At 46.8% G+C, this 71,177-nt stretch overlaps 1 protein-coding gene across 10 annotated transcripts; it reads left to right on the top strand.

Annotated features, from left to right (window-relative positions):
- The first annotated feature begins 11,208 nt into the window (after positions 1 to 11,208).
- On the top strand, positions 11,209 to 69,460 carry Gpr55 (G protein-coupled receptor 55). 10 transcript variants are annotated; one of them, XM_085697332.2, is made up of 4 exons: positions 11,225 to 11,360; positions 38,177 to 38,271; positions 38,389 to 38,480; positions 65,860 to 69,460. In XM_085697332.2, the coding sequence occupies exon 4, from the start codon at positions 65,868 to 65,870 to the stop codon at positions 66,825 to 66,827; it is 960 nt and encodes a 319-aa protein (XP_085553458.1). In that variant the 5' UTR covers positions 11,225 to 11,360; positions 38,177 to 38,271; positions 38,389 to 38,480; positions 65,860 to 65,867; the 3' UTR covers positions 66,828 to 69,460. The 10 variants fall into 10 exon arrangements, with proteins under 10 accessions (XP_048284864.1, XP_085553458.1, XP_087761172.1 ...); XM_087905046.1 differs by having other exon boundaries at positions 38,158 to 38,271; XM_085697336.2 differs by lacking the exon at positions 38,389 to 38,480.
- The last annotated feature ends 1,717 nt before the right edge of the window (positions 69,461 to 71,177 follow it).

The raw sequence follows: 71,177 nt of genomic DNA, 5'->3' as shown, positions 1-71,177 counted from the left end.
CAAACACTCAAACGTCACTCAAACGTCAGTTCAAACGGCTCCTCCCCTCACCGACTCTGATAGGCCCTCCGTTGCCCGCCCTGTTGCGTCACAGTTCTGTGAGGGCAGAGACCATGGTCACTTGTTCACTACCTCCCCAGTGTTTCAAACTGCCTGGGCATTGTTGGTGCTGCTGGGAGAAGACTGGTCAGATAATTGAATAAACAGGCAAATGAATGCTATCTTAAGTTTTAAAGTATAGTGTCGGTGTGTGTGCAGGTGCACCATTGTGTACACGTGGAGGCCAGAGGATAGTTTTGTGGAGTCTGGGCCTCTCCTTCTACCTTCATGAGAGTTGCAGTAGTGAACTCAGGCCCACAGAGCATATGCTTTTCCCCCCATAGCATCTCCCCGCCCTGGGTGCCATTTGGAGCCACAGCGGTGGTATCAAGTGGAGGCTTCCTTTGCAGAGAGTCCAGGGGCCACATAGAAACACCCCAGGCTTCAGAGACCCTGAACCAGGTCATGGTGCAGAGATCCCCACCAGGTGTCCTCTAGGCGTAGGAATCTCGCCTCCCCTCTGCGCTGTCTGCCAGGGGGTGTTTTCCGTTTTCCATTTCCCTAAACAAGCACAGGGCTGCTGGGCTGTGGTGGTGCGGGGAAGAGGCAGGGGAATCTCTGTGAGTTCGTGGCCAGTCTGGTCTGCAAAGTGAGTCTCAGGACAGCCAGGGTAGTTAAACAGAGAAACTCAGTCTCGGAAAAAACAAAACCAAAACAGAACAAACAAAAAAAACGCACACAGGGCACACGGGGTGGGGGTCAGTGTCCACATGTGTTAGGGATTTTGCAAGGTGCTGAATTAAAGGTAGGGGTGGGAAGAGGATCAAGGAATCCGAATGGAAGACTTTCACCCTTTCAGGACAACTTCAAAAGGAGGATCAAGCTGCTATCATTCAGAGAGCCAGTCTAACTTCTGTGGCGGCAGGAGCCTTGGGTCTGGCTGCTTGCTCGATGACAGCGTTCTCTGAATGCTTTGCCATCTTTCTTTCCCCAGCACTTCCAGTTCTGAAAATCCGAGCCTATAGATTTGAAGCGAGTACAAGGACTTACTAATCCTGCAACTGTTAACATATTGCCCGCCCCTCCTCCCTCCCTCTCTCCAAATACTTTTATTTTGCTGAACAATTTGCAAGCAAACTGCTGACATCTTGATACCTCCCGTCCAAATATATCAACATCTCCTAATAAGGTCATCCTGCCACGAAACCACAACGCTGTGATGGAAGTCGTAGCAGTACACGATCTGCATTTGGGGCCTTGAAGAATTCCCCCGATGCCTTTTTACAGCTGGATCATTTTTTTTTTTAAACTGTGCCCAGGATCCAATCAAGATTCACGCGTGATGTTTAGTCATTATGTCTTTAATCTAGATCCTTCCTTGCTTTTTTTTAAATCATGACTGCTGCTTGTTTGTTTTTGTGACATTTCCTTTTGGGAAGAGTCTGTGTTAGGTGTAGACATATCTTTAGTAACATGGTTATTAGTGCAGAATTTGGGCTTTGCGTTTGGAACATCCGTCTGTGGTAGTCACTCACCGCCTCAGACTGAGATTGAATAATATCAGGTCTGCTGCTGATATGAACTTGATCACCACGCCTCACTCCATTCTTATGTGGAATCAATAATTGGTGGGTTCTTCACATGGTGAGAGGGTCAGTGGGGTGCCAGGTTCACCCTGTAACTGATGATGCTTGCCGGGAGAAAATACCGGGGCTACAGAATATTTTAAAGATTTCATTCCTCTTACATCTAGTTGGTTATTTTGTTTCTGCAAGAATTCAAATTTAAAATGATAATCCGGGAGCTGGGGAGATGGCTTGGTGGCTAAGAGCACCTGCTGCTCTTACAGAAGGCCTGGGGTTAGTTCCCAGAACCTGTGTGGTAGTTCAGAACCATCTGTAATGTCAGCGCCTGGGGATTTGATCTCATCTTGCCTCTGAGAGTATCAGGCATGTGTGTTGTGCCTGGCTATCCTTGTTCATTTTGATGTTCAGATTGCCCCACTTTTGAGTATCCTGAGGTCAGCTCCTGAATCTGTTTGGCAAGATCACATTTACATTTGAGCCCTGCTTTGCTTTCTGACCAGACATGGCATTCCAGAATTGTCACATGCATTTTAGCCCCAAACCTAGACTCAATCACTGTTTCAAGGAGCCCTGGTTTCTGTAGTGGTAAGGTGCATAGGACTTAGTGGTACCTATGCCATGGTTACTGGCCTCAAAGTCAGTGCTCTTCAGTGGACAGAACTCAGTAATAATTCTGTTGCTGATCATGAGTTCAAACTGGTTTCTCCATCTCACATTTAACGTTACAGGGTTTTTCTTTGTTTACCTATGACTAGTGTGCTTTACTCTTTTCCAGTAAAGAACGTGTGTGTATGTGTGTGTGTGTCTGTCTTATACAATATCGTGCAGAAAAGAGTTTCAGAATGATAAGACCACTATCAGTAAATCTACTAGATACCAGATATTCTCAGAACAAACCCATTGTGTGCAATCAGAGTACTTCAATTGATTCCTGGTTTTGTGTGGTTTTCACTTCAATGTAATATCAGATTGGTTTGTGTCTGTTTGCCTTACTCCATCCTTTTGAAGTTCAGTTTTAGCTTTTGAACATGCTAAACATATATATGGCTCTGAAATAAAATAGAGACAGAGTCTACCAGACTCATCGCCCCGCCTGTCCCTCCCACTGTCACAGCTTTTTCTTTTTTTGTATCTGTGTACATCTTTTCACACAACTGGCACACCTACACACTCTGATTGTTCTCTTTTCAGTATCAATTTCAGTATTTTCTCCTTTGCTGCTTACTGTGAGCTTTACACTCCACTGAGAGCCCCCACTACTCACTCTTTGCTTCTTGTGCTAGAGCATGTATCATTCGTGTGGAACCCTTCTGTGATTGGTTCCTGTGGAATCTCGACGCTGGGTAGACGTGCCTTGTTGCCGGGCTATGGGGACTACGGCGCTCCTTCTGGATCCTGCATGTCCTCCTGCCCCTGAAGGTTATGAGAAAGTACAAGGACGGGGGTCCAGAGTGGGAGCAACGTTATCCTGTAGCCGGCCCCTCCTCCCTGTCTGTTAGGGCAACCACAGCTTTGGAGGTCCCTTTCCGGGGAGGAATTTTGGCATCGGTAGATTATGAAATGCCGCAAGCAGAGAGCGATTGACTTCCGCTTATTACTGTACATGCTTTTAGTCTGCCGGTGGCGACTCACGCCTGTCATCCCAGCACTTGGAAGGCCGAGGCAGGAGGATCAGAAGCTCAAAGCCAGTTCTAGCTATATGGTAAGACCATATCTCAAAGAAAACAAAGGGGTGCATGGGACTGGAGACTGGGGTTCTGGCTCAGCAGTTAAGGGCACTTATCACTCTTGCAGTGAGTTCTGTTCCCAGAACCTTTTTGCTGGCTCACAACCCTCTGGAACTCTAGTTCCAGAGGATCTGACACCTTCTGATACAGACAGACATGTGGTGCACAAACATACATGCAGGCAAAATATCCATACACATAAAATAATACATATATATTTTAAATATATACATTACATATATAGCTTAAATATATATATATTAAAAAGAAAAAGTACATGCTCTTTAAAAATTGAGGTAAAATTTATGTAACACAAAATGTATCATTTTGACCACTTTAAAGTATACATTCAGTAACTTTCAGGACACTCACTAGATTGTGTATGTATTATTCCCAGAGAAACCTCATTCCTGATAATTGATCTCTTCTCAGTTCCCCTTCCTCAGCCCCAGCAGCCATGGAACTGCTTCCTGTTTGTGTATTTGCCCGTTCTGGATGCTTCTTAAACATAGGTTGTACAATACAGATCCTTTTGTGGCTGGCTTCTCTTCAAGATTTAGCCCTTACTTACTGTGCAGTATTGGTTTCCTTTTTAGGATTAAATATCGGTCATACGGATGTTGGATGTTCTGTAGCGTGTTTGTCCATCTGCCAACTGTCGGACATCTGGGCAACTTCCGCAGTTTAGTCTGGTCCCGTGAACAGTGCTGCTCAGGGGTTCAGGTGCAAATCTCTGTTTGAATGCCCACACCCCTCTGTCTGAAATGTTCCTAGGAATGTGTGACTAGATTTTATGGTAACTGTTTACGTATCTTCTTGTGGAGAACGCTGGAGAGCAAAGCTGGAACCTTGCATGTGGTGAGCATGTGTTCTAGCACGCTTTCCTAGCAGAGTCGTTCCCTCATCAGCGCCGTCGGTTTACACCAGCAGTAGCCAGTGTATGAGGACTGCAGTTTCTCTGCCTGCTCACTAACGTTTTCTATTTATGACACGGTCTCTCAACAGAGACAGGGTTTTCCTGGAACACTGAATCCTCCTGATCCTGCCTCCCTGGTGCTGGCTTGCCTCCCTCCCTCCCTTCCTTCCTTCTTTTCTCCCTCTTTTTTCCCCTTCCTCCCTCCTTCCCTCTTGATCTTAGCCATCCTAGTGGGTATAAAGTAACCAAAACTTATTTCAGCACAGGCTAGAGATGTTCCCCCACCTTTTGGCTTCCAGTCTCCAGAAAAGGAGATTGGTCTCTGTTATCGTTCTACTCCCTTGGTGGCTAGAGGGGCTCGGGGTTGCAGGCTGGAATCCTGTTATGTGCTCGGTGTGGTTTCGGCTGATTGCAGAGCCCCAGCGTTTCACAGCATGGCCCCACTCATCGACTCTGGCGCCCAGAGACCCAGAGGTGAGGGATCCTGTTGATTGAAGAGAGGAGTGTGAAGTAGTCATGGAGATTGGTGACCTTTAGGGCTCTTTCGAAAACACTTAACATGGCCTAAGCCTGCATCTCCAGACATCCTGACCCAAGCCACATAAATAGGGAGTGCAACCTTCTGACCACAAGACCCTCAGGGGACTTTTTCAGTAAACCATACTATAGCACTATTCAGGCTTCCAGGGCTGGTGAGCTCAGGTCTTGAGGTCCCCCAAGGTAAGAATTACCACTTCCTGTAAAAAGTCACATGCGTCTTGGTTCCCACTCTGGCCAAAAATCAAACCAGACTCTCCATGTCTCACCCTCAAGTCCTCCACAGACAGACCCTCAAAATCCAAGGTTCTTCCCAAGCATTTACCTGGCTTGGAGGTGGAGGATGAGTAGGGAATGGGGATAGGGTGGAGGAGTAAAGGAGGCAGTGGGGGGGGATGGGGTGTGGTGGGGGACCGGAGATGGAGGGTGGAGTGGGGGATGAGATGGTAGGTAAGGGTGGGGGAAGGGATGAGGGGATGGGGTGGAGGGATGGGAATGGGGTGGGATTGGGGGAGTGGGTGGGAGTGAGAGATGGGGAAGGGGTGAGGATAGGGGTGGGGTAGAGGGATGGAGATGGGAGTAGGGGATGGGGTTGGTGACGTGTGCAGGGTGATTTCCTGCATGGCTGTGTGATTTTAACCGTGGAATTTTTCAGGGTTAACATATTTGTTACCCCGCTTTTCTTTGCTGTGACGAAATGTCTTACTTACAGGAGGAAACACTTATTTTGGCTCACTTTTTGAGGCTTCGGTTCACGGTCGGCCAAGCCACTCCTGTGCCTGTGATGGGTACATGTAGCAGAGGAAGTTGTTCACCCCAAGGTGATGGAAAGAAAAAAAAAGAGGCAAGGAAAATGGGAAGGGGGGAAGAAGACAGAATTCCAAACTTTAAAACAAACACAACAAAGTGTTTTATCTCTTTATTTTGCATGCACAATGGAAGGTGGGGTGGCATGGGTTCCATGGCTCATGGGTGGAAGTCAGAGGAGAGGTGGCCCAAGTTGGTTCTTTGCTTCCATCATGTGAACCTCAGGGATGGAACTCAGGACCTCAGTCTTAGCAGTAAGTGCCTTTACCTAATGAACCATCTTGCTTAGCCCTAGTAGCCCTGTCAAGGGTGCACCTCAGTGGTATAACGTTTTCTGGCTTCACCTCCTAATGTTTCTACCACCTCCCAATAGTCACACAAGTAGTCAAGGAGACTTCTGTACACGAGGCTTTGGGGAAACTTTGTTAACAAAGTCATCAAGGGAAGACACCTTCCCTTGGCAACTGTTACAAACCAGGCTTTGACACTGGTCCTCAGTAAGCCAATTGAAGAAGTGAAGTAAAAATGGAGCTGGAGAGATGGCTCAGCAGTTAAAGAACACTGGCTGTTCTTCGAGAGGCCCTGAGTTCAATTCCCAGCAACCACAAGTGGCTTACAACCATCTACAATGAAGTCTGATACCAACTTCTGGTCTGCAGGCCTACATGAAAGCAGAACATTGTATATATAATAAACAAATAAATCTTTAAAAAATGAAAAGTAGAGAAAGATTTATTTAATGTGGCTACATTAGGATAGAGAAACAAAGGGATCTAGTGGACCCACTGGTCCAGAGTTGAGGTCCTAGTACAAGGTTTAGGTTTAAATATTATCTTAGTGTTCTATTACTTGAAGAGACACCATGGTCATGGCAACTCTTATAAAGGAAAACATTTAATTAGGGATAGCTTACAATTTTAGAGGTCTAGTTTATCATCGTCATGGTGGGGAGCATGGTGGCATACAGGCAGACATGATACTGGGAAAGGAAGTGAAGGTCCTATATTTTGTTCCACAGGAAGCAGAAAGAAAGAGACACAGAGACTGGCATGGGCTTTTGAAACCTCAAAGCCCACCCCTCAACAACAAGGGGAACAACCCTTCTTCCAACAAGGCCATACCTCTCAATCCCTCCCAAATAGTGTCACTCCCTGATGACTAAGCATTCAAACTTATGAGCCTATGGAAGCTTATTCTTAATTCAAACCACCACAAACAGAAAACAAGAGTCATGCAATGAAAGAAGATATGCCGTGAAAGGTAAGCCAGCATGGAGATCAGCTGCGTGGTAGATAGGCAGCTATGTGGTAGAGAGGGAAGCATTAGCAAAAGAGTGAAGAAAAAAAAAACACCAAAAACCCCAGAGTGCCAGAGAAAAACATACTGAGGCTCTGTCTAGCATCTGAAAGAAAGAAGAGAAGAAAAAGGTAGTTCTGTCTTTCTGGGTCAGGATCCAGAAAGATGGACAGACTCAAAAGTATCTCATGGCAACTCTAGTGATTATGCTAGGGCGTGGGAATTCTGGGAAGGGAAAATCCATGACCTCATTGTTTGGTTGGAACTCCTGCTCAGCCCTGCACAAGCTAGGAAACCCCATCTGGCCTACTTCCCCCAACTCCACCCACACTGAGAAAACTCTGAACAAAGGAATGACACCAAATGCCTAGGTCCACATTTCTGACCTGACCATCCCACCCAAGTGCCTGCCCAGGGGCACAGCTTTTGATAGTACTTGGACACAGTTCCAGCTCTTGGTTGACACATCAGTACCCCTTGCCTAAGATCTGTAAAATCTCCCTGTATTAGCCTGGGCGCTTGACTTCTCCGGCCCCATTCTTTGGGACCGGTGAGTCTACCCAGGAGCAACACTCAATGAACCTATATTTATCTGTTTTTCATCTGGTTTGATCTGCCCTTTTGCATTGGTGGAAACCTGTCAATCACTCATCAGAGGGCTAATTATTCCTCTTACCTCTTTGGCACAGCTTAAGGTGAACCCACCTTCCTGAAGAGTGGACCCTTAACCAAGCGACTGGCACAACTGAATGACCTCTTAAGGGAGGAGGAGGCAACAACTTCCTGTGTCTAGGATGAGTTAAGAGGAGAATACCGCAGCAGCATGCAGGGCCCATTCAGGGAAAACTGCATCCTTCTGGTCAAAAGAATGGGATCTCTGACCTGGGTGGAGACCCAACACTCCAGTTAGGCAGGTCAATACCTGGCTAAAGACCACTTTTATGGCATGCTCACCTTAGCTATGCTAAAGAAGTATGAGGAATGATTAACCTTCTAACGAGGTAATATATGTTTCTTTCCCAGAATTCCTACTTCCCAGCTCAGTCTCTATGAGCTGCCATGAAATTTGGCTAAAGTATGTCTGAGTTCTGACTCAGAAAAGTGAAACTTTTCTTTCTTTCTTTCTTCCTTCCTTTCTCTCTCTCTTTCTTCCTTTCTTTCTTTCTCTCTTTCTTTCTTTCTTTCTTTCTTCCTTCCTTCTTCTTTCTTTCTTCTTTCTTTCTTTCTTTCTTTCTTTCTTTCTTTCTTTCTTTCTTTCTTTTCTTTTTTCTTTTCTTCTCTTTCTATTGTAAATGTCAGCCAGAGCCTAAATTATTTATTTCTTTAGGGGAAAGAGGCATGCTTTGGGCTTCCTTGCTCTTTCTCTTTCCTCTGCCATGTGGTTGACCTCCACGCCAGCTTAAACAGCATGACTTTCCCACTTCGTCTTTCTTCTCTACCAAGTAACTGCCATGAGTTTCAATTTGCCTGCCTAGGGATTCTTGCTAGTCTTCTGCTGCCTCTTTAAGAAGTAACCACGCCCACTCAGCCACTTCTGACCTCCCCCTTCGCCATCTTTCTCTCTCTCTTGTGTGGTTGTCTCCTGTCGTGTGCACACGTTTTTCTCTGTCTCTGTGTCTTTATGTCTTTGTATTTGTCTATCTCTGTCTCTCTGTTTTTTATTTCTTTTTAAGTAATAAATATTTACCCTTATGTTTATTTACTATGTCTTGTGAGCCTTTTATCCGCCATAACTGCCCGCCTGACTCCCCCCCCCCCATCCCCCGGCCGCATGGCGCTGCAGGGACTCACGGCCATCCTTGTCGGACTCCGCGAGCCGCCCGGGACATCCCATCATCATATTATTTTTAAAAGAACAAAAATTCTTCTTTTAAACTCCAATGAAATAGTATAAGCTTCTGTTTGAGTCTATCCTTGAATACTTTATAAGACTAAGATTTGACCTCAGTTTCTTTTGTTTTATGTGGTGATTCTGGTGAAACTCCCCAAAATCTCTGGTAAGAAGATCATTTAGGGAGGACCCTAAATCCAAACACACACACACACACACACACACACACTGAGACAGGACCTCATATAGCTCAAGAGGGTCTTAAACTCACTAGATACCTTAGGATGACCCTGAATTTCTGAACTTTCTGCTTCCATCTCTTGACCATTAGGATCACAGTCATGACTAGTCCTGGGTTCAACTGGACCACTCTGTGTGTAGTAGGAAGTATTCTGTCGGAGGAGCCACGTCTCTACTCCCAGGGGCACATCTTTAAAAGAAAATACACAGGGACAAAGATACAGAGCTGAAGGAGCTTAGGACGTGATACCCCAATACATGCTACTATCTCGACATAAGGATTCTATTTAGTAAAAGGCCCTTGGAAGGAATGGCAGGTGTACGAAAGATGATTCAGACTTCCCATTCTTTCTTCTGAAAACAAGAAAGAAAAGCTGCCTGCCTTGCATGGACAATGCCCTCCCCATATCAGGAGGAAAGTGACATTCTTCCATCAAGGATAAAAAGCCAAAGCGGAGAAGATTCTGTACAAACAAGCCTTGTTCAGCTAACCTTATCTGCTTCCTCACTTTTCCATCCACTTAACTCTTAGCTCAAGCCTCTTGGACACTGTTAGGTCTCAAAGAAACCTGGGACAAATGGCTGAGGTGCCTGTTAGCATATCAAAACAGATGCAGGCCAACTTCCCAGCACTTCTCACCCTTCCCCCTACCTAAACCTCTCCTGCCCAGGGGCTGAGTTTTGCTCCTCCCCCACGCCACCCCCCCCCCCCAGCTTCTCCTATAGAACCCAGCCATTTGGGCCACACGATCTCTTGGTCTTTTAGTTCTCTTAACCTCTTTGTCCAGGGCTCCTCTCTTGGCCAGTTTGCCCTCTCTTCTCTCTCTCTTCCTCTCTTCCTCTCCCCACCCCTCTTTCCTCTTAAGGCCCTAGATTTATGTGTTGGGCTCTGATGGTCTAGTCAGCATCAGTGTTATGAGTGGGGCCTCATGGGTCATGCTGGGGTCCTAAGGGCTGCATCCTCGCATGCTGTTTAATGCAAATGTGGGAGAGACTTGGGGAGGGGCTTCTTTTGCTGCTCCTCTTCTGTAAGGGGACCATCTTGGATGTAGAATGGACTCTCAGAAGACTACAATTGAATCAAATCTTGGATTTCCCAGCCTCCAGCACCATAAAAAATAAAATTCGGCTCTCCAACAACTACCCAGTCTGTGGTATTTGTTATCAACACAAAATGGACCCAGACAATATCCTTCTAAGGGCTCCTGTGTCACGCAATACTGTTAAAACATCCACATGTCATTTCCCTGTCAATCTACCTATGTTGGTTTAAATCTTGGGCTCAGCTAAAAACCCTGATGTGTGACTGTCACTTTTCTGTTGGCTGGTGATAAATTATCCTGACTAAAGCAGCTAGAGGACGGAGGAGCTGGTTTCGGCTCACCGTTTGGCAGGAAAGAGAAGGCAGCAGAGAACAGAAACACCGGGTTAGACTGGGTCTCCAGTCAGGAAGAGTGAATACTGGTGCTCAGTCCCCTTTCTCTTTCCCTCCCTCTCCCTCTCTCTCTCTCTCTCTCTGCACAGTCTCCGACACAAACCAAGGAAAGGTGCCACACACTTTCAGGTTGACTATCCCCACCTCAACTAACCCAGTCAAGGAGTTTCCTCACAGGCGGGCCCAGAGGCTAACCTCATACCTCACAGGTCTACCTGGAGGCTTGTCTCCTAGGTGACTCCAGATTCTGTCAGGTTGACAATTAACATTAACTACCACAAGGGTAGAGGTAAAATTGTGTTCCTTCTGTGGCAAAAGCCAAGGCATGCTGTAGATGGTCAGGACAGCGCAGAACCCAGGAAAAGGCAAGGCCTTCCTGCTGAGCATCTTCAGCAGAGAGTATGGCCTTTCCAGTCTCTCGGTTTTGAACCCTCAGCCTCCAGTGCTATGAGAGTAAATCTCCATCGTTGACCCTACCAGCTTTCCATCAATATTGCAACAGTGGCCCAAAGGAAGCCAACACCACAAGGCAGTGTTCTGGACTCTTCTGACGATTCTCAGGGGCTCGGACTCTCAGGGTGTGAACTTCAGAAGCAGTTCTTGACCTTTCTTTTTCTGCTGTGTGAGACCAGGAGGCCTAAGAGGTTGGGGCTGTGGTTTTACCCTGACCCCCTTAGGAAGATAAAGCCCTAGTCAAGTAGCATCCCTTCATGGCTGGCCTTGGTTAGGAGTACAGAATGTTCTGGACTTTGAAAATTGTTACTTTTCCTGGGGCCTATTGTGAAAGGGTGACTTTCCCCTCCCATTGCCTGAAGCTGGTGAATTTTCTCTCGTCTTCAGAGCCAGTCTGATCTGGTTTCTGGAGAACCCTAGGCTTGGACCCCTGCAGGTCTTAGCTCTCAAACTAGCCCACACTCTTGTCTTCAGTGACACCCCCACTTTCCAGGTGAGAGTTCTGACCAGTTCTTTCTGGCTTAGGGTGGCTTTGTCTTCCTGGTAAGTTGTAAGCATCGGTATTCGTGTCTCCCATGGGCAGATCTTCTCAGTGCCTTCTGTTCTCTGAGGGAATCTGGGGGAAATGTTTGGGCTTTCAGTTTGTTTCATTTCTTTCCTTTCTTCTGAAGATGGAAGCAGCCAATGGCTTCCTGATAGTTCACTGTTTTCTTGGTGGCTTTTTGTCAGTCAGAATTCTACATGGGTTCGTAATAAGACTGTCTCCCTGCTATGTCATTCGGCTTTTGAAAGACGTTTTTGCTTTTGTCTGACACAAGTTATACAGACCCAGACATGGAGTAGGAAAAATAAGAGATAGTGGAAATTTTCAAAGGGTCAGAATTTTATACAGTCTCTAGAGTGCTGATAGTTTGGTTTGTGACTTTGACGTTCCTCTTAGAGTTTTTTGTTTGTTTGCTACTTTTTCTTTTTCTTCGTTATTGCCATTATTTTGTGATACATGTCTGAATATGTAACCAAGGATAGCCTCAAATTCATGACCCTTTTGCCTCAATCTTCCACAGAAATTTCTGGAATCTGTATCAACCTTTCTTGCAGCTAATCTTCCTGTCTGGGGGCTACCCCTGTTTATATTCCACTGAGCATATTTTTATGTAATCCTCATCAGTTGCTTCCTGTGTGCTTCCCTGTCTTGTTTTGACTTTGTAAACAATCTGATGCTCAGGGATCAGCTGTGACTTTGAAGGTTTTCTAGACCCAGTGCAAATCTGTGAACTGGATTCTTTCCTTTGTGGTTTGCTATCCCAGGGTTGTATATATAACAACTTGAGCTTACTTGCACATGAGCTCGGTTACCCTGTGATCTTGGCTCTCACCGCCACAGGTAACTCCCAGGAAGAGACTCCTGAAGCTGACATCTAGGAATTTCCCCAACCCCACTTTGCTCTTTGAGAAAACAACCTGTAGATGCTCACTGTGGGCTGTGGAGGGAAGCATGAGGAGGCAAAACTGATCCCCGGCCTCAAATCACTGCTTCATTGCACTCTTCTGATCTTTTAATTGTGTGCTGCTAAAACTCAGGGAGAAAGGATGAAGAGTTTGGTAGTTATTGATTAGGATTGCTGTGGTCACCATCTGTGTCTATGAAAATGATAATTCGGTGGTTTAGGAGTTTGGCTGACCAGGATCGTGACCTAACCTGAGTCCATCTTGTAGTCTGTCATTCATTGGGTGACCTTGGGCAAACTACCTTTCTGTGTTTGTTTCTTTACCCTTAAATTGACATTGATAGCATCTACCTCAGGATGGTTGAGAGTACCTGAAAGAACTGATGTTCCTGAAGTTCTTTAACCCAGTGCTAAGAACAGTGTATTCAGTAGACAGGGCATCTGGGGAGAGACAGAAGTGGGTGGAAGAGAAGGAGAGAGCACACATGTACCAACTTCTGCTTCGGGAGTGGAACGATCCTCCCCTCTGCACTATGTGCAAGGCTGTATTTCCAGAAGAGTCTTTGGGGCTTCAAATGTAACGGTTTCTAAGAGTTGAAAGCAAAGACTTCGGCTCATACATGAGGAAGGAGTAATGTATTGTGTTATCACAGGCTGGGCGTGACAGCATGTATCTATAACCCTAACTCTGGGGTGACAGAGCCTGGAAGAGTTGGAGCCAGTTTGACTATATAATGAGTTCAAGGCCAGCTTAAGCTACTCAGTCATACCCCATCTGAAGAAGAAAAATCATCAATGCTATGTCCATGATAAATTCCTGGGCCATGCTGAGTAATAATGCCATGGTTATAATATATGTAATTATTGTTATGCTATATTATATACATGTACACACACATATATGTATATATATGTAATTGGTAAAAAATATAAATGAATGTTTGTTTGTAGGCTAAGACTGCTCCTTTCCAGACTGCTCAGACCCGAATAATCACACAGAAATATTCTTAAAATATTTTAAATGTCATATTCTGTAAGTCTTTGAAGTGTTGAAGATTATTTATCTAACTGAAATATATCTCTTTATATCTAAGAAACCTAATAAACATAACTACAGTTTGATTATTATAGATGACTATCTATTAATCTGCATTTCTTAACTATACGTTACATTTTTAAATGAGCTGCACAGTCACAATACCTGAAACAAGAGTAGAAATACAGATATACAGAGTAACAAAATCAACTTTAAATTTGTATCAATAGACCAAGATCCATATCAATGCTAAGTATTCATCTCTATATTATATCCCCCTTTAATTGAAAGCAAATATTTATAGATAAACATTTTGGAAATTTGGGCATAGTTTTCTCCAAGCTTTTTCCTGCTGTTTGTTGGGCAAAGTGTTTTTAGGGTTAGGGTTCATGGAGACTTAAGATTAAGTGGGACTTGTTACATCAAACCATATCAGCCAGGAAGAAATCCACAGGTTCCCATCCTCTGTGAAAACAAAAGCAGAACCTTTTTTCCAAAGCAACATATCCTTAGACACAAATTTTGAAGTCAAGATACCTTTATGTTGGTTTAGCTTAGCAGTTCCCAGAATCAAATGTCTCTCTGCAGTCAAAATATTCAAAGAAAATACAATAATATACATAATCCAGACTCTTTGTGTATGTTTCATCTTTTTGTGGCTTCTTTTTCTTTACTTCTTTAATCTTTGTCTGTACTCCTTTATATTACTTTTACTGTCTCTTTAAAGACCTTATTTTTTAAACCTATTTCTTTTTATAACTGTCTATACTTTTTTACTCTCTCTCTCAAGCCTACATACATTTTTTAAACACACTGTGATCCATTCAGAGGTTTATTTTTGTATGAATCTCTCTTTAATGTGTATCTGTAATCATTTTCTGACAAGAAACACTTTTAAAATGGTAAGTGGCTTGGTCACAGCAGCCCTAGATGTTGGCTCCACCTCTCTTGGTCTTTCAATATGGTGGAGGTATGTTTGCCACCAGCTCTGGGACTACTGGGTGGGAGCCGTGCTCACATCTCAACTCTGGGAAGCACCATGCAGCACATAAACCCTTTTTGTCTGAGTAAAAGCTAAATCTGGAAATGCCTCTGTGTATGATGATGGGAATCCACCATGCTTTCCTGTCTGTGCATGCCTAGCAGGCCTAATCCAACTGCTTGCCCAAGCAGGGTTGCTGAGTAGCAGGCTTGTTCTCAGGTACTTTCCTCCTCATCCTGAGTAGGCATCCAAGCACTTGGACCTGAGTATATGGCTGGACATGTGGGTTAGCCCCAAACATATCGACACCATTCTGTAGGCTGGCAACAAGGATGGGATTAATTGGTAGTCATCTACAATAGTTAAACTGTAGTCATGTTAGTTAGGTTTCCTAGATATACAGAGATATATCTCAGATGGATAATCTTCGGCACTTCAAAGACTTGCAGAATATGACATTTAAAATGTTTTAAGAACTTAGATTTTTCTTGATAGTGAGACATGTCTGTTTCTGACAACACCAATTACTTCAGAGAGGTTGATGGGCATTGAAGAAACATGTTATGAATTTGCCTTCAATGTGGCAAGACTAGCCATTTGGGCAAGAAACTGCTCTTGCCTGGACTGCCTTATGGTATGCTATATAAATTAGACATGCAGGACCCACAGAAAACTGACTGCTCAACTTTCCAAAAGACAGAACAGTACTTCAGGGTTCCTGATTCACAGAAACTGCCAGATATTCTACAAGACACAGCAGAAAGCCATTGATGAACTTTGCCATCACAGGGCAGAACAGATCTTCCAATTTCCTGCTTCACGAAAAAGTCTGCTGGATATTATGGGCCTGTAAGCTGAAGATGGATGCCCCAACATTACAGAAGAACTTTGGGTGACTGTCCAGGCAGCAGGATGTCTCTGTCAATTCTAGAACTTTGGAAGTTGCTTACAATGCACTTCCTGTTTACTTAGATAATAACATATCCTTTTAGAGTCTTTGAAGAGTTGAAGACAGAGAGCTATAGCTATAGTTTTCCTTAGTTGTGATAAATTAGATATGAAACTTTCCAAATACAAATAGACTAAATATTGTAACTATAATTCTTGCTTGATAACTGTTTTTATATGTATTTTTACTATATTAAAGTTAAAACCTTCCTTTTTATTTAGACAGAAAAGGGGAGATGATGTTGGATATCCTTCTGTTTTTGTGTTACTTTTATTGGTTGATGCATGAAGTTGTTTTAGTCAATGACTTAGCAGAGCAAAACCAGGCAGAAAGTCTGAACAGGATATATATATATATATATATATATATATATATATATATATATATAGAGAGAGAGAGAGAGAGAGAGAGAGAGAGAGAGAGAGAAAGAGAGAATAAGCAGAGTCAGAGAGACACCATGCAGCTGCAAAAGGAGAAAGATATCAGCCACTTTTTTTTACCATGAGGTAAGCCACAGCCTCATGGCAATAGACACATTAATTGAAATGGGTTAATTCAAGGTGTAAGAGCTAGCTAGAAATATGCAAGAGTCATTGACCAAACAGTGTTGTAATTACATAGTTTCAGTGTGATTATTCAGGTCTGAGCCTTTGGGGAAGCGAAAGAGCAGCCTCAGCAAACATTTGTTTTTATCTTTTCTGCAAGTTTAATATCTAATGAAAAAAAAAGAGAGAGCTTGATGCATGCCTTAATCCCAGAGGCAACCTGATTGATCTCTGTGAGTTTGAGGACAGACTGGTTTACATAGCAATTTCCAAGACAGTCAGAGCTGCATAACAGAGAGATCCTGACTCAAAAAACAAGACAAAACAAGACAAAATAGAAAACTCTAAAAACAAACAAAAAAAGAATACAAAAAAGTTTGAGGAGATGGCTCAGAAGCCGGATGTACTTTCTCCTGAGGCTGACGACCTGAGGGTGATCCCCAGAGTCCCCATTGTGACAGGAGAGAACTTTACTCCTCCTCAGGTTGTTCTCTGACTTCCACACCCAGTCCATGGCATACCACCCCCGCATGGCACACACTGCTTTAGTTAGGGTTATTGCTGTAAAGAGACACCATAACCACGGCAACTCTTATAAGGAAAACATTTAATTGGGGTTGACTTACAGTTTCAGAGGTTCAGTCCATTAACATCATGGCAGGGACTAGAGTCGCATGCAGGCAGCTGGGGTGCTGGAGCTGAGAGTCCTACATCTTGCAGGCAACAGGAAGTTTACTGACACACTGGGTGGCATCCTGAGTATAGGAAACCTTGAAACCCTCCCCCGTAGTGACACTCTTCCTCCAATTAGGTCATACCCACTCCAACAAAGCCACATCTCCTAATAGGACCACTTCCTATGAGATTATGGGGGCCAGTTACATTTAAACTACCACACACACATGCCAAATGAAAAATAAATTTAAAAGAATAAAAACTTGGGAATGAAGCCTTACTTTCAGTTGAATGCTAGCAAAATAGTTGTTACTGGCCTTCCCCTGGGGCTTTCTCCCTGCCTTTTAGAGAATTGGCAAGCCTCTAGTTTAAAGATGCCACTATAATCTTTCTTGCCATACTTTCTGTAGGATTCTACATTATGGATATCTGGTCTACCATGGGGATGGGTAATGTTCTCTATACTTGAATTGTACTTGATTTTACTTTGTAGTTGGAAGAACATCCCACTGAGTCAGCATTTCATAGATTCTGACACTGCCAACATGCCACAATCTCACACCTGAAAATTCTCAGGTGTAGAACAGACTGAAAAGAATGTGGATCAAGAAAGAGCCTGTGTTTAGGTTGTTGGAATTTCACATATGTGCTGAACACGGAATTTGTGTGAAAGTCTCTTTTTCTCTTTTCTAAGAACATCTGATTAACTGTCGCACCTACTCATAATGAGGCTATAAAGTGGTTGTCACATCAAGGAACCACAGAAAGCAGGAAGTCGAGACCTATCTACTGAGGCGTGTCTGAGGAAATAACCCCAAATCACTAAGAGGACAGAGTGTTTGTGTTACCTCCCATGATCCCAAGGGTGTGTTGGGAAGAATCCCTTGCCACTCAAAGTACACAGAGATGACCATTTTCTGGAAGGTGAAGTGAGGCAGGTTATCTGCTCTTGATGACGGGAGAAACGACTGTAACATAATAAAGGGATACCGATATTAGGAGAAATTTATAGATGAATCTGTCTCTAATGGCAGCTGCAACAAGAGGCATTTGACCAGGCCTAGTGGGTGGCACATGGCACCTAGTGGGTTGAAGCAGGAGAGATCACAAGTTAAAGGCTAAACTGGCTGTACCTGTTTACCCTGGAGTGAGCTCCAGGGTAGCGTGGGATGTATAGCAAGACGCATCTAAGAAAAACAAACAAGCAAAACAAGACAGCAAATTTTTAGAAGTGGCCGTGCTTCTTCTCACCTGCTGATTCAAATTGTTTGGCGGGGATTGCTTAAAAGATGGTGTGAGAAGGCTCTTCTGGCCATTTCACAGTCATGGCAAAAGTATGCAGGAATTGAAATTTTTTTTTTGAAAGAGTGGTGTGCTATGCATGCAATATTTTCCAAGTCTGAAGTTTCAAAACAAAGTATTTTTGGGAACTTGAAAAGCACTAAGACCTTTTGAAAAACATCTGTCAAGGTAGGTCTGTGAGGGTTCCCTAGAGGAACAGAACTGATAGAACACATAGAGTTTGTTAAGTCAGCTTATATTGAAATAGTAACAAGAACTGCCCTACACCCAAGAGGCTGACAACCTTGTGATTGCTGGGTTGTTGAGGCTGGGCATTTTAGCAATTGCAATCTGGCATTGAAAACCTGGAGGGTTTCTGGAGAATTCTTAGTCCATGACAGAGGTTTAGAAACGCTGGTTCTGATTTCAGAGAAGTTATGTTGGCAAGAAGGAAGGCCAAGGGAACAAAGGCATTTATAATCTGCCCTCTGTCTTGCCCTTTTGAAATCTGAGCTGCTATCAGAAGGTGCTCCCCCACTTTCCCCCACATCTGGGGTGGGTCTTTGAACATCAGTGGAAGTGATCAGGACTGTTCTTGGGGTAATTCGAACCTGCGGCACGCTGACATCGGAACCAGTCAGTGAATATTTACTAAGTGCTTCTGAATTGTAGACAGTGTTCTGTGTGCATTTTATATATTGATTCATTGAATCCTCCCAGCAGTCCCATGTTGCAAAGGTTGTTACTGTTATCTCCACGTTCTAAAAAAGGAAGGGGGGTCACTTCCTGCAGGTGTATGCTCACTTTCAGCATTTGGTTGGTTCTGGCTATTTTACTTCGGATCTCACCCTGTTGCTCTCAGGCCTCTTTTCTTGGTTTATTATTTTTATTTTGTCCTGGGCACCTGTCACCAGCTGCCCTTCTATGACAGAAGTGGTTCCCCCAGCCCCCACCACAGTGGGTATTTGCAACCATCTGAAAATTTCTGCTTCTCAGAAAGGAACCTAGAGCCAGCAGGAACCAGGGCTGGCCTCAGCTAAAACTCTGGGGTTCGAGAATTTTTGACCTAGGAGCTAATACTATGGGGGATGTTGTCAGGACACAGGAACTCCTGTGAGGCTTCTGCCAGTGACTTGGAGAGGAGGGAACTAGGGCTAAGCAGAGCACCAAGAGGGAATGGATCCTGAGAGTGTTCACTGAACACTCGCAGACCATATTATTTCAGACAATAAAGTGGCTCCACAGTTGGAACAAAGGCTTGGATCCATTGTTGTAGTTAGAGTACTGTTAATTAGTCAGTAACCCATTAGTTAGTATTACTATTGCTGTGATAACACACCATGACCAAAAGTACACCCTGGTAGGGTAAGGCTAGCGGACCTGTTCCAAAGATGCTTGCAGGTTGCCAGAAGCAGGGACATTTTTGACTGCCTAAAGCACTGTTCAGGAGGGTTTCTGAGGCACGTCAGGCTTGGGCTGTATAACGGAGTCTGAAACACTTGAGTCATGGAACTTGCTCCACAGCCTTCTGGTTATGATTTGGCCTCCTGGGCAGCTTGGCTTGTGTTGAGACTTCTGTCTTGGCTTCTGCTGATCAGAAGCCAGTGGTTGGCAGCTTTGGAAGCTGAGGTTCTCATAATGAGCTCAGCTAACATGACTTGCTCCCCCAGGCCTGTGTATCATGCCCGTGAGCCTCCAGGGCTGATGACTCTCCTTGGGATTCCCCTGGGGGAGGAAGTTTCTGACGCCCCTGGGAGACAAGCAATCTCTCTTCCTGGTCTTGTGCAGACTCAAGCTCAAGGTCTTTAACCAAGCTCCTGCTGGGGGTTGCTTACAGCCACCCTGTCTCTTAATGCCTTACCATCTGCTGCAGCCCTGGGTTCTCTTCTGATGGTCAATCGGAAGCTGTCTGAATTTCCTGCCATCTATAACAGATCTCTGTCCTCTTGTTGCTGTTGGTTTTCGAGACAGGATTTCTCTGGCTGTCCTGGAACTTGCTTTGAGGACCCGGCTGGCCTTGAATTCACAGACATCCTACTACTGCTTTTGCCTCCCGAGTGCTGGGGTTAAGGTGTATGCCCCCACTGCCTGTCTGATCACTGCATTTTTTAAACTAAAAGTTGTACGAACTGGGGCCTGGGCCACAACTCAGAGCCTTCCACTGCTCTGAAGGAGGTAAATGGGCGGAGAGCGTGGGCTGAGAAGGTGGTGAGTCAGAGGAACTAGCCGTGTCAGAGGCTGGGGACAGGTCTGAGGATGCTCCCATGGAAGAGGCCAGGGGCCATTTGGGCAGTGGGGATGCCTGACTGATAACCCACAGCACATACTTCTGCAGTGTGCACTCTCTGTCTCTCTCCAGCCCCCAGACTTCAGAAATGCCTATGATGTTTGTGACTGCCAGTGGACTGTAGACTTGGTGGGACTCTAAGAAGGGACAGAAGGATGGCAGGGGCATGGGGAAAGCAGAGGGCTGAACTCAAAGAAGGCTGTGGAGGGGTCAGTAGCCCAACTCTGGAGACTTTCAGAACCTTCCCCAGGTCATGGGACAGTTCTCTATAGACCATTAAATGCTTAGTGTGTCAGAACCCCAGCTGGCTTCACATGTCTAGACCACTTTGCACCTGTGTGTGTTTGAGAGTATACACACACACATGCTCATGTATGTTGTATGTGGAAGCCAGAAATGGTTGGTTATCTTCCTCAATTGCTCAACACTGTTTTTTGAGACTAAACTCTCACTAAACTGAGAGCTGTGCTGGCCGGCAAACTCTAGGAATCCTCCTGTCTCTGTCTCCCTAGGACTGGGAATACAGATCCTGCTGTGCCATACTCATTTGGGGATCTGAACTCAGGTCCTTGTATTTGTACACGAACTTTAAAGACTGAGCCGTCTAGGCAGTCTCTAGGCTGCACCTTTAAGGATCTGTATATTATTACTGAAGGCTTGGAGAAGGCCTTTTCCATGTGATGATCACCAAGTGTGCAGCTCTGGGCACCATAGCTGGTCTCACCACAGGCCTTTCATTCCCGATGGGCCATGGCCTGCTGTCTGCATCCACAAGCCTCAATGAGAGTTCCCCTCCTTGAGGTCCAGGGACCGAGTTTGTCCTCCAATACAATCTTCTCTGGGCCCGATGAAAGGGAGGGGAGTTACCTTATTTTCACGTTTAAGTTCTGACTGGTACTGAGCAAGCATGCTCCTCTGTACCAAGGCCTAGGCTGTTTTGAAGGCTCTCGGTACAGGTTGTCAGATCGCCTTCTGGAAGCCACCCACAGCTGAAAGCTGGCAGGCACCCACTTGATAAATCTCTGCCAACTTGTTATGAAAAAGAAGTTTCGTTTCGTTTTTACTTCTTTGATTACGTGTGAGGTGTGTTTAAAAAAATATCCGTGCTACTTATTTTTGAATGGAGTTAGTAATCATGAAAATGATTTCAAATGTCATCCAATTTCTGTTTAGCTGTAAGAAAACAAATCGGTTCAGAGAAAGAAGGGAATGTCTTGTTATCTGTGTGGCTTTTGTTATGAGAGTAGGAAGACCAAAAGGGGAACGAAAAGGAAAACAAGCAAATAGCTGGCAAGTGGGGAGCGAGATGGGAGAGAAACCCCAGCAAGGATGAAAGAGCACAGTGTGGAGCTGTTGTGCACCATCTCTGGGACCCCAGCAAGCATCCAGCATTTGAGAAGCGGTGATGGAGAAAGAGAGACCAGGCGGACATTCTTCTCCATCTTCCAGAAAAGAAACCCTTGTGGTACGTAAGGTGTCAGGTGTCATTGACACAGTGATTCCCCTTAAGGAATTAAAAACTTCAAGGTTTAAAAACAATAATCCCAGAGGGAAGTAAAATGATTTATAACTGGGTAATAATGGTTACTAATTACCTGGATACCTGGTGGAAGGATATATAAATATATAAATATATATATATATATATATTCTTAAGTGAAAATCGCCAGTTATAAGGTTGGATCCTTACGTACCTGCCAACTTCTCTTTGCATTCTTAAAGACTAAATCCAAAGGCAGAGAGGGAAAGTGGACTCTATTTGATATGTGGAGTCAGAAATTATCGGAGATTGTTTTCTCGTCTTTGGGGCTTATGTCGGTGCTTTTTTTCCCTTCCTCCTCCTCGTTGGTGTTTTGAAACAGTCTTACGTAGCCCCAGGCTGGCCTTAACACTACTGATCCTCCTGCCTCTACTTTCCAAGTGCTTGGATTACAGACATGTCTGTTGTATCTAGATAATTTTTTAAAAATGATTTTGCAATAATTAAAAGCATTATGAAAGGTGGTCTAGTCTGTCTTGTTTCTCTTGGGCAGTGTGGTTAGAGAGCAGGGGAAAGTTACCTAGAGGCCTGGAGTAGGAGTCAGGGATGGGCAGGTTGATGTCCAGATCTCTGTGCGGTTCCCTGTATTCCCTGGTGATAGGGCCAACATCTGATGAACCACAGATACAAAGGCCAGCAGGCAGATGACGGAAGACCCTGGTGGGGAAGAGAAGCTAGTGAGGGCGCTGATGGGTGTTGGCACAGAGGGAGGCTGGGTTGTAGATGCCATGCCTCCTGTGCCTATTGGGTGGAATGCAGAGAATTCTTGCCTAGGCCAGCTAAGGGCTGCAAACTTTGCATGTAGCTTTTCCACACTTCTTTAGAAAAGACTTGGGGATGAGAAGTTAAATCTGAAGACAGCAGCACTTGGAGCATGAGACTCAGCTTTACTGGGCAAGGCGCAGGGTGTATGAAATGGGTTTTATTCCCCGTCCAGCTAAAAACACAACCAAATCCCTTATTACACTTGCAACTTGGATACAGTCTTCTCGATTGCCAGTGTGTGCTGCTCTTTAGTTACATTCTTGTCCTTGGCATGGGAGCACCCGGTTGGCTGGCTTCCGTTCCAGAGTAGCTGAAGAGCTCCGAGGTTTGCTGCCTCAGCGCATCTTATGGCGTCCTGCTTTTGTCTCGCCTCTGCCAAGGTCATCTGCTGTCACTGATATCGGTAATGACACCGCCATTTCCTACACATTCCTAGAACAACAGGAACCCACCTCAATAAAATAGGCCCACACCACAAAATAACCATGGTTCAGGCCAAGAGGAAGTGGCCAGAAAATTGAAGGCTTGGCCAGGTATGTGTTCTGCTTGGCAGCAGGTGAAGAGGTGGCAGCGCCAGCTAAGGGTCCCTGGGATTGGATGTGGAAAGATGGCGAGTGAACTTTGAGCCGCACTCAGTTCAAGTGGGAAAATCTGGGGCAGGGTTGGCGGGGAGGGGGACCCAGGTTCAGCACAAACATGTGAATATTCCCATCTACTTTGGGGTTTGCCAACAGGATACTATCAAGATTTTTCTCTCGCTTTGGAGGAGTGTCCCAAAGAGTCCTAGGAGGGTCCCAAGGAATCACAATGTGTGTCTCTGCTGGCTCTGTCCCACAGCCTCCCAAGTCCCAAGGATTTGGTAGACCAGTCTTTCTTGCTGCCATTTTAATCCCAACTTGGCTTGGTCTAGGTGGAAGCTGCCATGGGAACTTGCCTGCCCTGTTGCAGAACCCCCTTCTTCCGTACACTTGGCTCAGCCTCCACAACCATCAGCTTTTGGCAGCCTTATTTCATTAGTCTCCACCGCACACCCACTCATTCATCCCTGCAGCATCTCAGCCTAGCAAGCAGGCCTACTGTCGTCTCCACCCTGAGCCAGACGTGCTGTGTTTTTATAGTGCATGACAGTGTTTTGATACACGGATACATCGTGAAATGATCAAATCCAGCTAACATTTCCATCAACTCATAGGCTTATTGTTTTTCCTTTTGAAAACATTTGCTATCCTCTCTTAGCAGTGGTCAGATCCATAAGTTTATTGGTAACAACTCTCACCATGCAGTTGAATAGATCTCTAGAACTTTCTATTCTTATATGAAGCTTTTTACATTTTGAACAACATGGTCCATTTCTCTCTCCCCCCCTCCTCCCCCATTTCTTTTCTTTTCACTGCATTGGTTTTTCTAAGAAATGAAGTCATTCATCTCTGGGTCTCTACTTGATTTTTGAGGTTTTTTGTTGTTGTTTGTTTGTTTGTTTTCATTCAAGACAAGGGCTTGCTTTGGAGCCCAGGCTGACCCAAAAATCTTTATCCCTTCCTGTCTCAGCCTACTATGTCCTAAGGTTTTAGGCATGTGCCACCTGTCTGTATGGAGAGTCCATACATTTGACAGGGGGTTTCAAGATAGGATTTCTCGGTGTAACAGCTCTCGCTGTCCTGGAACTCATTTTGTAGACCAGGCTGGCCTTGAACTCAGAGGTCTGCCTACCTCTGCCTCCTGAACACTTGGGACTAAAGGTGCATGGTTTAAGGCAGGGTGGAAAAGTCTATTGCTTTATTTTTTTCAATTTGAAGATTTTTTTATTCTTTGCAAAGTTAAATTTATTTATTCCAATTATTTTCTATTGTTTTTCTTGAGCTATATATTTTTCTCCACTCCCCTCCCTTTCTCCCCTCTCTCCATCTACCCTCTCCCATGATCCCCATGCTCTAAGTCTGCTCAGGAGATCTTGTTTTTTTTTACTTTCTATGTACATTAGATCTATGTATGTCTTTCTTAGGATCCTCGTTGTTGTCTAGTTTCTCTGGGGTTGTAGGCTGGTTTTTCTTTGCTTTATGACTAAAAACCACTTAAAAGTGGGTATATCTTATATCTGTATTTCTGGGTCTGGGTTACCTCACTCAATATATTGTTTTCTAGATCCATCCATTTGCCAGCAAATTTCAAGATGTCATTATTTTTTTCCACTCTGTAGTACTCCATTGTGTAAATGTACCACACCTTCTTTATCTATTCTTCTGTCGAGGAACATTTAGGTTGTTTCCAGATTCTAGCTATGACAAATAATGCTGCTATGAACATAGTTGAGCACATGTCCTTGTGGTATGACTGAGTATCCTTTGGGTATATACCTAAAAGTGGTATTGTTGGGTCTTGAGGTAGGTTGTTTCCAGATTTTCTGAGAAATCACCATACTGATTTCCAAAGTGAATGTACCAGTCTGCACTCCCACCAGCAATGCAGAAGTGTTCCCTTTACCCCACATCCTATCCAGCATAAGCTATCATCAATATTTTTGATCTTTGCCATTCTTACAGGTACAAGATGGAATCTCAGAGTTGTTTTGATTTGCATTTCTCTGATGGCTAAGGATGTTGAGCACTTCCTTAAGAACATTACAACTATTTTAAATTCCTTTGTTAAGAGTGTTAAAAGTTCATTGCTTAGGTCTGTACTCCATTTTTTAAAATTGGATTATTTGTTCTTTTGATGACCAATTTCTTGAGTTCTTTGTATATTTTGGAGATCAGTCCTCTGTCCAATATGGGGTTGGTAGAGATCTTTTCCCATTCTGTAGGCCGCCGTTTTGTCTTGTTGACCATGTTCTTTGCTTTACAGAAGTTTCTCAGTTTCAGGAGATTCCATTTATTAATTGCTTCTCTCAGTGTCTGTGCTACTGTGGTCTCCTGTACCAATGCATTCAAGTGTACTTCCTATTTTCTCTTCTTTGAGGTTCAGTGTGGTTGGCTTTATGTTGAGGTCTTTGATTCATTTGAACTTGAGTTTTGTGTATGGCAATAGATAGGGATCTATTTTCATTCTTCTACGTGTTAATACACAGTATGCCAGCACCTTTTGTTAAATATGTTTTTTTTTCATTTTACATTTTTTGCTCCTTTGTCAAAAATTAGATGTACATAGGTGTGTGAATTGATATCCGGGTCTTAAAATCGATTCCATAGGTCCTCCTATCTGTTTTTATGCCAATACCAAGCTGTTTTCAGTATTGTGCTTTTGTAGTAGGGTTTGAAGTCAGGGATTGTGATGCCTCCAGAAGTTCTTTTATTGTACAGGATTGTTTTGGCTATTCTGGGTTTTTGTTTTTCCATATAAATGTGTATTGTTCTTTCGAGGTCTGTGAAGAATTTTTCTGGGATTTTGATGGGCATTGCAATTAATCTGTAGATTGCTTTTGATAAGATTGCCATTTTTACTATGTTAATTCTACCCACCCAAGAGCATGGGAGATTTTTCCATTTTCTGGTGTCTTCTTCAATGCTGTCCTCTTCAATTTCTTCTTCAAAGATTTAAAATTCTTGTCATATAGGTCTTCCACTTGTTTGATTAGAGTTACTCCAAGATATTTTATGTTATTTGTGGCTATTGTGAAGGGTGATGTTCTCTGATTTCTTTCTCAGCCCATTTAGTATCTGTATAAAACAGGGATACTGATTTTCTTTTAGTTAATCTTGTATCCTGATATATTACTGAAGGTGTTTATGAGTTGTAGAAGTTCCTTGGTAGAATTTTTGGGGTCTCACTGAGTATTTTTGTATACATGTTCATGAATGGGATTGGTCTGTAATTCTCTTTCTTAGTAATTTTATGTGGTTTGAGTATCAGGGAAATTGAAGCCTTGTAAAAAGAGTTTGGCAATGTTCCTTCTATTTCTGTTGTGTGGAACAAATTGAGGAGTATTGGTATTAGTTCTTCTTTGTAGAATTCTGTGCTGAAACTATCTGGTCCTGTGCTTTTTTTGTTTATTCTTTTGTTTTGCTTTGTTTTTTGGTTGGGAGACTTTTGATGACTGTTTCTATTTCTTCAGCATTTATAGGTCTGTTTAACTTGCTTGTCTAGTCTTGATTTAATTTTGGTAAGTGATATTTATCCAGAAAATTATCCACTTCTTTTAATTTTTCCAATTTTGTGGCATGCAGGTTTTCAAAGTATGACCTGATGATTCTCTGGATCTCCTTTGTGTTTATTGTTATGTCCCCCTTTTCATTTCTGATTTTTGTTAATTTGGACATTCTCTTTCTGCCTTTTGATTAGTTTGGATAAAGGTTTTTCTATTTTGTTGATTTTGTCAAAGAAGCGACACTTTGTCTCATTGATTCTTTGTATTTTTTTTAAAATTTCTATTTTGTTGATTTCTGCTCTCAATTTGATTATTTCTTGCCGTCTAGTCCTCTTTGGTGAGTTTGCTTCTTTTTGTTCTAGAGTTTTCAGGTGTTCTGTAGTTCACTAGTGTGGGATTTTTTCCCCCTTATTCATGTAGACATTTAGTTCTGTGAACTTTCCTCTTAACACTGCTTTCATTGTGTCCCACGAATTTGGGTATGTTGTGTGATCATTTTCATTGAATTTTAGGAAGTCTTTGATTTCTTCCTTGATCCGTTGATGATTTAAGTGAGCATTGTTTAATTTCCGTGTGTTTGTGGGATTTTTGAAATTAGTGTTGCTGTTGAATTCTAATTTTCAGCCAAGGTGATCTGATAAGATACATGTAGTTATTCCAGTTTTTTTTTTTGTATCTGTTGAGGTTTGTTTTGTTACCGAATTTGTGGTCAATTTTAGAGAGGGTTCCATGAGGTGCTAAGAAGATATATTCTTTTATGTTTGGATGGAATGTTCTATAGATGTTAAGTCCATTTGAGTCATAACATCTGCTAGTCTCCTTATTTTTCTGTTAAGTTTCTGTCTTTCAGACCTTTCCAGTGGTGAGAGTGGACTGTTGAAGTCTCCCACTATTAGTGTGTGGGGTTTAATGGGGTGATTTTAGCTTCAGTAGTGTTTCTTTTACATATGAGGGTGCCCTCGTAATTGGGCATAGATGTTCAGTATTGAGATTTCCTCTTGATGGATTTTTCCTGTGACTAATATGAAATGTCCTTCTTTGTCTCTTTTGATTGATTTTAGTTTGAAGTCTATTTTGTTAGATATTAGGACAGCTACACCAGCTTGTCTCTTAGGTCCATTTGATTGGAAAAATTTTCCCCAACCCTTTTCTCTGAGGTGATGTCTGTCTTTGAGGTCAGGGTGTGTTTCTTACTGTATGCAGCAGAAGGATGGATTCTGTTTTCATATCCAATCTGTTAACCTGTGTCTTTTTATAGGTGAGTTGAGTCCATTAATATTAAGGGATATTAATGACCAATGATTGCTAGTTCCTATTATTTTAGTTTTCGTTGTTGGTGATGTGTGTTTTCCCCTTCTTTGGGATTTGCTCCTGTGAGATCAACTATTGTCTGTGTTTTTGTGGATGTAGCTAAGTTTCTTGGGTTAGAATTTTTCTTCTAATACTTTGTGTAGTACTGGGTTTGTAACTAGGTGTTGGTTAAATCTGGTTCTGTCATGGAATATCTTGTTTTATCCATCTACGGTGATTCAAAGTTTTTCTGAGTATAGTAGCCTGAGCTGGCACCCATGGTCTCTTAATGTCTGCCCAAGCCTTGACCAAGACCTTCTGACTTTCATTGTTTCCATATCAGGTATAATCCTCATATGTCTACCTTTATATGTTACTTGGCTTTTTCCTTTTCTGCTCTTCATATTCTTTCTTTATTCTGTATGTTCCACAGTTTGATTATTATATGGCAAGGGACTTTTTTTAATGGTCCAGTCTATTTGGTGTTCTGTAAACTTCTTAGGCCCTCATAGGGATATCCTTCTTTGGGTTGGGAAAGTTTTCTTCTATGATTTTGTTGAATATATTTTCTATGCCTTTGAGTTGGACTTCTCCTTCTTTTCTCTCTATTATTCTTAATCTTGGTATTTTCATGGTGTTCCATAGTTCCTGGATATTTTGTGTTAAGTTTTTTTCTAGATTTAACGTTTCCTTTGACAGATGAGCCTATTTCCTCTACCATATCTTTTGTTTGTCTTTTCCTTCATTTATTTAAGATAATTTTTCATTTCTTCTTTTAGGGCCTCAAACATTCTCCTAAAGTTATTTTTTAGGTTATTTTCTTCTGCTTCATCTGTATTGGGGTGTTCTAGTCTTGCCATTGTAGGGCCAGTAGTTTTTGTTGGTGTCATGTTGCTCTTTGTGGTGTTGAATGTGTTCTTACCTTGTCTACCCATCTTTTCCTCTGATTGGTGTAGTTGGTGCCATGTCTCTGGTGATCAGTCTTCCAGGTGACAGTGGACCCAAGACTCAGATGGTTGTTCCTCATTTTGGAGTCAGGGCCATGTTTCCAGTCTCTCCAGAGGTTTCTTGGTGTTCCTGAAGGTTGCTCTGCTATTCTGGAGGTCGTGTGGGCCTGCTCCCACAGAGATTGCTTGTTTGGGTCTCCTTCTGCAGAGGTTGCTGGCTTGGGCCTATTCCCACAGGTGTCCCTGTTTTAATCCTGCTCCGACAGAGGTTGCCAGTCTGGTCCTGGTCCCCTGGAAGTCTATTCTTAATGCAGAGGAGGTAACCACAATCCTGCTGGTACTTGCCTCTAAATCCCCTCTCCGGTTGCACCCACCTAAACCTTCATTGTCTTTCCTCAAGCCACAGCAGCACACTCACCCCCTACTTTGTTCTGTGAACTTGGTACCCATCCCCATACACTTGAGCTCAACCACACAACCCCTGCCCTCATCAACATACTGCATGTTCTGTCTACCTGCTACATTAAAGGGCCGTCAACAAGGCCCAAGCCCCTAAGCTAGACACAAACCTGTTCTGGAAGGAAGGAAGGAAGGAAACACAGCCAAGCCACTTGTTCCTGCCACAGGAGGCTGTGGTTCTTCACCATGCACTGACGCCTGGGGTGGATTTTCGGTTCACTGTCACATCTGCAGCATCCAATGCAGGGCCTGTTCTGTCTCCTGCATGCGTGCATCAAGAAGGGTTTTTGCTCATCATGGGGGCAGATGTGGGACCTTCTCTGGGATATTTGGGAGGACAGTGGCCTGGGCCCAGAGAACCCTGATGAAAAAGTTTACTCTATATCTGTGACAACGCCTTCAAGAAACATTCAGGCCCTCTTCACTCCCAGACCTTCATGACAGAACAGCAATGGAGTCTCAGCTCTGCACACACGGCTTCTTGCTTTCACTCTGACAACCTCCCGTGACGAGTCACAGTCACCGCTGCTAAGGGTGTCCCCTGCACTAACCCTTGATGCTTACTGGAATCAATGTCCCTCCAGGTCCCCTCTGCAGGCTCTCTCTCTTCCAGGGGCTTTCTTACTGCCTGTCAACTCACAGATTCCATGTGAAGGATGGGGCTGCTTTGCAGTTTCCGGATCCTTACGTGTCAGATCTTAAGTAGGCAAATGTGAATTTGTCCCTTCTTGTACCACAGCTTTGCCTGGCCCATACGCAGCCTTAAGTGGTTCCCATCATTTTTTCTAACTCCTCCCTAGGACCCAGATACACCCGGCTGCTGCTGTCACCAATGATAATAGAAAGTATCTTCTCTGAGAGGCTCCTCACGTCATGACTCTCAGGCCAAAGAGAACAGGAATGGCATTGAGAAGTTGCCATACCTGGCTTATCCTTCTTGGATAGGCCTTAGCGGGAGACTTAGCATTCCAGGTCCTAGACCAACACTGCCGTGATTCCTTCTGTCCTGACTCCACCCCACTCTGTGATGCCCAGACACTAACATAGGTGCCCATGTTCATCCCAGAAAATCCCTGAGCCCAGTTATCTCAACCTGTGGGTGGGCGATGGGAGAGGTGCGGATGAATCCCTCATCAGGATCCAGAGGGCAGTCATCACCCGAACTCTCAGGGAAGTCTAAAAAGTGATCCGTCCATAATGCCTCTAGCTGAGGCAGGGCCCAGCACAGTCTGACGCAGGTTGTACAGGGGCCTGATTCTGGCTCTAGACCAAGCACTGAACAGGCCAGACTCCAGCAGGAACCTGAGTGTTCACATCTCTGTAATGGGTACAGCTGTGCTGGAGACAGAATTTCTGATTTCTCTTCTTCCCTTCTCCTTTTTCCCTCCCCTTTTTTCCTTCCCCAGAATTTACTTTTCTCTTGCCCCTTTTCAATACATAACCCCCCTCCCTGTAAAGCCGTAAGGGAACAAAACCAGGGCCCTGGCTGGCACTCTGCCCTTTCTTCCTAGCCCTCTGCTCTGCCATCTTCCTTTGTCTTTCACTTCCTTTGGACCCTTTTCTGGTTCAGCTGCCCATGTATTTCCTCCCGCCGCCTCCCTGTCTGGGAACCTAGGCATCTCCCACCAGTGGACACTTGGGCTTCTGTATCCTGCTGGGCACTGGGGTTGGCACATGATGGCTCCTGCTACGTAGGCACCCGGGAACTCTAGGTAGGCCCCTCCCCACAGTGAGTCATCTGACCTCTGAGGGTCTGACCAAGACACTAGGTAGGTGATCTTTTTGAATCTTGTCCATTGGCTGAAAAAAAGTGGTGCAACCTCTTTTGGGGACTATTGTCAGGTTCCTAGAAAAGTCGCTAGGGTCCTCTCTTCTTCATTGCCCCTTCTCTCTAGAAGGGACAGTGGCCCCTGTATCTGTGTATCCCCTGCTCCTAAAACCAACCTCCTGGAGCTTCATGGGTAATGCCCTGCTGCAGGACACTGGGGTGGAGGCTGGGGACTCATCACCCTAAGATGTCAGACTCTCTCGGCCTTAGGATACCTGACTTTTCGGATCCAGGAAACATAAGCCAGACTCCTCAGGCTGGAGACCAAGGGCCATCTTTTTGTGGTCAACTCAATACGTTTTAAGCTCCCTTCCATGTTTATTAAGCAAGGCAGATGAGAGCCATTGGAGTGTGTCTCCACGGTGTAGAGACACAAGTCCCTCTCAAATGAGTCCTTGACATTTTGTATGAAGATAAAGACAGGCTGTGAAGCGATTGCACGAGGCTCCTGACTTGGGCGGGGGCCAGGGAGGCCTTCTGGGGAGTGATATTCAACCTGAGACCTGCAGGGCAGGGAGGGGACAGATGCATGACTCAGAGTGGGCGAGAGACTGCAACCACATCTGTCCCTGAGATTTTCCTGGTCACAGCCCAGTTCCTCGTAGTGAGACATTTACCTACAGGGGAAAGCCGTGAGCTGTAAGGGTCCTAGTGCTCCCAGAGAGAGAAGGCCGAGACAGATGTGTGGGAAGCAATGGGCACGCAGCTTGCCGTTGTAGAGAGCCCTGGAAACACCTGGGGATACAGGCGAGTCCAGGGTGGGTGTCTGGGGCCTGGGGAGTAGACAGGACCTTCTGATGCCAGATCTGTGTTGGCAAAAGGATTCTTGCTTTTGGGGGGCTTCTGGGCACTCAGATGACAGCTGTGGCTGGTCATAATATCCGGACACCTCCAGGTGGGTTGTCTGCTTCCTTGGCATGGTTGCAGGATTCCCTAAGGAAGTTGCAGGAGAGAGTTCCAGTCCTTGGGCCTTAGGTACTCCCAGAATTCCCCTACACATCCAAGGTCTGCAGCTCCTAGTGCTCCCTAGGACAGAAGCAGAGGAAGACAACTGGCCAGAGACCCCCATTTCTGCTGTTCTGTCTGCCAGCAGCGCCACACACCTCAAGTTCGTCACCCTACAAAGGTGAACCCTGGGAGTCCTGACAGACCTTTCAGAACTTGTCCACAAGCATAGGGTGCTGCCACTTTGTGAGTCTCGGCTGTGTGTGGGTTACAATGTGACCCCGGCCTGCTGTGTATCAGAGTTTATATTTGCTGCCTTTCAGCCCCTGTACACTTGAAAGTCACCTGTTCAAGGGTCAAGAGTCACAGCTCAGAAGATGGAGCCAGCCATTCTGGTTCTTCCTCAGCACTCAGTGTCTGCAGCTGAAGAACTTTGATCCCACTGGCTGACAGCCTTGAGTTTGCTGGTGTTTCTGAAGTGCAGTTTATCAGGAAATACTAGCCATGCATGTGTGTTGTGTGTGCGTGCGTGTGTGCATGCATGTGAGCGTGCCTGTGAATATGTGCATGCTTGTGTTTGCATGTGTGTTCACAGTCTGCAGGGGTATGTGCATGCATGTGGAGACCAGTGACTGACCCTGGCTGTCTTCCTCAATGGCTTTCACCTTATATTTTTGAATCAGGGTCCCTTGTTGAACTTGGTCTTCATCCATTCAATGGACCTGGCTGGCCAGGAAGCACCAGGGACCTGTTTGTCTCTGCCTCCCCAGGATTATGGATGCAGGCTGCCATGCATGGTTTTTTTACCTGGGTGCTGGGGATCTGAACTCAGATCCTCATGTTAGCATGGCAAGCTTTTACTGACTGAATCATAGCCCTAGCCCAAACTCTGAGTCTTAACGTCAAGGGTGGATGCGGGGGGTGGGGGGTATGCAGAGTGTAAGAGCCTCTCACTACTGCCAACAAGACCACCACTATGAGTGGTTAGCGCCATTCTCTTTCTTTCCTCCTGGCTACTGACCCTTGTCTGGGTACAGGCCAAGGAGTCAGCCTTTGGGAGGTTGCATCTCCCTCAGGTCATTGACACCCATCTTTCATACTGTGACATTATAGGATTAAGTGGGGACCATCATCCGCTCAGAGAATTGGATCTTTCCAGAGTCTGCAAAGATACTTTGGCTCTAGGCTGCTTGAACACAGCTGTGTGTGTCACTGGGGGTGGGAAAGCAAAAGTCCCTCCTCACCTTTCTGCCCCACCCAAGGGTAGGATAGCCTTTGAGTAAATGAGCATTCTTTACTGCGGAGCCTGGGAGCTGCTGGGTGTAGGGTGATGGTGGCAGGGTGTGTCATTTCACAGCAAGGACCTTCTCGTGGTACCCACCATGCCTGGAGTGAGGTGGGCTGGGGGTGCCGTGTTCTGTTTGCGACTGTTTATCTCATCTGGTCTCATTCCTTCTGGAACACAGCCATGTCCCTGCCCCTGGTGTCTCTTCTCTCTGGGCTAAACAGACATGTTTGGCTTTCTATATTTCGGGGTCTATATCAGTTGCTTTTCTCATTGCTGTGACAAAGCATCTGAGTGAAGCAACTTAAGGAAGGACGGACGGGTTTGCTTTGGCTCACACTTTGAGGATGCGGTCAATGGTGGCAGGGGACGGCGGCTGAAACTAGGGCCACACTGCCACCAGTCAGGAAGCAGAGAAGGCTGAACGCTGGTGCTCAGCTCACTTTCTGATTTTCTTTTTGTCCAGAACTCTAGCCTAAGTGCTATTCACAGTCTGGGTACATTTTTCCACTCCAATTAACCCAGGCTGGAAACTCCCTCATAGACATCAAAGGTAGTCTGCCATTCAGAGCCTACCCCTCCACTCCTGGCCTGGGGACAAAGGGTAGCGTGAGTTCCCTGAAGCCCAGGTAACTTCAAGGGCTGTAGGGATAATAGAGAAGTGAATGTCGGGGGTGGGGGCTGCTTGCTGTCACCTGGTCAGGCCTGTTGCCCGTGGCGTCTTAGTGGAGCCCACTGGAGGGAAAGCAGAAATAAAATTGTGTGAGTCTTCTCAAAGGGAACTTTAAAATGTGTGTATGTATGTGTGTGTGTGTACGTGTGTGCATGTTGAGGCCAGAGGTCATTCATTTGGCCATCTTGGATAGTCAGTGAGCTCCAGTATAGTGGAAGACTGCTTATTTATTTCCCAGCCACCCAGACCTGAATAATCACACAGAAACTATACTACTTACAACACTGCCTGGCCAATGACTCAGGTGCATTTCTAGCTAGCTCTTATATCTTGAAGTTACCCATTTCTATTAATCTGTGTATCACCACGAGGCTGTGGCCTACCGGTAAAGGTTCTGGGCGTCTTTCTCCTTCAGCAGCTATATGGTGTCACTTTGACACTGCCTACTCTCTCTCTCTCTCTCTCTCTCTCTCTCTCTCTCTCTCTCTCTGATCTGATTTCTTCTCTGACTTTACTCTGCTAAGTCATTGACCGAAGCAGCTTCTTTATTAAGCAATGGTAATAAAACATATTCACAGCACACAGGAGTATCCCACATCACTCCAGAAATGCTCCTGTCTCATCCCTCAGTGCTGGGATTATAGACACTACTGATATACACACTACCGCGCCCGTTTTTGTAGGAGTGCTAGGGGTTCAAACTCAGGTCCTCAGACTCATATAGCAATCACTTTACTGAGTGAACCCACCTTCCCAACCCAGAAACAGTGTTTAAAGAGCTCTGGAGGAAACCCTGGCTCTCCTGGAGTTTTCTACTAAGATCCCAGAGTGATTGGCTGGAATCAGGCACTTGGGAACAAATCTTGTGACTGAGAATTTTGTTTTCTTTGATCCCTAAGTGGCATCCTCCCAAAGTCTGAGGAGAACAGAAGGGAGTGCCAGGCATTGTCAAACAACCCATTGGTACCCAGTGTACAACTGTGGCTGGATGGGAAGCCCTGGATTCCTTGAGCCTCCTAGGAGTTCTGGAGTCACCTGTTTTCTAGAACCTTCCACTGAGGACCCAGAACCTCTCACTTCTTGCTTCTATTCCCTGGGCACTGGAATTGCCAGTGTGCGCCTCGGTGCCCAGTTTATCTTGTATTCCAGGCAAGCCCTCTCCCCCTGGAGCCTCATCCCCAGTCCCTACCTAATCCTGATGCATGATATTATATATGCAATTTATGTGTATGTGTGTGCACCTGAGTGTATATATGTGCACCATGAGTGTGCAGGGCCATCAGAGGTCAGAGTGGGGAGCAGATTCTCTGGAACTGGAGTTAATATGTGGTTGCGGGCCACAAGTGGGTGCTGGGAACTAAAGCTGGGTCTTCTGCAAGAGCATAAGAGATCTTGGCTGCTGAGCCATCTCTCCAGTCCCACTATATAGTCTTTTAAAGAAAACTTGTTCCAGCTGGGCGGTTGTGGCACATGCTTTTAATACTAGCACTTGGGAGGCAGAGGCAGGTGGATGGATCTCTGTGAGTTCAAGGCCAGCCTGGCTACAGAGAGAGTGCCAGGACAGGCTCCAAAGCTACACAGAGAAACCCTGTCTCAATAAAAAAGAAAAGAGAAAATTTTTCCATAGCAGCAAAAACAGGTCCTAGCCTGGCCAAGTTCTTTTTTCGTGATGTTTTACATAGTCCCCAGCTATTAGTACAAGAGTGAGTTTAACCAAATTTTAAAGGAAGTAGCTCTGTCATCCTACTGAGTCAAATTTCCCCATTTTCTTCAGTGGTTTTGGTGAAACCTGTTTTCGTAGTTGACAGAATTCTGGAAATTCATATTGCTGTTCTTCTTAGAGGAGATAAGGCCGTTGCCACCGCATGATACTGTTCTGAATGCCTGAAATGTGGCTCAAATGTTTGCCCAGTATCAAACAAAACAGTCACCCTAATTTATTATGGGACACACTTTACTATTCTCAGCCATAAGACCCGACTTAAGTATAGGATCATTTTATTTAAGGAAACTAGCTGCATTTTCAAAAGTGTTAATATGCTTCTTGGAAGACTAAGAAGGGACAAGGAAGGCTGGACAAACAATACTTGGCTTAGGAAATCTGACTCAGTTTAGAGCAAAAGGATCAGTTCAGTTGTTTGCACATCAGCATCCGCATCATCATCATCATCATCATTACCATCAGCAGCAGTGGCAGCGGCAGCGGCGGCAGCAGCAGCAGAATTCCGAGTATTGCTCACTTCCTACCTAGTGCCCCACCTAGCAGTTTAGCAGTCTTGGAGGGCTTGAGCGATAACCAAATGAAGTTCTGGCAACTCAGTTCTGAATAGCAACTTAACACATCTGGGGAACATCCTGGACTCAAGCCCTCTTGAAGACAACAAAGTTTGGTGGGCGGATACCCACATATTTCCTGCTCTCCTGGGTCTTTGGACCACTCCTGAATCCTGAGCCCAGGGGTCCAGTGCTGCCATCCAACATGATGTTGCCCCTCCCCCTCCCAGATGCAGTATGTCCATTGGCTCACCTTCAAGTCTGTTCCTCGTATTAGATGGTCCTGGCTCCCTCTCTCATCTGCCAGCACCCCCATCTGGAATCTCCCTGAGGCCCTGATGATTTATAGTTCTGTGTCTGACCCACGTCTTTCCACTGCTATGGGTCTGACCTCTCTGCTAATCTCTTTAATGCTGTCCTTCCCTGTCCCGCTCCTTTTCTTCACTAGCAATGGAAGTCAGCCAAGCACTCCACCACCTAGCCACCGTCTTAGCACCGAGACCTTTGCTGCTTAGAAAGCTGAGGCATTTATTTCTTTACGGTGTATGTTCACAGCACAGTGGGCATGCAGCGGTAAGAGGCTACCTCGTGGGAGCTGGTTCTGTCTGTCCACCACGTGGACTCTGGTGATCTAGCTCAGGCGGGCAGGCTTGGCAGCAAACCCCTTTACCCGCTGAGCCATCTTGCCTGCCCGGCCGTTTGCTTCACCGTCGTTTACCACACATATTCCATGGGCCTCTTCTCTTCTCCCTACAGTGGTGACTTCCCAGCCCTTCTGCATCCCACAGTCTCACTGTGTGGATGGGGCATCTTCTTCAGGGACCTCAAATCCCTAGTCTAAAATGGAGCTGTTCTCCCAGCCTGATCCTGGGCTCCATGCCTCTTTTCCTGATTGTTCACACAGCCCGTCTAGGCCTTGCATCAGAAACTGAGAATATCCCGGCATTTCTGGTCCTGCCATGCCTAAGTTGGTTCCTTGGCCCTCAGTTCTACTAATCATTCCTGGAATCCACACTCCCTTCTCCTCCACGCTGAGTCCAGGTGACATCTTTCTAAGAAGGCTCAGTGTGAACACTGATGCATTTATCTTTGAGTCCCAGATATTGGGCACAGAGTAGGGCCACAAGATGCTGGGCACAGAGTAGGGCCAATAAGATGTTGGGCACAGAGTAGGGCCAATAAGATGCTGGGCACAGAGTAGGGCCTCAAGATGCTGGGCATATAGTAGGGGCAACAAGATGCTGGGCACAGAGTAGGGCCACAAGACGCTGGGCACAGAGTAGGGTCACAAGATGCTGGACACAGAGTAGGACCTCAAGATGTTAGACACAGAGTAGGGTCACAAGATGCTGGGCACAGAGTAGGGCCTTGTTACACGAGTTGGTTGCTTATTTTCACTCTTTTTAGTGCTAGAAATGGAACCCAAGATCTTGTGTATGATAAACACTTAAAATACCATCAAGTTAAATACATCTCTGCCTTTTTTTCCCTCCTTTTTATCAGAACTAAAACCTAAAACTAAAGGTTGGCTTTGGTAAAATGGCAGATTAGACAGAAAATGTCCTGGTGTCAAATTCAGTCAGCCTGGCTCCTTTTGCTTCCACTAAATTCCATTCTTTTTCTATGAAGATTTTGTTCCTAGGTAGATTTCTATGGCATCGTGTTATTTGCCTGCTTTATAGAAATATGGGGAAAGAAAAGAAATTGTCCAATATTACCACAATTTGTTCTTCCTACCACTAGTATTTTCTGTCGTGAATTTTCCATTAACCTATCAGTACTTAAATCTGCCAAATATTTATTTGAGCATTTGCAATCACAATAAAAATTCTACTTAAATATATTTTCTTAAGATTATAGTATAGTTTATACATTATTATATATAGCTAAAAGCAAAATAAAATCGTTATGGACAAGATCCATTCAAATTAACCCAAATGGGATTTTTGCTCCTCATAGACTATTTTCTGTAGGGTTCACTTCTTACCTGCTTTGATCAGGTCTGTGGCTCTTTGGCAGTTTTCCAAGTGCACTTGGGAAAAACATCTTCAGCTTGTGCAGCTGCATCCTGAAGAGGCCCCCAGGTCTGGGGTTGCACCATACCATTGGCTCAGGTGAGTGTTCTTGTGCCACACTGTAGCAAGGCCCCTGGTTCTTGCCACTGGCTCAGGTCAGGATGCCAGGACTCTGACTCCAACCCCTCTGTACTGAGCAACCCCTCTCTTGAGCAGCTCACTCCGTTTCTCCTATGAAGTGCCTTGGTGAGGAGGGACTGGGAGGCCAGGACCAGGGTGTTGAGAAGGCCAAGGGGCTCAGCAACCAGGTAGGTCCTAATAAGTTGTGTGGGGCTCATGAGTGGGTGAGTGGGTTCAGAGGCATGTCTTCCAGGGTATACATAGCTTTCTGACTTTCTGCCTCCCTTAGGGACTTCTGTAGCTTGTTCAGGTCCTGTGTGCTTGCATCCTTGGGTGTGCCTGTGGAAGCATGAATGTATCTGCATATGAGTACATGTGCCTTTGTATGTGCTTCTTTGTACATGTATGTACATGACATGTATATTTTTAGGTTTGTGTGTGTGTGTGTGTGTGTGTGTGTGTGTTTGAATGTTTCCAGTCTAGAGTATGTTTGACTATGTCTATGTGTATGTCTGGGTCAATTGGGCCAGTGTGTGTGTGTGTGTGTGTGTGTGTGTGTGTGTGTGTGTGTGATTGTGTGCACATCTGAGTATGTATGTGTGGTTCTGGCTGTGGCCTGTGAAGGTTAAGAGATGACTGTAATGCCTGGCACAGTTACTCTGGATGCAGGGGTGGAACAAATTAGGCAAACTATCTTGAGGATCAGAACAGGTGACCCAGTGGAGACCTCAGAATCCAGTTTCTAGTGCGTGCCCTCCCACTGTGGATCCTGAGCAGATCCAGGAGTCTCTCTGGACCTGCCATCACGTGGACCTAGGCTGCGATGGGGTGGCCACCAGGCTCTACACTCTCCACTCTGGTTTCCCAAGTGGGCCTACCTCTGTAACATGAGGCCTCTTCTCTGATGTGTTCCAGACATGCCTGTGTACTGGCAGCAAGCCTAGCCTGAAGTCACATACGTGGCTTCTTTGTCTGAGAAGGACACCAGGAACGTTTTCTTGGAAAGTCGTGTGGACGAGGTGGTGCTGAAACTGGAGTACCTGCCCGCCATCTTTGAGGAAGAGAGGGAAGAGAGGGAAAGGATCCCCTGCCCCTGGTTCCAGAGACCCACATGGGTGGTGGCACAAAGGTGTCCGGTACGCTTGTTTGTCGAGGTGATGAGAAGCGGTGTCCCTGTGCTTCCTGGAAGCCACGACCATCTGGGCTCAGTCACCTTGGAGCCACAATCCTGGGTAGGGACTGGGAATCTTGGGAGTACGGTCGGGATGAGAAATTCTCAAACCAAAGCGAGGGACCAGTCCTCAAGCTCCCTCAATGACTCATGATGACCAACTCTGTCATCTGGTCAGAGATTACAAGCTTAGGATCTTCCCAGGGTCCCCTCAGCCTCGAGTCAACCAGAATTATGGCCACCCTGACCCTACACTAGGTAGCACATGGGGACTACACTAAGGGTCTCAGCGCTAAACCGTCCTGAGGGGAAGTGAGCAGAGGCCGCGCGTGTTGTGGGATTTGGTACAGGGCCAGGAGGGTCTGGGGAATTTCCCTGATAATCCTGTGTCATACGGCTTCCATGAATCTTAGGGCTACACCCACCCTTTTCTGGCATGAATCACTCGGAATTTGGGCTTTCGTCACATATTCCGGGTGTCAAGAGTCCTGTGTACCCTCTCTGGTGCCGGTGGGGCCGCTGGAGGGGCTGGGGACCTCTCCACGGCATGTGAGCTCTTTCCAATAGCTTTGGTGAGCGTGTAATGGAGAGGGGCTGGCAGAATGAGTCCCCAGCCAGAGTTGGGCTGGAAATCGCAACCCCGTCATCCAAGGAGGGGGCGATAAGAGGAGGAGGCCGGGAGACAGATAAACAACCTATCAAGGCCCGGTCCTGTGAAGGCCATCTAGTCTATTAAAGGAGAGGCGAGGATGGTTACAACAGAGGGTGGGGACGTAGGTACAAGCAGGGGCGGAAGTAAGGTGACCAGATGGAGCAATGTGAGCCCGACCAGCTCTGCTGTGGTTTGGGGTGACTGTAGATGTAACCTTAGAAAGCAGGGTCACCGACTTAATGCTGTTCTCTAATGTGGAAGGCCTGGAAGGGCCTCTAAGGAATCCAAATCCCTTTTAAAGAGATCGCCGTCTTCTTCCGAGGAGAACGGTTTGGAGTGCAGGTGTGCACGGACGTGGGGCGCTGTTGCTTCTTGGCCCAGAGACTCGCTTGGGGCGAGGGTGGGGGTGGGGCAGTCGAGACTGTCCTCATGCTTCACCCTTTCTCTAGTTCGGTGCTCTGGGGGTGTTCGGTCAAGGGCTTCTCTGTGTTCATCTTAAGGGTTGAATGGTTTGCGTGGGTGAAGGGTTTGGGGCCTGGTCCTATGAGGGGAAGGTGATGCAAAGAAAGAGGCTCGGAGGCCCAGAGTATGTCATAGCTTGGCTTCTCATGGTCACCCAGGGGTGAGGAGCCTATAGAAGGACGCAAAAAGGAGTTTGTTCTGTTTTCTTTGGTCTGGTGTTTGCAATGTTGAGATCAGACCCCCGACACCTAGGGTGAACTGTGAACTCGCTGTGAACTCGTTGTGAACTGCGGCTTCCCAGAGCTTCCACGGCCTCACCAGGCTACACAGAAACTGCCCACCATAGGCTGTGTCCTGTGCTCAGCAGGCTGTTGACTCCTACGGCTTCCAGAGACCCAAGTACCCACCATCGTGGTCCCTGGGCTTGCTGACAGGAAGCCCCAAGGAGGGAGCAAAAAGAGGCAAGTGGTCAGGAGAAGGTGGGGGACCAGAGGTCAGCGAAGGGCCAGAGGGAGGAGAGAGGCAAGAGAAGAGTAACAAACAGAGAGGAGACAAGAGGGAGGCATTGAAGAGCCTGTGAGCTGCAACAAGGGAGGGACTGACTGGTAGGAGATGGGATGCTAGCTGAATGAGGTGGAAGGTGGAATGGTCAGGAAGAGGAGGTACAAAAGCAATGAGGGGGTGGCGTGGAAGCCGGACAGTGGAGCATTCTGGAATCTGAATCTGTTCCTGGCTTACTTTCTTTATGATTTAACAAGGAGGTAGAGATGGGGAGGAGAGAGAGAGAGAGAGAGAGAGAGAGAGAGAGAGAGAGAGAGAGAGCGCTACCTGTAATATAACTGTGCCCATTGTGCCATTGTGTAAGTGTGGACACTGAGGCCCTAGGAGGAGCAGCTAGAAGTGCCTGGGGTAGAGATGGGTGTGGGATGTTGTAGGGGGATGGGAAATGATGGGCTCAGGGATGAGACGAGACAAACTTGGTGTAGTGGAGCAGGCAGCTGACTGAGCCTGGGCCACTCAACCTCACAGGACTCGGCCTGGGGTGAGGATGGGACTGGGGCAGTGGAGACTGTCCTCAGCCTTCACCCCTTCTTTAGTTCAGCGCGCTGGGGTGTTCAGTCAAGAGGCTTCTGAGCTCCCATCTTATAAATATTCATGCCCTTGCTCTCTTCCTTTAGAAGTGTAGATCCAATTATTTTCATGAACACGGAAGACTTTCTTTTCCCTAATAACTTTCTCTTCATATAATGGTGTGTGTGTGTGTGTGTGTGTGTTATGTAACACACTTGGAGGTTCCTTTGCAGGTGTCTCTGAAATTTAAGAATTACATAACCTAGAAATCAAGACTTCCGGTCACCCCAAATCCTGGAGCACGGAGGGTATGCTTCATAGGAAGCCCTTGGTACTCTAGTGACATCTCTCACGTTTCCTCTGCTCTACGGCTCGCCCTGGGAATAGCACTGACTTCCTGATAGAGAGGTGCCCCAGGGAAGCAGGTGGAGGGGTTTCATTAAGCAGTGTGTGTCCTGGCCAAGGGCTAGCTCGATGCAGACGCTGGTTGGGCTGTAGGACAAAGGGCTGGAGTCTCTTACCCTGGGACCCAGGCTTGCCTAGGGATCCAGAGACTAGAGGTGAAGGTGTCTGTGGATGGTCCTTACGATGAGGCGATGCCTAGGCTGGGATGGGGCCTGACTACCCCACGAAAGGGGTGCTGGAACCATGACTCTCATTTCAAGAGGTTTCATAGGTCCTGGGGTGTTTTCCGGGATCTTGTTGGTCTCTGGCTCTAGGGGTGGAGTAGAAGAGGGCTGGGGCAATGACCCAGACTGAGGATGACCTGCACAGTGAGCGAGATGACTCACTCACAGGCATGGAGGCTCTTTGAAGCAGAGAGACTCTGCGGTGTTCTGGATGAGATGGGGAACTAAATTGCAGGACTGAGGTGTCCTAGCTGGTTTTCTCTGTCAGTTTGACACAAACTAGAGTCATCAGAGAGGAAGGAGCTTCAGTTGAGGAAATACCTCCATGAGATCCAGTCACGAGGCATTTTCTCAACTAGTGATCAATGGGGAAGGGCCCAGCCCATTGTGGGTACTATCCCTGGGCTGGTGGCATTTGGTTCTATAAGAAATCAGGCTTTGGAGCAAGCCACTGGAGGTAAGCCAGTGAGCAGCAGCTGACCTCTGCATCAGCTCCTGCCTCCAGGTTCCTGCTCTGCTTGAGTTCCTGTTCTGACTTCCTTCAATGACAGACTGTGATATGGAAGTAAAATATAAGTCACAGAAACCATTTCTTCCCCTCCCTTCCCTTCCCCTCATGGTGTTTCATTGCAGCAACAGAAACTCTAAGACATGAGGGTAGGTTTCATTATAAGGCCAGGATGTGGAGGGCAGGGACTTCACGGTCTTAGGAAAGACGACTGGTGTCAAGCTCTGACAACATGCGGACAAGGTTGGGCCTGCAGCTCCTCTTCAATAGCTTGCAGTCAGCACACTCTGATTGTGCAGGTTTGTGACATTCTGTGTGAGACCAGTACAAGTTCATGATGATCAAGTCTCGCCCTTTTCAAATACTGATTCTTTGTGATAAAACTTTGAAAAGATCTCTTTTCACTGCCTGAATACATGGAGTAGGGCTGAGAATGGAGCTTGGTGATAGTTGTGCTCTATATGAAAGATACCAAGGGTTCCATGCCCAGTCCTGGGGTGGAAACGGGGGGAACTAAACACAAAAACAGAATCATGATGTACTGGGCACAGGAGCACACATCTTCAATCCAAGAACTTGGGAGACAGAGGCAGTAGCAGCAAGATTTCTATGGTTCCAAACCATCCTAGTCCATGTATTGAGTTCCAGGCCAGTCAAGGCTGCATAGTGAAACCCTTAGTCAATGTTCTACTGATGTAAAGAGACACCATAACCGTGGCAACTCCTATTAAGGAAAACATTTAATTGGGGATGACTTAGAGTTTCAGAAGTTTAGTCCATTATGTGGTGAGAAATGTGGAGGTACACAGTCAGACATGCTACTGGAGAGGTAGCTGAGAGTTCTACACCCGGATCAGCAGGCAGCAGGAAGAGAGAGACCCTGGGCCTGGCCTGAGCATTTGAAACCCTAAAGTCCGCCCCTCAGTGACACACTTCCTCCAACAAGGCCACACCCACAGCAACAAGGCCACACCTCCTTACAGTGTCACTCCCTGGTGACCAAGCATTCAAATTTATGTGGGGCTCTTATTCAAACCACCACAGACCCTGTCTCAAAACAAAACAAGCAATATGGCATAACCTCTACTCATCAACCAACCCCTCCCCTCCCTGCTCCCCATTCTCCCCAGCCTCAGGTAGCGCCCTTTTCTCTGCTCCCAGGACTTAGCCTGTTCAGATTCCACCTGTGAGTGTGATCATGTGACATTTGTCTCCATGCCCGTTTGTTGTTCTCCAATTCCACTCACGGTGATGTACGTCCCAAGGTTCTCTCCCTCCCTCCTTGCTGTGCCAGTGTGACTACATGTTTGTGTTCACGTGTTCCTGTGTGGACGTCCATACGAAGGTCAGAGCAACCTCGGGAGTCCTTCTCAGTCACTCTCCACCTCAGTTTTGGAGACACGGTCTCTCGCTGAAGCTGGAGCTCACTGGTTTGGGACTAGACCGGCCTACCACAAACCCCAGGCGTCCTTCTCTCTGTATATACCCAGCGCCGGGATGGCAGGTGCACACAGCATACCTTATTTATTTATTTAATTTTTCTTGTGTGACTTCTGGGGCATCTAACTCAGGCCTTTCTGTTTGTATGGCTAGCACTTTATTGAATGAACCATCTCTCCAATCTCCTCTCCTCTCCTCTCTTTCCTCTCTCTCCTCTATTCGTGCCTCTTCCCTCCTCCCGACCCCTGCTTTCTGTCAGGGTCTCATGTAGCCCAGGCTAGTCTCATATTTGTTAGTAGCCAAGCATAATCTTGAACTCAATCTTTTTCCCCTCCACCTCCAAAGTGCTAGGGTTACAGACTTGTACCACCACACTTGGTAGGATTCTGTCCTTTGTCAAGGATCAGTAGTTTTCCATTGCATGTATGTATCACATTTTCTTATCTACCCATGTGTTGCTGGACAATTTGGGTGGATTACATGTCCACACTGTGACTAGTGCACACGCACACACACACACGTGCACACACACACACATTTGTTGCGGTCCACACTGCAACTAGTGCATATACACACACACACACACACGCACACACACACACACACACACACACCCCTTTGTTGCCGTCCAGACTGTGACTATTGCACACACACACACCTTTGTGCACTCTTCCCTTTGGCTTACCACTCAACAGAGTGCTTGGCTTCTTAAGTGGGTTTCAAAGGCAAGTAGTTGAACCCCAGGGTGTGCATCGCCACATCTACAGAGTAGGGATGCTTATCAGCTCTGCCTCCTTGGACTTGGAAGGAATCAGTACAGGCTGTCCTCAGCGCTAAGCCTGATGGGTAAAGTTCTAGATTCTCAGGCGCCATTACCCAAGAAGGTCCAAACCTCAGCTCTGCATCGCATGCATGATGCACATCTAGGCCTGTTACTTGAGCTACCTACCTCAGTTTCCTTCTCTGAAAATGAGGCCACGGTAGTGTTTGTCTCCTAGATGGTGTGGAGAATTAACTGCCTTTTTAAAAAGCATATCCTATTGGCCGGTCCCCAGGATATGTAAAATGGTGAGGGAGCTGTCACCCTCAATGGCATGTCCTTGAGCAGTCAAGGTGAGGATGGGTGCAGATGAAGGTTGAACGAAGTGTTGGAATGAGGTGTGACTGGGACGGTGACAGCATCAGAGAGAGCAGAGGTGGGTACATCTGGAACAGGGAGCAAGCGCTGGCACACTGCTCCCAGGGCAGTGACTGACGACCACCCCGCAATCCTGACTGTCAGGCTCTTGTATTGGAGAATGATTTCTACCCTCCAACCCCAGGATTAAAAAAAACAAAAGTCAAGATTATATCAAAAATATCCAAAAATGAAATGAGTACAGTGAACCCTAGATCTGTGAAGGATTTGCTAGAGTCGTGTGGGGCACACTTGGTCCCCAGATGGTGGCACTATTTTGGGAGGCGGAGCTTAGGCAGAGGAAGTAGCCCCTGGGAGGTGCCTTTGAAGATTGTATGGGGACCTAGGTCCCTTCCTCTCTCTGCTTCCTGTTCACTGTGAGATGGAAAGCCCACGCCAGACAGTCCCACTGCCGTGTGTTCTGCCTCATGGTCTGGAAACATGGAGACAAGTGATTATGAACTGAACCTCCCAAAACTGTGAGCCCAAGTCAATCGTTTTTCACCGAAGATGCTTTTCTCAGTGTCTGGTCACAATAGAGCTAAGATTGAAGCCGTTCTCATTAGTTAAGAGCCCAAGAAGGGGGAGACCTTTATGGGGACAAAAGTACAAGTTACTCTAACAGAATTAGTGCTTTGTGTGCAGCAAAACCAAAGTAATATGTAGCTATGTAGAGGAGGGGTGGGAAGGAATGGAGAGAGAAGAGAATGCTCACAGTAACCCAGGGTGGGAAATTAATTGCTGAAGCATGAAGGGCCATGGCTCTGATGGGCATGCGGGGAGAGGACTTGGTCCACTTTAGGCAACAGAAGCACAAAGAGAAATTATTTTGAAGAGGCTCACTACCTGCTCCTTCCTCCATGTCCATAAGAAATAAACAAGAATGAGTTAGCTAGCTGGGCATAGTGGTGCACACCTTTAATCCCAGCACTCGGGAGGCAGAGGCAGGTGGGTCTCTGTGAGTTTGAGGTCAGCCTGGTCTACATAGCCAGTTACAGGACAGCCAGGGCAAGATGCAAATAAGCTTGCTTTAAAAAAAAAATGGGGGCTGGAGAGATGACTCAGTGCAAAGAGCCCTGGCTGCTCCTCTAGAGGTCCAGAGTTCAATTCCCAGCACTCACATGGCCGCTCACAGCTGTCTGTATTCCCAGTTCTGGGGAATCATTTGCACTAGGCATGCATGTGGTACATACCTGTGCATGCAGGCAAAATACCCATACACATATAATAAAATAAATAATCTTTAAAAAACGACTTGCTGTAACTTTGGGCACTATCAAGGAGATCAGAGGTGGCATCAGAGATGAGAAAATGTGCTAGATTTATATAGAGGCAGAGTTGCTGGTTCAACCCAGGACTCTTCCATCTCAAGTCAGGCCTCTCTCGGCTCCAGGAGAAGCTGAAGAAGATGAAGCCAGGGCTGTTATGCAGTAGCACTGTATCCGTAAGATGCTTGAAGGCTTCGTGCAGCGGGTGGAGTGGAGGTGCCTAAGGGCCTGGTAGGCTTCCCTCCCACCATGGAGACCTTGATAACGCTCAAAACACAGGATTCTCTCCTACTCTGAATTCAGCAGTGGGGCAGTCTTGGAGTCTATGCTTTCCAGAACCTTCAAGGTGAAGGGCCCCTTGTAGATGTCGTGGACTTTCAGCACCGGGACAACCACCAGATTTGAAGAATACCTTTGTCGGCATCTGCATGTTCAGGGGAATCCAGATGCCATCAAAGCCAGGAGCAGCGCTAGGCAGTACATGGAAGGTAGGAACCAGGAGCCTCTGAGAAAGCTGGCCACCACCACGAAGGTAAGAGCAGATGGGTCACACATTGCTGTGAGCTAGAACACCTAGAACTTCCTCCTCTGAGTTCACAGTCAACTTTCCAGGAAGGAAGAGGAGGGGGAGGGGCATTCTAAGCGGCTGCTGTCCCTGCCTTGACATGACGTATGACACCTTGCTCCCCGTAAGCTGCACATGTGAGCACTCTCAAGGAGGCTGGACATCTTCCACCTCTGCTGGTGGCTAATGCGGTCGGTGTGGAGGGCAGGAAAGGGGGCTTCCCTCAGGGAGTCGGCCAAGACTCCAAAGCTGGGGACTCATTTGTCATTCGTCAACTGTCTGACCACCTATGGGAATCATCTGGGCTTAGGGACAGAAGTGTGACCAAACGTGGGATTTGGAGCAGGTGAGACAAGCAGCAACCATGTGGATGCAAAGGGTTCTCAACCCATCTTCCCTCTCCTTGCTTCTCCTTCCTCAGTTTATCCCGCCTTCCGCTTTCTGTCGAGGCTTCCTTTTAGGGTTGACGTCCTGCAGCTGGCTTTCATCGGGATGGTACTATTATCAGCGCCCACTCCTTTTCCTCTCCTCAGACCCTTTAGGGGAGACAATGGCAGACTAGTACATCCATGGGGACGCAGAGTCTGGGTGTTGCGTCGAGTTCCCGGATGCTCTTTGCCACCTCCCTCCATGCACGCGTCGATGGTTTTGAGTCGGTGTTACTGTCTCTCTCGGGCAGGCTGTGTGTGTACAGGCTACGCGAGAGGGAATCAGCAAGTGCTTGTTGATTGAACTTGTGACCCCAGCTCGAAGATGAGGAAGTCATGGGCTGGGAGAAGTCACAAAGCTGAGGCTCTTCGAGGGGGCGTGGCCACCCTTGGCTGGCTGGGCTCGCTTAGGAATCAGCTGTCTCTGCTGACCCTGTGACCTTCTCTCAGACACCCCGTTCCCACTTCCTGTCCCAATTCCTTCTCGGTGTGGCCATTTCCTTTACTCTCATCTTCCTCCTGGCCCCTAAAGGGCAGGACTTGTACCACTCTCGGAGCAGCCCTATGCACCGGGCAGAGATTCAGAGAAGAGCGGCAGGTTCTTCATCCAAGGTTTCCTTTTCATTGTTCAGCTTCCAATATGACGTTCCTGCTCAGTGTGCTTGTTCAAGGAGACCTTTGAGCAGCTCCTACTCTTGAATGACTGACTGGCTTCTCCTATCTTCTCACTCCCAGTGATCCTTGGATCTCAGCTACAGAGACACCTCCACCCCTGCCCTCAGAGGCATCCCTACCCCTGGCCTTTCTGAATGCCGAACAACCCCTGTGCGTATAATGACCACTTGAGCTGTTCTCTGGGCCTCTGACCTCACCCCAACATGGCCCGGTCCTGCTCCCTGCCTCCCTGCCTCCCCTCCTGGCACAGTTGAAGCCCCTGCATGGGCAAGTCTGTCCCTCAGAGTGGGTGCTGGGCCTCTGATGACTGACGGGGTGAATGGACCAGCTTCAGGAGAGGATGTGGTACGTGGAGTAGCTAGCTCTCTGTCTAGCAGTCAAAAGGGCCTGCTCTCCGCCCTAGAAGGAGCTACTTCCTGGAGCTCTCTTGATGCCTGATGCACTTGATGAAGCTGGAGGTATGTGAGGCAGTATCATCCCTTTGGAGCCAACCCACCCCAGGGGCCAGAGAGTCTAGCTTGCTCCTAGGGACGAGAGGGTAGGGTGGATCAAGGTAGGGCTCCCAGGCTTAGAAAATCCCTGAGAACATTCTTTACTTGTTATTTTTTAGGTCTCACAGAGACGGGGGGGGAACTGGAGAGAGAGCTCTGAGCAGGTCTCTGCCTGGTTGCTACTGAGACGGTCCATCTTTCCAGGCTTTATAGAGCCCTGAGGGGAGGGGGATGGTGATAGTTCATATAACTTTACAAATGCCTTCATGTCTCTATTTGGCTCCTGGCTGTGCATGCAATCATTTAAATAACCAGCAACAGCAAGGCATATTCTTTTTAAAATAGAATATATGAAGCGGGATGATACGCACTCATAATCCCAGCTGTATGGCAAGGAGAAACTGAGTCCAGTGCTGGGGTACATGAGATCTTGGCCCCCATCACCAACACACACACACATAAAGAAAGTAGCAAAAGCAGGAGGTGGGCGAGCCCTACTTTGAGGAAGAGAAGGGCTGTGTGAACCCCTTGTTGGGTCTCCAGACCCAGGCTCTGGCAACACGGTGGGGATTAAACATCTACGTGTTTCCTGCCTGTCAAGCTCCCGGCTCCCCTGTTCTTGCTGCCCTGGTCTAGACGCTCTGCCTGGCCCTATAGCCAGGCTCTGGCGAGGGTGTGGCTGGGGACACTGAAAGTGTCTCACTTAAAGAAGGTCTGCTCAGGGTCTTGTCTTGGCTCCTACTGCAGTATAGTCCCCATGTCCCGGCACAGAGAGCTCACTTGGTGTGTTATCATTGCATAGCTTAGGGTGATCGATTCAGTGACAGCAAGGGTTGGAATGGCTGTCACAGATCTGTCAACGATTTCACCCAACAGTGGGAGCCTGAGCTCTGGAGGACCCCTGCTTCCCACAGAAGCTGATATTATGCAGGGAGCACCCGGGTACTGATATGAATCACCCAGACCCACCTTGGGGAGTTTCTATTCCTGTAGACACATGAAAGTCACAGCATGCATGATCTGTAAAAATAGCCATGCCTTGATACTCCAAGGGGCCCCCTGGCTCCTGCTGGCACCAGAGAGCTGCCTTGCCAGGCTGCACATCAGCCAGACTCTCCTAATTGCCTGGAACATGTGAGGGCTCCCTGCTGAGCATCCTGCGGAGGCTGGCTCAGCTTTCCTTTGAAGAAGGACCCCAGGGAACTATCTGCTGACTCTCCTTGCAGACACCTGTGTGGGTCTGATGTAAGCCCAGGCTGGATCATGAGGACTTGCTCAGATTCATGGTCTAAATAGAAAGCCGTCCACTACCACTCTCCTCTGGTCTTGTTTCCCTGTCCTAAGCCAAAAATGCTGGATGTCCTGGGGACCCTTCTCAACTGCTCTCTGCTCCCCAGTGACGCTCTTGTGGGAATGTCAGCGGTGAGAAGCTTCCTTCTCTTCAGAAAACGTCCTAGGTCTACCTCCTCCTCCTCCACCCTCACATCCATGCCCCTGCTTGACTTTTGAAAGCTGGGTGAGTGTACATCTAAGGGGACAGGAGAGAGTGGACCCACTTTGTGGAAATTCGCTCTGCTTGCCACAACATTCTAGTTCTGCTCAGAGGGGTGTGGACCTTGCCGAACCCCCCTTTCTAGGCCCCAGAGGAAGAGCCCCTAAGCCAAGCAGGTTAACTTGGAAGCTGCTTGGAAGTCTCTGGCCCCACCCCTGCACCCCCACCTCCACCCCCCAAGGAAGTTCAGGCCCAAAGAGGGGAAGTGGCTTTGCCCAGAGCTTGCAGGTGGCCGGGTCCTGGAGAAGCTATGACTCCTCAAAGCTCAATCAGCTGTACTGGACCATCTACAGGTAACCATTTCTGGGCCATTTAGAGAAACTGAGGCCCAGTGCCTCTGACCTGATCTTGCTTTCTTGAAGGTCTGGGTTCTGTCCACACCTGTGCTAGATCAGTGGACTTCCCCAGGTAGCAAGCCAGCAGCTGTCCCTTGATTAAGTACACTGTACTCCGTGACAGCAGCAGCCTACAGCAGGCAGACCCGGTTTGTCCCTGATCAAGGGTGACATTTTTCTACAAGCCCTCAACTTCCTCCTGATCTGAGTCAAGGCTGCAGGTCGGGGTGGGGGAAGCTCCCCATCGGCAGTACAGGAGCTCTCCCCAGCCAGCTTGACTTGCGTGCCACCAACCTCCACTGGCCCGCAGTCCGCTCCCCCGAAGTCTTGCTGGGAAATCACCAAGCACTAGTGATTGCATACTCTCAGGAGTCCTCCTACAACCCCTGGGCAAGAGGCTCCTGATAAGGCACGGGTGGGCGTGGGAGCCAAGACTCAGCTGTTTGTCACGCGTATCATTTGCTTAGCCTCAGTTTACCTTTCTGGGGATGGTGGGGTATTAGTCCCCTCTTTACTGGCTCTTGAGGGCCGTAAACGAGGGGACCCGCTTGTGCGCCGGCAAGCAAGTGGTCAGTTCAGATTGCTATCCTATAACGGGATTGTTTTCCAACTCCAGCCAAGCGTCTCGTGGAGAGACTGGCAGAGAAAACACACCGGCATTTAGAACCCTGAAAAATCTAAATTCTACCTTGACAGTGAGGACCGGTCAGGAAATGTCTGTTATTCCGTCCTGGACTGGGCTTTGTGCTGCTCAAGGTGGGGGTGGGGCAGGGGTGTGCACAGCAGCCAGGCTATCCTCCCGGAAGGTTCTTCTCATCTCTGTTTTGCTCCCCTGAGGGGTCACTAGTCATTGCAATAGATCAAACCGCCCCTCCCCCCTCTCCCCTCCTTTCATTCTTTCACTTAGTAAGACCCTCTTAAGGGCAAGTTTCTGTGTGAGTGGGCAAAGAAGACATGCTCCTTCTCTTTATGGTGCCATTCCTGGACAGCGGGGACACCCGCCCTGTTGCCCACAGGTGATTCCTAGTACTCCCCACTTAGCCAACAGAGAGCAAACCCTCTGGATGACCAGGAAGAAGGGTGTTTGATGGGAGTCCCCGTGGGTCCCTCTCTGCCTGCCTGAACTTTTCTTCCACACGTAGCACTCACCCCAGACTGAGCTAGAATTCACTGTGTTGCCCAGGCTGGTCTTAGACTCATGGTGACTTTCTTGCTTCGGCCTGCCAGGTGTGGAGATTACAGGCCTGAGCCACCGTGTTCAGCCGACCGTGGGCAGACTCTTTGAGCCTTACTTTCCTCATTTGTAAAGCGTGCACAATGCTCCTAACGTCCAGGGTGTGTTCCACCCACTTTGTGGAGTGCTGAGCACATAGCCAGATGGATCTCACGTCTCTGAGCTTCCTCTCCACTCTCCCAGCCCCACTCTTCCCTCCTGGTGTCAAGGAGATTCACATGCATTGTTGTGTGTGTGTGTGTGTGTGTGTGTGTATGTGTGTTTGTGTGTGTGTGTGTGTAGGCCAGAAGTCAATGTTGTGTGTGTCTTCCTAATTGCTTTCCATCTTACTTTTTAAGTTAGGGTCCCCCACTGAATTTGAAGCTCACTGATTTGGCTAAACCTGGTCAGCAAGCCCCAGGAGTTTTCTCATCTCTGTCTTTCCAGAGCTGCGGTGACAGGGGTACACCTAGTTTTTTATGTGGGTGCTGAGGATCAAACTTAAGACCTCTTGCTTGTAAGTTGAGCGTTTTACTGACTGAGCCACCTCAGGTCCCCACCTTGTGTCCCCGCAGTCTGGTTTGCGGAAACCCAGCTCAGTGGCCGCCATTTCTGCTGCTTTGGGGTTGGTGTTTGCATTCTAACTTGGTAATCTCCAGAACACTGAGGCAAACTGGATGGCTGGCACTGGGCCAGAGAACGCTTGTCCCTCCTCCAACTGAATTCCTGAAGCCACACTAGCTGGGCTTCCCCATGGTCGGGGTGCCATCTCAGTCTAGACCCCCGGAGGTCCGTCTCGAGCAGTGGCTGGGCACTGTGCTTGCTGCTGTCTAGGGGAGTGGACACCCTCTTGGCCTGCAAACATTCCTGTGTACTGTGCTGTTCCTGTCGGCCGGGAGGTCTGGAAAACGCAGGCCACTGTGGGAAAAGGAGAACTTGATGGTGCTGAGTCTTACAACTTTGGATTCTCAGTCTCAACTGTGAAGACACAGCTTTGGCAGGTCCAGTGTGGCAGATGGGGCACCCTGGGCACAGGGGCTACCGTTATCACCGTTCATATTGCTGCATGGAGGAGCTGGCGGCAAGAGCTGGTGTGAGGCTGACTCCAGACTCCCAGGACTAAGCAAAATTTCATGTTTTGTGGTTTTTGTTTGTTTGTTTGTTTCTCGAGACAGGGTTTCTCTGTAGCTTTGGAGCCTGTCCTGGAACTAGCTCTTGCAGACCAAGCTGGCCTTGAATGCAAGGTTTTATGGACAGGCAAGCAAAGCAAAAGCTGTGTCTCCTGACAGAGCCAGAGGTGAGCCAGAGCCCAGGGCCAGTGCCTTCCATGCTGTGGGTACTTTTTCTCTTATTAAACTTTGGAAAACGACATTAGGTTGAGAAAAGATTCAATTTCAGGGCTAAAAACACACAGAAACACTCGGCAGCAAGAGTGTATGTGCATTCTCTCTAGTGTTCCGGATGAACTGGCCTCCTGCTTTTGCTTGCTTGCTTCTGATGTCAGGGAACTCACTCGCTCACAATGAGGCCTCTTTGTTCTCAGAAGCACTTGTAGCCAAACAGGCGGGCTCCCTAAAGAAACCCGATGACTGCTCTTCCTACGGTCCTGTGACGTCACACTGTGGACCATGTCCTGAGCCCTGGAGATGGGTTCTCCTCTCCACGGGTCTGGAGCTCAGCTCCACCTATCTGCTTCTTCCGTGTCTGCCGCTCTTCACCTGGAGTCCCTGCACCAGCAGGCCTTGGGGCTCAGGGTGACCAGAGCCAAGAAAGGTGTCTGCAGGCCCTGGTCCTCTTCCGAATTGTGTCCGGGTTGTCACCTCACTTCTTACTCTCCTGTATACGGGAAAGAATGCCTGGAAGCTCTCATTTGCTGCTATTCTGTGTTTTCGTGTGTGTCTCTTTATTTGTTCCTTTCCAGTACTTCAGTAAAAACTCTTCTGCTTTTTATCTCCGATTCACATTATTTAAGAGACTATGCTAGAAAATCTTAGACGCGAGCAAGAACGTGTAGAAAGGCCATTTCCGTGTTAGCCAAGGGTCTGTGGATGTGGGGGTTCAGACGCTCTGTCACCGTTTGTGGTCCAAGAAGGAGCGATGAACCACTTTGCTCCTCAGTACTGCCTGGACTCGAGTGGGATAAACTCAGCATGAGACCCTCCTGCCCCACAGGGACTTCCTATTCAAATGTTGCTCCCTTGTCTGTGCTGTCAGCTGTCCTGCGAACCTGGCTGGCCAGAGCTCTGCCGTTTCTATTTGATTAATGATATTCTTAGGGTTCTTAAACACAATTTTCCCTTTCTCTTACTTTGCTTTGTGGATCTGGCACAGTCCCAACATGCATTTCTCTACTGTGCAAACGGGGACATAAATTGAGTGTTTCAAATTTCATTATTCGTCATACCTATTACCGTTGTAGGGTCTCTGCCACCCTCGCAATTCTTTTGATTAGAAAAAAAATATATATTTTCCCATTTCTTTCGTTTCTAGCAGACTGCAAGCCTGATGAACTGAGGTGAAGCTGTTCGCTTTAACATGCCAAACCTTTCAGTTTTCTGGTTTTTATTCATAAAAGATACTTGGATTTTTAAGTGAATGCAGTTTTTCATAGAGGATGTTATGTGAAAATTCTTTATTGTGTTTGCGTTAACATCAGTAGAGTTGCCCCCCTTCCATACTGAGGCTGTTTTTTCAATTTCAGTTTCATCATAAAATTTCTCTTCCTTTTGTCTTTTCAAAGTAGATAAGATCTTTTAACATAAATATGAAATCGAATAATATTAAAACTCTGATGTCTACATTTATATCTTTTAATAGCTTCCCAAACTTGGAGAGAATTTTATTTTAGATATCTTTACTTTTGCCCACTTTATTTATTTATTTATTTATTTAAGTTATTTTGAGAGTGAAGTCTCAAATAACTCTAGCTGGCCTCAATTGAGATCCTCCTAACTTAGCTACTGAGTGTTGGGATTAGAGATATGTACCCTTCCACCTAGCTATTAAAGAAAAAAATTTAAAATAATGAAATATGTTTTGGATAAATTTGGAACTTTGTGAGTCTGTGGAGCTTGGTCTACGTAGTGAGCTCCAGGAGAGCCAGAGCTACATAGAGAGACCCTGGCTCCAAAAACCAAACAACAACAAACTGAGTCTCCCTGACCTGGGAAGATAATGCCCGCTCATCTGAGCGCTGGGCAGTTCAGCGCACCTCTTCGTTTTGTGTGACCCTCAGGCCCCTGCCACACCTCGAGTTAATAATCCAGACCACACTTTGTTTCAAAAGCTATTTTTATTATTGTCCTTCCGTTCCTGGTGCTTGATAGAGTTTTTAAGAATCTTATGTTGCTTCCATGTTTTTCTGTAACATTTTTACATATGTTAAGAATATATGTAAAAAATTAATAAAGAAAAAGGCTAATTTTAGAAGTCACCTTTCATCCAGCTGCCTGAGTAAGTACAGCGCTGTCTGATGTACGGAAATTGTTTTCTAGTTTTTTTTTTTTTTCTGTGTGTGGGTTTTTTAAAATCACAGTTGCAATCATCCTGAATGTATAATTTTATAGTTTGTGGGTTTTTATGTAACCTAGTCAGCATAAACACAGCATCAAAAAAATTTCCATTGAGTGGATTTACTGTAGTGAAATTAACCATTGCTTCGTATTTTAATTGTGAAATTTTTTATTAGAAAAAAATGCCAAAAAGAACACATTTCTCTACATAATTTTCTTCTTTCGCATGGTTTGTTTAAAGTCTAAGAGTTACTAGATAGAAACCTAATATGATTTTTGTGGCTTATGATTAATCAGATATTCTGAGTTGTGTGCCATGTACTGGCTTGCATACTCATTTGAGTATTGGTGAGACCTTGCTCAGCTTCTCAAACTTGATAGATATTTTCTCTCTGGGTGAATCCTTTCCTGTGCCCTTTGCCTGTTTGCCGAGCATCTCCTCACAGAGAAAGGATGTTGTTCTCTAAAACTCTTTGTTGCGCTTTGTTTGATTCAGTATATTATTTTATTGTAATGTTTTAAAGAAATTTTCTTTTCTGCAAAGCTGTGCTGTTTTCCTTTTTCTTTAAAATTTTTAAAGTTGTATTTATTTTATGATTTTATGTGCATGAGTGTTTGTCTCCATGTGTATTTGTACGGTGTGTGTCATGCTTGCAGCGTTCAGAAGAGTGCTGGGGGGAGGTTCCCTGGGGCTAGAGTTACAGATGAGTGGGACCTGCCCTGTGGGGGCTGGGAATTGAACGCGGGTCTTTTGTAAGAGCAGCAAGTGCTCTGAACCATTGAGTTAGTTCTCCAGGCCCATGTTCTCTCTCTCTCTCTCTCTCTCTCTCTCTCTCTCTCTCTCTCTCTCTCTCCTCTCTCTCTCTCTCTCTCTCTCTCTCTCTCTCTCTCTCTCCTCTCTCTGTCTTTCTCTCTCTCTCCCTCCCTTCCCCCCTCCTTTCTCTCTCTCTCTCTCTCTTTTTCTTTCTTCCTTTCTTCCTTCCTTTCTGTCTTTCAATTGTACCTCAGGCTTTTTCTTCCACTTTTCAATTATCCTCAATCGGTAGAGTTCCTCTCTAATGACTTTTATCAGCAGGTCGTCTGATAAATTTTTACCTAGCCTTTTCCCTCTGGTTTGATTTTTGTCAAGTGCAGTTCCCTAACGAGCCTGAGTGTCTTTAGCCGCTTACCCTTCCGGTGAAGATTTAAGTTACTTCTTACCAGCATGACTTAGTAGTCTCAACTCACCGACTGCACCTTTATTATTGATTTTTTTTTGCAGGGGTGGGGGATGTCTCATTTTATCTGCCAAATATCATAGTGTATTATCTGGGATGACTGAGTGCTGGTGTCCGATTTCAGTAAGAATGCTTTTATTATTTTACCGTTAAACACAAAGTTGCTGTGGTGTCAGCAAACTACCCCTTATCATTCTAAGAAGCACTTTCTATCTCTTCATTTAATTCTCACGAAAAACAGTGCATATAAGCAGATGGCTTTTGGTTTTCACTCTAATGATGCGACCCACAACTCTAGTTAGTAATGGTCCCAGTTGGAACTCGTTTCTATTTCTGACTTCTTTACAGGGTTTATAATGATAATATACTGAGTTCTACCTGGTGGCTTCTCAATTAGAATGGCTGCATATATAAGCCGAGCTCTGGTTTTTCTCTGTTGTGCTTCACATAGCCAATTTGGTCCTGGGGCATGCTTTGACGGAAGTCACTCACTGTCTTGTATTCTGACATAGTTCATAGCATATGGGGGTCACCAGTGGCTTAACACCCTGAAGTAAGCGCCTGCTTGATTCATGAGCAGTCTTCAACGGCACACGGTTTCTTTCATGATTGCGACTCTAATGGATGCTTCTCCTGCTTGTTCGGTTCTGGTAACCGGTGCTTCATGTCGTCAGCTGTGTGAAGGTTTCGTGTGGTTGCCCACAGGGGACAGACAGTGTTTCTTGCTGTAGTTATGTCCTTCCTCTCCGAGCTTAATGTCTCCTACATCTAGATAAACATTTCAGTTTGCTTTCTTGGTCGTAGCCGAGGATTGCCTTAGACATACGTCCATAGCCTAGTGTACTGTCTGCCCCTAGCTCACCCGTTACACTTCTGGATTCTGGTAATTTTGTTTTTATCCTTATTCCCCCCCCCCTCCAATTTTCCTGGGACTCTTTCCCCCACCTTTCTAATGTTCAGGTGGTTGCTTATTCACTTATTTAGTTTTCCCCTCCCCTTTTTCCACTTAAAAGAAAAAATGATGTAAATTATAGCAACCAGGGCAGTGTATTTGTCTCCAAATGGTTTCATGTGAATTAATTTTGTTTGGTTTGTTTTTTGTTTTTTGAAACAGGGTCTCTCTGTGTAACAGCCCTGGCTGTCCTGGAACTCATTCTGTAGACCAGGCTGACCTCAAATTCACAGAGCTCTGCCTGCCTCTCCCTCTCAAGTGCTGGGATTAAAACTGTGCACCATCACCACCCCAGCTGTGAATTAACTTTTTAAACAACAAACGTCTTGTTAAAATTCAAAAACGTCTTGAATTCAGGACTACATCTCAAGCATTTTGTTTCCTACTTTTTCACTTTAGTTTTAAAACAGCTAATTTTTCTTCTACACTTTTTCTGTGTGGTCAAAGAATATAGACAATATGATTTCTGCCTTGGGTTTTTGTTTTGTTTTGTTGAGACAGGCTCTCACTATATAGCTTGGCTGGCCTGGAAATCTCTATGTAGACCAGAGAATGTATGTATGTATGTATGTATGTATGTATGTATGTATGTATGTATGTATGTGTATGTATGTATGTATGTCTCTGTATATATCTTCAACGTCAAAGATATCCACCTGCTTCTACCTCCCAAATGTTGGGATTAAAGGTGCACATACACCACCTACCTACATACACCTGACCTACCCTGGTGTTTTGATGGGTGTTTTATTCTTGCTAGACAGATAGTCCATTTTGGCCAATGCTTCTTGTGAATATAAGGGTAAAAATAGGTAACTTATTTGCTTAAAACCAAACTTGAAAACTGTTGAGTAGCATAAATTACTCTGTTTGCTTAATTCTATTCTGAGTTATCTTTTCTCTGCTCGACCTGCTTGAATCTGTTAAAGTCTCACACCACTCGCTTGGTTAGCTTGTCTCTAACTCCTGTCTTTATACGCTTCTCTTCCATGCAGTTTGTGCACGAGATGGCAGCTCTGGCGCTCACGGTTTTATCTTCCTTTCCTTCTTTTATTTTGTTTTGAGGTGCTGGAGTTTTAACCTAGGGCCTGGATATACCAGGCAAATAAATGTTTTACCACTGAACTATACTCCCAGTGAGTATTTTCCCGTTACTAACAGAAAACAGTTCTTTCCCCACTTTTCGCTTATGTGAATATCTTGTTTGGTTTCTATAATTTTTTATTATCATGTATCTGTTTTATTATCATGTATCTGTTGCAAAATAGTCGGTTTCATTGTGCCAGCATCACACATGAGTAGAGCATTTTTTAGTCCCATCACACCTCTTACCCACTTTCCTCTCATGCCCACTTCTTCCCCAGAAAACAACCTTCCCAATACCGGGGTGACTTTATTCTGGAGGCCCTACTGGTTCTGCCATTTGCCCTCAGAGCTTGCTTCTGTGTGTTTTCTTTGTTGCCATGGGACTGTCATACCGTGTCACCTGTGTGCCCTTCATAAGGGCAGGGTTGAATAATAGTTCTGGTTTGTTGTTGTTGTTTGTTGTATAGGATTTCATTTTGAAGCCCTGGCTGGCTTAGAACTCACTCTATAGACCAGGCTGGCCTTGAACTCATAGAGATCCGCCTGCCTCTGCCTCCTGAGTGCTGGGATTAAAGGGGTACTTCACTACACCTGGCTTGAATAATATATTTTTCACAGAACTGAGGATGCTGGGAGGGAACAGTTTGGATGTTTCATATTTACTATCATTTCTACGCTCAGCCTCTTTCCCGGTTATATTTGCTTTGTGCTGAATAGTCTGATGTTTTTGTTCTTTCTCCTTATCTTCCTTGGTGATTTTGAAGACAGAGGCTCTGTTTTAACCGCGGAATTCAACAAACATCAGTCATATTGAATAGGTTTCACTATGACATTTTCCTGTATATTCGTGTATTTTGATCATACTCAGCCCTGTTATCTCATATATCCTGCTGAGTCCCCTTTCTCTTCTTCACTAGTTCCCCCTCTGCTCTCACAGATACCTATTTTTAGTAGTCAGTGGTTACTTTAAGGCTTTTTAAAAAAAAATCCAACATTTGGCCTAGTGAAATGGCTCAGTGAGTGAAGGCCCTTGCAGGCAAGCCTGACAGCCCGAGCCAATCCCGGGGGACCCACGTGGTGGGAGAAGAGAACCCGCTTGCATAAGCTGCCCTATGACTTGCACACACTTGCATCCTGCACTTTTTGCTTTGCTCGCCGTCAGTTTCTTGGGTGTCTAACGCTGTCTTAGCACCTGCTTCCGACATGGAGGGACTCGGTCACCTACAGTGTGGTTTGTTGATTGCTGCAGGCCTGGGTTGGCTGGAGCAGAAGGTGCCTTGCTCCAGGCCTCACATTGAGTGTGAACTGGTCTTTATAAATGTCTTGTCTTCTCTAAGGATGGCTGTTTTATCTCTTTCCCAGAGTACATTTATGTCATTTTATTGTATTCCTGTGAAGACTCGGTTTTTTAAAGTTTCTTTTTATTTTTAAAAAAGATTTCTTTGTTTTCATCTTATGTGTTTGAGAGACTGCTGCTTGTATATGTGTACCACATGCCAGAAGAGGGTATCCAATCCCCAGGGGAGTTATATACCATCACCACTCCATGTGGGTGCTGGGAAATGAACCCAGGTCCTCTGTAGGAGCAGTAAGTGCTCATAACCACTGAGCCATCACTGCAGCTCCCCCCCGCCACACTTTGAAGAGCCTTTAAAAGATTAATTCCCCTCAACCCTCAGAGGGAATTGAGAGGATTAATATTTCAGACCCCCCAATAACCCTGCCGTTGCTGGAAGTGACTGTTTTCAGCCCGGTCCCTTTACGTCTGTTTGTAGAGAGTACATCTTCTAGCTTCAGAGATAACCTTCTGAGAAGGACCCACGTGAAATCTTTCAGTAATTTAAATGGGACCTTTAGGGCAGTTCTACTGGGTATGGCAACAGCTGAATCTTGTCTAACACACACACAGAGCAGTCTCGATGTGGACACATCCCAGCAGCCTTAGATCACAGCTTTATTAATTAATTAATTAAGACAGGGTTTCTCTGTCTAACAGCTCTAGCTGTTATGAACTAGCTCTGTAGACCAGGTTGGCTTTGAAGTCACAGAGATCCGCCTGCCTCTGCCTCCTGAATGCTAGGATTAAAGACATACACCACCATCGCCCTGCTTAGATCATAGCTTTATACCAGACCAATTTTTACCTTTTACTACCTGCTACTTCTCTCTCTTCTCCCTCTCTCCTTCCCTTCCAACTTCTTTGCCTTTTGCGGGTGGTCTGTGTTGAGCATGTCCAGTCCAGTCTTGAACCCCTGAGCTCAAGTGGCCCCCCTACCTCTGCTCCCAAGTGCTGAGATCACAAGTGTGCCCCACCACATCCAGCTGTTTTGTGGGTAAGTGTGGGGGCCGGTGCACACGTGTGTAGGCCCAAGGCCAATGTCAGGTGTCTTTTCTCGATCTTTCTCCACCTTCATGTTTTAGACAAGGTCTCTCACTGGAACTGAGGCCGGCTGGCTAAGGGATCCACCTGTCTCCACCCTGCACCAAAGCTGGGGTTCCAGGCACACACCACTCTGCTGGGGCTCTCTTGATGGGTTCTGGGGATCTAAACTCAGGTCCTTGTGCTTGGATGGCAGGCACTTTACCAATGAGCCATCTTCCCCAAGTCCCAAATGTTTCTCTTTTCCTAATTTGGTGGGTCAGCTGTGGAGCATGCTCTTGTCCCAGACACGTACGTGTGCCCAGATGGTGGTTTTTTTTTTGTTTGTTTGTTTTGTTTTGTTTTTCTTCTTTTTGCTTATCTTTGCAGTCCTTGGTTTTCTGCTGTTAGTGATCTCAGTAGTGACTATTGTAAGTTTATCGCCTCTGCTGTTGTGACATTGTTCCTTCAGTACTGCAATGGACAAGGCCTGCTTTTGTCATGACTCCAAAGTCTACCTTGCAGTTTCCAAGTCACACTAGCTACTTTTGAGACTGACCTGTGGCGCTCTGAGCATTTTTGTCCGGAGAAAGAAGCCTGCCATTTTGCATTACTTTTAAGCCCCATACGTACAACAGGGGTCTTCTACCATTCTGCCCTTAGCAGAGTTACCTGGGAGACCCGAGCTCGAGAACCCTTGCCCGAGGTTCCCCTGCACAACCCTAGGAGACGCTTACCACGTCACAGGGGTCCTGTCTTAGTTGGGGTTACTATTGCTGTGATGAAACACCATAGGGGGAAAAACAACTTGGGGAGGAAGAAGTTTATTTTACTCACAGTTCCCTATAACATGTTGTTCATCATCAAAAGCAGTGAGGGCAGAAACTCAAACAGGGAAGGAACCTGAATGGAGGCAGGAGCTGATGCAGAGGCCATGGAGGGGTGCTGCTTACTGGTTTACTTCTCGTAGCTTGCTCAGACAACTTTCTTATAGAACCCAGAACAACCAACCCAGTGACGGCCCCACCCACAATGGGCTGGGCCCTCCCCCTCCCCCATCAACCATTAATTAAGGAAATGCCTTATACTGGCTTGCTTACAGCCCGATCTCGTGGAGGCATTTTCTCAGTTGAGGTTCCCTCCTCTCTGATGATTTTATCTTGTGTCAAATGCACATAAAACCAGCCAGCCCAGGTCTAAAGCACTCGTCACGGGAGAGGTGCCTTCTTGGGTCTCTGGCGTGGCATGACCCTAAGAAAAGTCCAACACAAGAAAGCCCCAAGCTCTTAGGAGGCCACCTGGGTCAAGCGGGGTACCTTAAACCTTTATTGAGATAGCCCTGCCTGTCTATAAAAATGTCTGCGTGTCTCTATGTATATTTTTTTTCTCTTAAATGGGAGTTACGAAGAGTTTGAGAATGGTCTTTCACTTAGAATCTTTAAAATCCCCAAATTTGGGTCTAGGGCAGGATGGGGTAGAGACAGTGGGTAAAGTTTTTGCTGTGCCAGTGTGCAGGTCTGAGTTCAGATCAATGGCATGCACATAAAAACTCTGCACGGTGGAGCACATCTGGAACCCCCGGGGAGTTCCAGGTTCAGCAAGAGACTCTATCTCAAAAGACAAACGAAGAGGGGGAAAAAGAGGTGGATGTGTGGTGTGGAGTTCTTTGTTACCCAGGAAGACACTTGGAGGCCTAAATGTTTGCTAATAGGCTTCTGGTTGAATGAATGATGTTCAGTCTACGCAATGAATTCAGGGAGGCTATTAGAGGGAACTGAGTCGTGTATACATTGTTCACTGGAAAAGCAAGGGACAGAACTGTAGATATAGTGGTTTTTTTTTATTTCAAAGACGCCATACTTATGTTTATGTATAAAAACATGATTGTAACTAGAAACTCCTGGAGAAAACTTCCAAGCAGCTGTTGCACATGGTTACCCCTGGAAAGCACTACTGAGCCCTCGGGGCACAATGCAGGCATGCACTTTTGTATTCTTTAGATATTTTATTGATGCTCAAATTGATTTTTCTCAGCTATAAACGCATTCTAGTATAATGGCATAAGCTAAAAGCGACATCCTGACCACGAGGGCAGGGTCCTCTCTGGCGGCTGACTTTGTTGACACCCCTTCTCTTATCTTGGGGTCTCTCTCCTGGTAGCCAGGACCTCGGGGAGAGTGAAGGAGGGGCGATAGAGTTGGAGCAGACCTTAGCTGCGCTTGTCCCCGAGGTGCCCGCTGTTGAGGAGAAGAGCCAGATGAAGGGCCCCTTTCCATGCAGACCCGTGAACACCGTCACCCAATGTCCAGGGTCTGGGGCATCAGCAGTTTGGCCTCACTTGAGGGAGACAGAAGAGGGGATGAGAGAGAATGAGAGAGGAAAGGTGGGCAGAGGTGGATGAGTGAAGGAAGTGGGCATTAGGCCCTATTCCCATTATTTCTCTAGAAGTCTAGTTCTAGAAATCCGGGTTGATTATCTGTCTTTAATCCATGCCAGGGATACCGTCCTTTATACTGAATCCTATAATGACCATCTTACCCTCCTAAAGTGACCAGACTTATGACAAGACCTGGTCAGAGCCTGCCCAAGCCATGTCCCTGGGAAAGTACACCTCAGCCTCAGCTCTCTTGTCCTTAGCTTCCACTTGTCGAAAGCGCTTTTGCTGTCCTAGGCAGACCTCGGGCTCACACTGCATTCCCTCTGGGAATGTCCCTTCTTCCATGAAAGTCATTTTCTGCCTGGATTTCTCTTCAGCACAGCAGAGGCTGGAACTGCTCCAGGCTTTTCATCTCAAGTCCCCCAGAAAAAGCCCAGGCCTGAATCTGATTGGTTTTCATTGCCTCTGAACGGGTCATAGGCCTTGCCTTGAACCAGTGGACAAATCAAGTCCTGTGTCCAGGGGGGATGTGATGTGTTGATTGGGTCATCCCTGCAGTCAGAGGGGGAGTCAGCTGTCCAATCAAGAAAGTGGGTGAAGGAAAGTGAAAGGGAGCTGGGTCCTGTAATTAGCACCCCAGTACTTCCCCTTTTCCTTCCTTCTTCCTCTTCTCTCCCCCCCTTCCCTCCTCTCCACTGTCTGTATTACTGGAGACTGACCCAGAGGTGTCATATATGCTAAGCAGATGCTCCATTCCTGAGCTAGATCCCCGGGCTCCTTTCTACTTCTTCTAAATTTTGAGTCAAGGCCTCACTCAGCTGCCAGGGCTAGTCTCCAGCATGTGATCCTCGTGTCCCAGCTCCACCCTCTTGCTGATTTCTGGGTTACAGGTTCACACCACAGATGCGTACCACCAGGTCCAGCAGTTTTCAACGATGCGGGATTCTCTCTTTGCTTAAACCAGCTTGATTCAGAGTCTGCGTTGTTTCTTGTTTCAATAGGAGTTCTGATGGAAAAAAAAAAGGAGAGACTCACATACAAAAGAGTCCATTTTGTAAGGGTGTGTGCGTGTGCATGTGTGAGTAGAATAAGAAAATGACTGGAATGCCACGCAAATGGTCCCGATGGTTTTGTTTTATGATGGGTGAGAACACGGTCTTAGAGCTATCCTACTCAGTGAGTATAATGGTCAATAAACCACATTAGCTCTTCAACATTTCATTCCAAAACAGGCTTTGTGTGAAGTGTTTTGCTCAACCACGAGCTAATACAAGAGTCTAAACATGTTCAGACAAGCTAGGCTAAGCTATGGTGTTTGATTAGATCTAGCACATGTATTTGTTTTGACTGACAATATGTTCAGCTTAGAATGGGTTTAGCGGACTCAAATCCATAGTAAATCAAGAGGCATCTGTAAGAGAGAGTAGCAGGATTAAAAGTAATTTTTCTGTTATACATTTTATTCATTTAGAAATATATTTATGTGCATAAACTTTTTCCCTCTATGTACATATGTGCACCATGCGTATGCTTGGTGCCTGTAGAGGTTAGATGAGGGCATTGGACCCTCTAGAACTGGAGCTACAGATGGTTGTGAGCCTCCATGTGGGTCCTGGGAATCCAACTCAGGTCCTCTGCATGAGCAGCCAGTGCTCTGAACCCTGGAGCCACCTCTCCAGCCCAAGTTTTCATTTTTAAATTGAAATTTAATTGTTTGAGATGGTTTTAGTATGTATTTCTGGCTGGTCAACCTCAAACTCATCTCTGTGCCTGCCTCTGCCTCCTGCATGCTGGGATTAAAGGTGTGTGTCACCACAGCCGGCTTAAAATGGGCAGCCCCGGCTGGCACTCACTCTCATTTTACTTTGACCCCTTCAGAGTATCCTAACAGTATGTGCTGCTCCAATGGGCTTCTTTCTTTTTCTTTTTTTTTATGTATTTGTGATTATGTGTATGCATGTGTCTTATGCGTGCATGTATTTATGTGTGTGTGTGTGTGTGTGTGTGTGCGTGCGCGCTGCTCAGAGGTTGATAGCACGTGTTTCTTTCAATCACCCTTCACTTTATACACGGAGGCAGACTCCCTCTCCTTGAACTCAGAACTCACCAATTTACCAATTTGGCTACTCTAGTTAACCAGCTTGCTCCAAGATTCTTGGTCCCCCCCCCCTCCCTTCCATGCAACAGGATGATGAGTGGACCACTATGCCCATCCAGCATTTTAGGGATTCTGGGGACCTAAACTTTATCTTCATACTTGCATGGCAAGGGCTTTACCCCCAATCCATCTCCCCAACCCCTTGCCTATTACTTGCAGTGCATCAAGCACGGGTTGCTAAGGGCTCATCATTCTCCGCCAAGTTGTCTTAGCTGTTCATCCATTCAAGGGGGTGAGAGGAACTCTCTTTTCTGCTGTTGGTGTTGCAGGCAAGAACATGAGCCGCCTAAACACAAGCGACAGCTGCTCGTTCGTGGACGTGGATACGATGATGAGTACCTTGCAGCTGGCAGTCCACATCCCCACCTTCCTCCTGGGCCTGGTCCTCAATCTCTTGGCTATCCGAGGCTTCAGTACCTTCCTGAGGAAGAGGCAGCCAGAATACATTGCCACTTCCATCTACATGATTAACTTGGCCGTCTTCGACTTACTGCTTGTGCTCTCGCTCCCGTTCAAGATGGTCCTGCCGCAAGTGGACTCCCCCTCTCGCGGCTTCTGCACGCTGGTGGAGTGCCTCTACTTCATCAGCATGTACGGGAGTATTTTCACCATCTGCTTCATCAGCCTGGACAGGTTCCTGGCCATGCAGTACCCACTCCTGGTCAGCTACTTCCGGTCCCCCAGGAAGACCTTTGGGATCTGCTGCGTCCTCTGGATCCTGGTGTGGATCGGAAGCATCCCCATCTACACTTTCCACAGGGAGGTGGAGAACTACAAGTGCTTCCACAACATGTCCGACGGCACCTGGAGCGCCAAGGTCTTCTTCCCCCTGGAGATCTTTGGCTTCCTCCTTCCCATGAGCATCATGGGCTTCTGTTCCTATAGGAGCATCCGCATCCTGATGGGCCGAAGGGAGTACACCCAGGACTGGGTCCGGCAGAGAGCCTGCATCTGGACCATCGCTATCAACCTTGTCATCTTCGTGGTCTCCTTTCTGCCGGTGCACTTGGGGTTCTTCCTGCAGTTCCTGGTGAGGAACAGCTTTATCTCGGAGTGCAGAGTCAAGCAGAGCATCAGCTTGTTCCTGCAGCTGTCCCTGTGTTTCTCCAACATCAACTGCTGCCTGGATGTTTTCTGCTATTACTTTGTCATCAAAGAATTTCGCATGGGCCTCAAGGCCCACCGGCCTTCCCGAGTCCAGCTGGTCCAGCAGGACACCACGATCTCCAGGGCTTAAGGGAAGGTACCCCAAGGGAGGGAAAGCCCAGTCCCAAATTCTCACAAGAAACACCCTGTGCCTCTTTAACATTTGCTCGCTACCATCTTTGTTCCTTATCCCCCTAAGACCTTCCCACAGCATCTGGACGGCTGACGTATGTCACCCTTGGTTTGCGTTTGCTAAAGAACCAGGTGACTTCTCCATTTCTAAGTCCAAAATGTAGGAAGCAGAAGAATCGAAAAAAGAAAACGTAACTTTAGAAGCCTGTTTCTCAGCTTTCCCATCTTTCTATTCTGTTGGAAGAGTCGAGAAAGGGAGAGATGGAGAAAGGGGTAGGGCTGGGATTCGAGAGCATTTTGGCAGAGATACAGGGAGGGGGAAAATATGCCTTCAAGATGGAGCAAGCTTGCACTTTTCTCCAGGCCCTTCTGAAGCTCTGTTGGCAATGACCCCACAGAAATGATGACAAAGAGGGCTTTTAAGAGTTGAAAAGATTTCCTTCCAGCCCTGGAAAGGCGCAAGAGGCCATCCAAACCTTCTCATGCTTTTGAGACGGACTAGATGGAGGGAGGGGGCTGTGTGAGACAGGTCATGGGGAAGCAGGAGACACTATGGGGCCAATGGGGACAGCCTGGAAAGAGAGCAAAATGGAAAAGGTCTAGAATACACTCAGGGAAGGAAAGAGACACACCCGCGCTGGAACTGGATGCCCGCTCTCCTAATGCCATCAGTAGTAGCGCTGTCCCAGGACTCAGACAACCTAAAAAAGATAGCTCTCTCGAAGGTGACCATCCTTCTCCCTTGGACAGCCTAGAAACCGATCATGGGACCAGTAGGAAGGAAGCAAGGTTCAGTCATCACAGAATGAAGGAGGAGTCCTTATTGGGTCCTTTCACTGGTGACAGGTCTAGGGAGCTGGCTAGGAACTGGAGGGAGGAGAGGGGGTGGCTTTCTTCACTAGGCAGCAGGAAGGCCTGGGTTGGAAGAAGGTGGTGAGGCGCTCATCAGTTCCTGGAGGGAAACTCCAGACAGCTGAATCAGTGTTGGAGCCTTCATGGTCTCGTCTCGCTCTGGCGGAGGCGCTCACAGTGACAGCTGCGAGCTTCACTTGCCATGACTCAGCCGTTCCGGAGAGTGAAACGATTAGACGGATAAATTGTGGGGTGCTTTTGCAAGGCGGAAGGAGTGGGATGAGGAGAGACGCATGAGACTTCACACGAATAAGACACAAGGTCTTTAGGAAGAGAAGCAGCTACAGCCCTGACTCACTGGAGCCCAGGGATGAGAGACTGGGGGAGGGGTGGTGGCGTGGGGAGGGATGGGAGAAGATGGTGGTGTGCCTCTCATCTGGGACCTGCCCACAGAGCGGAAGATGGAAGTGAGGCAAGGTGTTGGAGACAGGAGGAGCAGGAAGGAGGGGAAGAGCAGGGAGAGGGAGAGGAGAGGAGAGGAAAGAAAAGGAGGCGAGGAGGAGAAAGGTAGATGGATGGGACTGAAGGGCTGAGGCAGGGAGAGACTAGGAAGAGTCCTTAGGGAAGAAGGTAAAGGCAGAGCAGCTTCCTCCTGAGAGTCTATCATCGTCCTTGGATTGGAAGCCAAGGAAGAGCTGGTACTTCCAGGTCATGGAGGCTGTGGCAGTGTTTAGGTGGCACTGTGGAGCCACCTTTGGGCCTCTGAAGGAAAAGCGTCAAGGGTCTTGGCCATGGTTGTGGAGGATGAGAGTCTCAGATCCAGAGCCCGCCTCAGAGTTGGGCCTCCAGTAGCCTGTCAGTGGAGACTCGGGGCCATGCAGACCCGAAATAAGGGCCCCAGCCTTGCATTCTGTTTTGTCTCGCAGCTGTCCTGGCAGAGATGCCATTTGTGACTCCGAGACAGCCTGAGTGTCACATCCAGCAGAACATTTGTGGCCTTGGGACCACCTCCGCTGAATTCTCTCTGTGTAAGGAGTCGTTAGCCCATCCAGCAGAGTCAAATAGTCCCCTCCATGTGCAAGTGTGTCTGCCAGGTAGGCTTTCCCAGAGGAAAGGCTTAGCAGGCCTTGACTACCCACCATCCCCATTAATGACCAATGCTAAAACTGACCCGATGGTGGAAAGAGCTTTGTGTCCCCAAGAGGATCATTGTCTAGAGGGCAGGGAATCTAGAGCCTTAAACTGCGGAAGGGTTCCTGGAGGGGTACAGCAGTGTCAGATCAGTGTGATGACCCTAGATCTGGAAATGGGGACACAGGCTCGAGAACCCCCTGATTCGTCCCCAAAGGGTGAGTGAAAGGAAGGAAAGTCTTGTCTTTTCCCAGGGAGACTTACCTGTGTGTGTCCAGACTCTGGGCGCTCGTTACCAGTCCTATGGGTCCGTAATTGGCTGTTGACCCAGCAGGACAGAAAATAGGGACGTTTAGAGTTGGAGCACAGCCAATGGCCATCAGCGAGTCGGGTACACCCAGGACTTAGTTGTGGAAAAAGCCCAGATTCCTATTACTAAAGCCGATGGGGCTAGAAGGTATTGTTTGAGCATAAACATGACCTTATTTGTACCCAGGCTAGAAAACCTGACATATCAGCTGCGTGTCCAGTTGTGAAATCGAGCACAAATTAACTGGAAAACCAATTTGATTAACATGATTTACCAAATAAATAAATTCATTCAACGCACTGTGACTGTCTTGGGCTTTCATTTCTGATTCCAGAGAAGAACTGATCTCTAAGGGGCCCTCAGATTCACCAGCCACTTGGACACCGGGTATGGCATTCCAGGCACCTGTCTCAGGTGTGCAGCTGGTCTTCCCAATCAGTTAGCAGCTAGACCCTGAGGGTGTCTAGTGGTAGTCACATGGGTGTTCAGCTATCTGGCCACTGAGTCTCACGGACCCCACACACCTGACCCCAGTCCTTTTCAGCCATCTTGTTCCACCACAACATGGCCCTGCATACATTAAGGGGCCCAGCCTGAGAGGCCTGCTGACCATGCATCTCCGGTGGTAATGCTCCTCACCTACCCGAGTCCCTGACAGGCATGGCCCAATAGGCTTAGGCCTGAGACACTCCTTTTTCCTAAGTACCTCAAGTTCCAAGACATGACCCAGATGTGGAAGCAGGGACATCCTCACTCCTCAACAGTTATTTTTCTGTTAACCCTAGCTACCTCACGGCTGGGCCCTATGCCCTTGGATCCCAGAGGATGTCGCTGGAGAATGTCTATCCATCAGCTGTGTTTGGTTGCTTACGTGCCTGCTCCCCACGGACCTTTGGAAGGTAACGTCATTACAGTCATACAGTGGAGATGCCCTGGGTTCCTGAGAACGCCCACGGGGAAGATTCTACCCTCTAGAAAGTTACCATGAATCACCAGTAATTTCAAAGATGCTTGAAATGACTGTAGGCTCAGTAGCAGTCGCAGAGACTCGCGAGGATTAGAAAGGACTGGTTTAACGGATCAACGATGGAAAGACAGGGTGAGCTTTCTGGCTAGCCAAGCAGGACCCATGTGGAGATGCCACCTGAAAGATCCTCCCTGGTCCTCAGAGGGCCAGCTATACTGTGAACAGCATCCTTTGGGGGGCACAGAGAGGCCGGCTGAGGTCGCTGTGAGAATCCCATTCTGAGGACAGGGGACTCAAAGATTTATGGAAGTTGATTTTCGGGTGCACACCCCTGAAACTGCCACCGTAGTACCTCTCACTTCTCGGCAGTGCCTCTGGGTAAGGCCAGGGCAGAGCTACCCCAGGTGCTGAAGGAACGTAAAACACAGGAGAGAGGAGCAAAGTGCATGCCTGTCCCCTCTTCCCTCCGTGAACAGTGCTGGGGGAGGGACCGTCACGTGAGCTACAGCAGAAGTGAGGCCCTCTGCCCTTTGGTGTCTGCAAAGCAAAGACTTCAAAGGAATGCTTGTGGGAGCAACCCCGAGCTCACCTTTGAGGCCCCAGGCAGCGCCTTTGCTCCAAAGCAGTCACCTGAGAAACTATAACCAAAACTCGTCTGCACAAGGTACATTGCAGTCATGGGGGTGGGAGGAGGTGGGAGAGTGTGGGAGCAGTATTGCACAGCACAGTCAAAAAAAAAAAAAAGGCCGTTTAGGGTGATCTGCAGAGTGAGGCTCTGTGAAGCACCCCTCTTTTCTAAGGATGACTTTGGATGTCCAAACACACTCCTATGTTTCCCATTCAAGTCACATCTTGGAAAGGGTTGATAGTGAGGAGGGCTAGGCACGTAGGGCCGTTGTTCATGGATAAGCCAGCCCTGACTAAACCCGAAGACAGCAAGAGGTGATTCTCAGAGGCAACATCTCTCAAACAAGCTGGATCTGACGCAAGGGACCCAGTGCTGGTGGCCAAGGTCCAGGGAGGAGACGGGGTCCTTCCCTTCCCTCTCC

The sequence above is a fragment of the Myodes glareolus genome, chromosome 1 (assembly GCF_982192425.1).
Source record: "Myodes glareolus chromosome 1, mMyoGla1.1, whole genome shotgun sequence".
In the NCBI taxonomy this organism is placed as follows: Eukaryota; Metazoa; Chordata; class Mammalia; order Rodentia; family Cricetidae; genus Myodes; species Myodes glareolus.
Note: the sequence above shows the minus strand (reverse complement) of the source record. Positions and strands in the feature narration are given on the sequence as shown.

Excerpts from the sequence above, each read along its gene's own strand:
- Gpr55 (XM_048428901.3), top strand. The coding sequence starts at position 21,400 with ATGAAAGAGCACAGTGTGGAGCTGTTGTGCACCATCTCTGGGACCCCA. Across the intron at positions 21,536-65,859 it reads CCAGAAAAGAAACCCTTGTG|GCAAGAACATGAGCCGCCTA; the intron begins GTACGTAAGGTG and ends TTGGTGTTGCAG.